This window comes from Henckelia pumila, chromosome 2 (genome assembly GCF_033568475.1).
Source record: "Henckelia pumila isolate YLH828 chromosome 2, ASM3356847v2, whole genome shotgun sequence".
NCBI classification, from domain to species: Eukaryota; Viridiplantae; Streptophyta; class Magnoliopsida; order Lamiales; family Gesneriaceae; genus Henckelia; species Henckelia pumila.
The window spans coordinates 39677541-39749629 of record NC_133121.1 but is presented as its reverse complement, the minus strand read 5'-3'; the positions used below and the strand labels follow the sequence as shown (position 1 = coordinate 39749629).

Here is a 72089-nt window from a genome sequence, read left to right as displayed (position 1 = left end):
CAAAAAATTTAAACGAAAAATACATACATAAAAACTACTCGTATTCAAACATCTTTCTCAAAATTCGTTAACATGTTTCTCAAAATCTTTAACCAAAATATCAAGAACTGTTCACGTTTCACAGTTCTACATCATGCTCATCAAAAAACTATAGAATCAATGCATTATACATAATTTACACATCAACATAAATCTTTTTCATATCAAGATACATATATTCTTGATTGGTGGTTTCAAAAGCGTTTAAAACTTGCCTTTCTCTTGCTTGATTTGAAAATTCGGACTCCAGAAACACGATCCTAGCCTTCTCACGATCAAATGATGCAAGAATCTTTGGAGACTTGAGAGAGAGAATTTCAAAAACCTAGGGGTAAGGCGGCTGCCAGAGAAGGGGTAGGCCTGGGAAGAGAGAGATGGCGTGAAAACTAAGAGATTTGGGGGAGGAAGTTTTGACGTAAAATCTATAGTAAATACTTGGGTCTAATGTTGACCCAACAACTTAAAAATACAACTTGTAAAATATCTCTCCATAAACTCTTAAATTTAAATATCAATCTTATCTTTTAGATAAAAAGCTGCACAAATATCTTTTGAAATAAAAAAATAAATATTCGTTTAAAATACGCTTAACTTAAAATTTCTTAAACCTCATTCAAAGGCTAGTCTCGATTCCCTTCGTCACTGCAATTAAACACATACCTGAAAAACATCAAGCTATCTTGCAACCGTTAAATAGTAGGCAAATTACATAACATTAAGTTATTTAACAAAATATTTAAAAATATATTTTTAACACCTAAAAACTCAACTTTGAAACATAAAATCTCATGCAATATGCATAGCATGAAATCTTTTAAACTTAACTTTAAATCATGAATTTATCACATAAAATCATTTAATTATACATAAACTTTAAATCATAAATAAATAAAATAAAATTATTTAAATTTCATTTAAAATCCCGTTAATACTCGTTACTGGATTTATGGATTTTTTGGGCGTTACAATCTGTCCTCTTTAAAAAGAATTTTGTACTAGAAATTCGACTGATCAAACTCTAATAATGGAGTCTCTAAAAAATTTGATTTACTAAACCCACACTTACATGTCTAGCTTCCAATTTCAGTGTTCCAAAATCCATTCTTCCGTTGCGCACTCTGATAAAAAAAATTATTGTTCTTATTTGTCTTTTAATCTCAATCAAGCCTACATTTATAAACTTTCAATGCTAAGCACAAATTAAAGCGTATTATTTTACTTTCTTATGTCACACTGTAAACTAAATTTTGACATTTTACACAATTCTTAGTACCATAACATAAATTCCAACCACATGCTTACATCAACTCACACATAAAACCCCAAAGGTTAATGCTAATGTTCATCTCCCAAACACAACAAATTACGTTATACCACAACTTTACTAATTACATATGCTTGTACAATCCACTTATCTATCCTCAAACATCCATGAGCCAAACTTTTGTTCTCAAATTTACTTATTTAAACATAGCGATAAAAATATTTGTTCCAATAATAAACTTAACATAAAAAACTAAATCATGCAGACCCAAAAATAATTTCACATATCAACTAAGTTTCTTGTCAAAACTAAATACACAATCATTCTTCCTAAAGGTCAAAGCAACAAACACAAAAATAATCTTTATCAACTTACATATCCTATACAACAAGGGCATCCATGAGAACAATCAACCATCATATTACATTCCTTATTTTTCAAGTGCACTATTGAAAAGAAAATAATCCTAGCCATAATGTCCAAAGTTAAAATCTCACCAAACAATTTTTTGTTAAAACAAGACCTTTCAACCCAAACAATAGCATCCAAAGTAGATTGACTTACAATAACATCCAAAGTGGATTGACTTAAATTTAAAAATGACCAATCGGTTCAGTATAACAAAATCTTCATATTAATCTGATGCCCATAAAAATATTTGGGTCTAGTCCGACCCGAACTCGACAACCCATGTCTTTGGAAGGGTGCCCCAAAGCCCATTAAACCATACTATATGTTAAAGCCCAAACCAAGACCAAAGGTAAGGATCATGGTCCAAACCCAACCTGTAGAGCCCGTTGGGCCAAGCCCTGTCTAGACATGGTAGGTGCCCGACCCAGGCCCAATATGAGGCGTTTAGAAGATCAAAAACGCTTGAGAATCTGCAACAGATAAGGAGAATCCCGGTAAATTGGGATTATGGTCAAGACTATTAAGTCTGTTTAAGAGTTCTAGTCACCATGGCAACTGAGTATTGCTTGACCTAGTCTCCTACCTTGAGTAGAGTCCTACCCTAACAAGAATTATACTTCAACAAGGTAATTCACCCCTCCGGCCTTTATAAATACTAGGTATTTTTTATTGTTTTACACATTCACTTTTTGTAATACTCGGAACATCCATAAATATATTCATGATTTATTAAAGGAATTTTTAAATGAATTTTAAGTATTTTATTTTATTTAATCATGATTTAAGTATTATTCTTAATTAAATAATTTTATGTGTTGTGTAAATGATTTAAAAGTTGATGTTTCATGTATTAAAATATATGTTTATTTGTTGTATTAAATGATTTTATTAAAATTGATTCTGGACTGAGAATACGAGTATAGCCTACGAAGGATATCGTAGAAAATAATTCTACGAGTATTCTGAGTATAATATTGTTATGATTTTATTTTACTCTTCGGGAGGGGAAAATCTTATTAGTATAGTTTGAGGCGTGTTAGACAGACTACGTTTGATGTAGTCCTCCTAACCACCGTCCCTCTATTATTTCCTCCCCTACCCCATCTGAATTAAAGGCTTTGTCTTCTCCTACCCCATACCAATCAATCCTTTTTGTCATTTGTCTCCCTCACCTTTCTTCCACGTTTCTTCATTTTTTTTCTCCTTCTCCAATTCTCCAGCTTGTTTTACTTTGAGCAGCTGCCGTATGATACTCATAACTTCTTCGTCGGGTCCAAAATTCAATCCGTTTGAAGGGTCATCTTCCTTACATCCGTACCTTCGATTTGAGCTATGAATCACTATTTTTGGTGGATGTTTCAGCCTTGATCAAAGCCATCTTGGAAGACATTTCTGCACAGATTTTCTATTTCCTTTCTTCTTATAATTTGTCATTGATTCTTGGTGTATTCTCACCATATAAAAGTTTTATTTTGAGCTTAGGAACAATCGAACAAATTTCTGGGTTTCATCTTCTTTTGGCTACCGTTTGACCATGTCTCAATTCCATTTGAGTAAGGCTAGATCTCTACAAGTTCATGTTAATTCCATTCTTCAAAGATCGAAGGAAAGTTTTAAAGCTTTTGAAACCCATTCAAGATATTATGTATTTTGATAAAAATAAGTAGAAAGATGTTTATGATGATATATGTTTAGATCTTTAAGAGTTTTGAAAAGCAAGTATATTACAAGTTTACATGTTTTTAACCATTTTCTAGATCATAAATATTTTGATACATGAATGTGTTGATGTGTACATGTAAGTTTGGGCAAGTACAAACTTTAAAGGTTTTCAAACCACCATTCAAAATATATTTATTTTTACATGAAAAGATGTATGTTGAGTTATGTATGCATGATTTTAAAGAATTTCAAGAGCATGAAGTTTTGAATTTTAGGGGTTTGAAGAGCATGTTATGTGATGGTATGAAATCGTGAAGCATAATTCGTTCTTGTCATGTTCTTTAATTTGATTCAAGAGATACATGTTTCCTTTAAGTTTTGATGTGTTCTTGATGTTTCAAGGGATGTTTTATTTAAATTATATATCTAGAGTAGTGGAAAATATCATATTTTGAAGTATTGAGTTAGTTTGAGTTAAAGCTTTGAAATGTTGCATGTGCTGGATTGTCTCAGATTAGCGGCACTTGTTACCATTTTGATGATTATGACTAGTGTACTAATCCAAATGATATGAGGAATTTTTTTTTTGAAAGCTACCTCATTTATCTACAAATTTCATGTTTTAAGTTTTTTTCAAAATCATATTGGAAGATTGGCCAAAATCGCCCCGAATGTGTCGAGTGTTTTGAATTTCCAACAGTTACACATCTTGTTAGAATGAGCATAACATTTTACTGAAGTTTCCAATTGAGATTCCGTTTTCTGCATTAGAAATACAAGATCAAGGGCTACAACTTTCATGCATACCAGATTTCCAAATTCAGATTTTAAAATAGTGTTTCAGAGCGAGCAAGCAGACCCATGTGTGCAGGGCATGCGCGCATGCGCCAGAAAGGTGGCGCCCCCGCGCATGGCCTTCGAAATTGATGATTTATTTATGTTATTTTAGGGTCTTAAATTCATGGTTATGATATTTTAAGGTTTCTAAAATATATTTAAGAGTTTCTATGCAAAAATTTTCAAGTTTTACATCAAGAACGAAAAGAATGACTTATGTGAATCGATTACGTTATGTGATGCATGTAAATGTTTAAGTTTCATTCATGAAACCTATGTTCAATATGAAAGTATGATTTTATCATCTATGACATGCATGAAGTTATTGAGTAAAGTTTTATGTTCATGAAATGAAAGTTATAAAGGAAATTATGATGATATGATGATGCTTCATAATGAAATGAATGTTATGATGAAATGATAAGATGATGAGACATGAATGAATGATGTTAAGATGAATCATGATATAATATGTTGAAGTATGAAAATATTTTGATGTCTTATGTGTCTTTGTGGTGGCAAACACGGGATTGTTGCTCCGGTTTGGGCTCCGGAGAGGGCCTTTCCAAACATGGCTCATGAGATGGATAAGTACACAGGACTGGTGCTCCAAGATGAGCTCTGGACAGGGCCTTTCCAAAGAACAGATGTTATGAGGATTAGTGTCATATGTTTGTTGATCAACAGGAAATAAAGATGAATGTCCTCATTATGATGGTTGCCACAATTTCACATAATTCATCACCCCAAAATGATAAGTTTTTATGCTATGTTCATGGTTTATGTTCATGCATGGTTTGATGTTTGACCAAGTTGCATGATTTTCATTAGATGTTAAGTACAAATTTTAATTTAAGAATGAAATGGCAAAGTTAACAAGAAATGCATGAAGTCCATTTTCAATATTTAAAGTTAAGTAAGTTGACGTCCATGTTTAAGTTCCTTGCATCTTTTATGAGTTTTGAAGTTCATGTTCAAGATTTTAAGCTTAATGTTCCAATACGTTTACGTTAAAGTTCATCAAGTTCAAGGTATCAAGTTATGTATGTTTAAGTTATTTTAAGTTTAAAGTATTTTGAAGCTATAATGATATCAATATGCTTATTTTAATCTTTTTGAGTCCTTTAAACTCACTATACTTGAATGGTGCAGATGGTTTAGCAGTTTTGATTTAAAAAGTTTTGGTAGCACGGCTGAAGAGTCCAAGAGGCGAAGACATTGCATGAGACGACAGTTCAAAAGCTCTAATGTATTTAAAGTAGAAATATTTACTTATATTTATTTATGTCATGTTGTTATAATATTTTATGTACGATATTTAAAAGTAATGATTTAATTTATTTAAATTGTCAGTCTTTTAAAGATAAGTTTTGAGTATTTCAAATGTTTCATCTTTTAAATATTCATTTCAATTTGATATTTGTTATGTGAGTTACTAGATTATTTTAACTACGTAGTTTGTTTACAGTAACTCACATTTCCCCATCCTATTTAAATGTTAGTAGTAAGTTTTGATGTGTCGTATTTTAAATGATCTTTGTTATAGGGTTGCAATAGTGTTTCTTAGACATCATGAACACTGAGTCACGAGTTTTATTGTTAAAGATTTAGATTTTAAATTCTTTTGGAATTGGTGTGATGCACTCGTTGTATGGTTTTAAATTTAGAAAAATTTTCCCAACCTTTTTCCGCAACTATTTTCATTAAATTGTTATGTAAAATTTCGGGACGTCACAGTTGGTATCAGAGCGGTTGGCTCTGAGTTATATTTCGTGCATGCAATCTCTCCAATGAGTCAAATTCTCTTTCCTCCATGACTATAAGTTCAATGTTTGAAAGTTTCAATTGTGTTTTCTCTTACAGTTATGATCGCCTGTGATTATCAACATAAAATTTTCCTATGTTGGATGGATTTTTGGATTTGAATTGTGATGAGTCTGACTTGATTAGGAGTATCTTGGGGAAGTAATGATTTGTTGTTCAAAAACATCAATTGAGATTGATATTATTTTTTATTTGGGTTAATAGGAGATATTATTTTAATAAACTAAGTAATCATTTTTAGATTTAAATCGGTATACTTGGGATACTATTGTTTGGATTAAAATATTTCGTAAGGGCACATGATATGTTGATGAAAATTTTCTTCTTTGGACATTAAAGTTAAGATTATTTTTCGTTGAATGCTAAGTTTTAGCAGATGAATTTGAGAATTTGATTGGGTTTAATTAAGCTCTATTATTATGACAAAACAATATAATGGAAGAACAAGGAGTGCAAGCATATGTAAGAACAAATAAAAAACGTGTGGTGGATATTCGCCGATAAATATATGGCTTGTGAGTAGGAGAATCATAATAGTTACAAAGAGTAATATTGCAAATCCCATCTTCTTCTCCGAGATCTTGGAGAAATAACTTGTGATATGAAGTATAAGTTGAGTGTGATTAAAAATAAGATTGAGTGATCGTATTTATAAGGTGAAAGGAGAAGAAAACAAGCCGTTTTGTTACCCTTTTCTTTGACCTTTAGCTAGCGTTTGAGTAGGAATCATGTGTCTGAAGATATTGTGGATTTTGGTGATCTGAATTAAGTCGTAAAGCAGATTCACAACCGACTTGAAAAGATATGTTTCGATCTGAATTAAATCTTCAAGCTGGTTTGTAGCCATTTCGAACATATATGTTTTGATCCGGTAAGATTAGAAATGAAAATAAGAACGATATAATATTTTTTTTATCAAAGTGCGCAGCAGATGTATAATTTATGAGGCAGTGATATTGGAATTAGACGTGTAAGCGTCAGATTGTATGGATTAGTTTGAGGAAAATTTATATTTTTTGAAATTGATCATTCGAATTTTGAGGACAAAATTCTTTTTAAGGAGGGTAGATTGTAATACCCGGAACATCCATAAATCTATTCATGATTTATTAAAGGAATTTTTAATGAATTTTAAGTATTTTTTTTATTTAATCATGATTTAATGGTTATTCTTAATTAAATAATTTTATGTGTTGTGTAAATGATTTAAAAGTTGATGTTTCATGTATTAAAATATATGTTTATTTGTTGTATTAAATGATTTTATTAAAATTGATTCTGGACTGAGAATACGAGTCTAGCCTACGAACGATATCGTAGAAAATAATTCTGCGAGTATTTTGAGTATAATATTGTTATGATTTTATTTTACTCATCAGGAGGAAAAAATCTTATTAGTGTAGTTTGAGGCGTGTTAGACAAACTACGTTTGATGTAGTCCTCATAACTACCGTCCCTCTATTATTTCCTCCCCCTACCCCATCTCAATTAAAGGTTTTGCTTCTCCTACCCCATACCAATCAATCCTTTTTTCATTTGTCTCCCTCACCTTTCTTCCACGTTTCTTCATTTTCCTTTCTCCTTCTCCAATTCTCCAGCTTGTTTTACTTTGAGCAGCTGTCGTATGATACTCATAACTTCTTCGTCGTGTCCAAACTTCAATACGTTTGAAGGGTCATCTTCCTTACATCCGTACCTTCAATTTGAGCTATGAATCACTATTTTTGGTGGATGTTTCAGCCTCGATCAAAGCCATCTTGTAAGATATTTTTGCACAGATTTTCTATTTCCTTTCTTCTTATATTTTGTCTTTGATTCTTGGTGTATTCTCACCATATAAAAGTTTTATTTTGAGCTTAGGAACAATCGAACGAATTTCTGAGTTTCATCTTCTTTTGGCTACCATTTGACCATGTCTCAATTCCATTTCAGTAGGGTTGGATCTCTACAAGTTTGTGTTAATTTCGTTCTTCAAAGATCGAAGGCAATTTTTAAAGCTTTTGAAACCCATTCAAAATATTATGTATTTTGATAAAAATAAGTAAAAAGATGTTTATGATGATATATGTTTAGAACTTTAAGAGTTTTGAAAAGCAAGTATATTACAAGTTTACATGTTTTAAACCATTTTCTAGATCATAAATATTTTGATACATGAATGTGTTGATGTGTACATGTAAGTTTGGGCAAGTACAAACTTTAAAGGTTTTCAAACCACCATTCAAAATATATTTATTTTCACATGAAAATATGTATGTTGAGTTATGTATGCATGATTTTTAGAATTTCAAGAGCATGAAGTTTTGAATTTTAAGGGTTTGAAGAGCATGTTATGTGATGGTATGAAATCGTGTAGCATAATTCGTTCTTGTCATGTTCTTGAATTTGATTCAAGAGATACATGTTTCCTTTAAGTTTTGATGTGTTCTTGAGGTTTCAAGGGATTTTTTATTTAAATTATATAGCTAGAGTAGTAGAAAATATCATATTTTGAAGTATTGAGTTAGTTTGAGTTAAAGCTTCGAAATGTTGCATGTGCTGGATTGTCTCGGATTATCGGCACTTGTTACCTTTTTGATGATTATTAGTAGTGTACTAATCCAATGATATGAGGACTATTTCATTTGAAATCTACCTCATTTATCTACAAATTTCATGTTTTGAGTTTTTTTTTCAAAATCATTTTGGAAGATTGGCCAAAATCGCCCCGAATGTGTCGAGTGTTTTGAATTTCCAACTGTGACTCATCTTGGTAGAATGAGCATAACGTTTTACTGAAATTTCCAATTGAGATGCCGTTATCTAAATTAGAAAGCCAAGATCAAGGGATACAACTTTCATGTTTACCACATTTCAAAATTTTCGACTGTAAAATAGTGTTTCAGAGCGAGCAAGCAGACCCATTTGTGCAGGGCATGCGCGCATGGCCTTCGAAATTGATGATTTATTTATGTTATTTTAGGGTCTTAAATTCATGTTTATGATATTTTAAGGCTTCTAAAATATATTTAAGAGTTTATATGAAAAAAGTTTCAAGTTTTACGTCAAGAACAAAAAGAACGACTTATGTGAACCGATTACGTTATGTGATGCATGTACATGTTTAAGTTTCATTCATGAACCCTATGTTCAATGTGAAAGTATTATTTTATCATCTATGACATGCATGAAGTTATTGAGTAAAGTTTTATATTAATGAAATGAAGGTTATGAAGGAAATTACGATGATATGATGATGCTTCATAATGAAATGAATGTTATGGCGAAAGTTATGATGAAATGATAAGATGATGAGACATGAATGAATGATGTTAAGATGAAGCATGATATAATATGTTGAAGTATGAAAATATTTTGATGTCTTATGTGTCTTTGTGGTGGCAAACACGAGATCTATGCTCCGGTTAGGGCTTCGGAGAGGGACTTTCCAAACATGGCTCATGAGACGGATAAGTACACGGGACCAGTGCTCCGGGACAAGCTCCGCAGAGGGCCTTTCCAAAGAACAGATTTTATGAGGCTTAGTGCCATATGTTTGTTGATCAACAGGAAAGAAAGATGAATGTGCTCATTATGATGGTTACCACAATTTCACAAAATTCATCACCCCAAAATGATAAGTTTTTATGTTGTGTTCATGGTTTATGTTCAGGCATGGTTTGATGTTTGTTCAAGTTGCATGATTTTCATTAGATGTTAAGTGCAAATGTTTATTTAAGAATGAAATGACAAAGTTAACAAGAAATGTATGAAGTCTATTTTCAAAATTTAAAGTTAAGTTGATGTCCATGTTTAAGTTCCTTGCATCTTTTATGAGTTTTGAAGTTCATGTTCAAGATTTTAAGCTTAAAGTTCCAAGATGTTTACGTTAATGTTCTTCAAGTTCAAGGTATCATGTTATGTATGTTTAAGTTATTTTAAGTTTAAAGTATTTTGAAGCTATTATGATATAAATATGCTTATTTTAATCTTGATGAGTCCTTTAGACTCACTATACTTGAATGGTGCAGATGATTTAGTAGTTTTGATTTAAAAAGTTTTGGTAGCACGACTGAAGAGTCCAAGAGGCGAAGACATTGCATGACACGACAGGTCAGAAGTTCTGATATATTTAAAGCAGAAAGATTTACTTATATTTATTTATGTCATGTTGTTATAATATTTTATGTACGATATTTAAAAGTAATGATTTAATTTATTTAAATTTTCATTCTTTTAAAGATAAATTTTGAGGATTTCAAATGTTTCGTATTTTAAATGTTCATTTCAGTTTGATATTTTTTATGTGAGTTCCTAGATTATTTTAACTACGTAGTTTGTTTACAGTAACTCACATTTCCCCATCCTATTTAAATGTTAGTAGTAAGTTTTGACGTGCCGTATTTTAAATGGTCTTTGTTATAGGGTTGCATTAGTGTTTCTCAAAATTCATGAACACTGAGTCACGAGTTTTGTTGTTAAAGATTTAGATTTTAAATTCTATTGAAATTGGTGTGATGCACTCGCTGTATGGTTTTAAGTTTAGAAAAATTTTCCCAACCTTTTTCTGCAACTATTTTCATTAAATTGTTATGTAAAAATACGAGACGTCACACTTTTGCTCACACATTTACTCACTTTTATTCTCTCTTTATTACGCTCTTCATCTTCTGAGCACTGACTTAGGCATCGGAGGGTCACGTCGAAAACATTTTTGGTGCCCCCTAACCTAGCTTCTGTATGTGCAAAAACACTTCATACCCGACCCAACCCGATTTGTGGATGTTTTGAATTTCCGCTCTACCAGACCGAACCTGATGTAAATTTTTGGTATCATAAATTGGTGTCGTTTGTGGGAATTTGAAGAAGAAATAGTTGAGATGGCTAACGAGAACAGAGGAAATCCACTTGTTGACTCGGCGGTACTCAATCAACTAATTGACGCCTCTGTGGAACGAGCGTTAGCAGGCCGGGAGAGGGCCAATCAATCTCCTCCCAACCAGGATGCGCAATTAGAAGAGATCAAAAAGCATATAGAGGAGATGAAACTCTTAAGGAAAAAGCAGTCTGGTATCTATCCATGCCAGTTTTTGAAACATTCCCTTTTCTCCTGAGATATTGAAGGCGAAGCTCTTTAAAAACTTCAAGTTTCCGCATATAGGGGAATACGATGGAAAGGGGGATCCGGAGGAGCACTTGTCCCGTTTCGAGAATGCTACCCTGTTGCACAAGTACTCCAACCCGATCAAGTTTCGGGTCTTCCTTGCCACTCTGGCCAGCCCAGCAATGGTTCAACCTACTCCGCCCGGGGGATATCCACGAGTTCAAGGAATTCACTAATTCCTTTCTTCACCACTTTTCCAGCAATAAGAAACACCCTACAACTACTTTAAACCTCTTTGATGTTAGGCAATGAGAGAAAGAGTTCTTGAGGGCATACTTTCAAAGATTCAGCGCCCTAACCCTTGAGGTGTCAGCTGCCACAATTGATTTACTCATCAGTGCCTTCATCTAAGGGCTCATTACCAAGGATTTTCTAAAATCGTTGTGCAAGAAACTGCCTGTCCCGTACGAGGAAATAATAGACTATGCTGAGAAGTATGTGAATTTAGAATAAGTATAATCCTCTCAAGTGGATAAGAAGAGAGATCATCCCAAAAGCCCTAAAAGAGCCAGGCCACCCGTCATGCCCCAGAGGAGTGGACCAACGCCTCGACCCGAGCTACTGGAGCAGTTCGCCTCTTTCACGCCTTTAAGGATGATTAAGACTCGAGCTCTCCAGATTTGTGACAACAAACAACTCGTGGGGAGACCCCCATGGAGTAAGCATGGATCTCGAAGGCCAAGGTCCGACAAATACTATGATTTTCACAAAGAATATGGGCAATTAACTAATGACTATAGACAGCTGTAGTAAGAAATTGAGAGAATAATCCAACAAGATTCAGGGATGAAAGACATGTTGGAATGACAAGGTAGGGGTATCAATGCCCAAAGAGAGGTCGGGAAGGGCCCGACTAGTCAGAATCAAAGAGAAGGTCTGACCTTCCCCGAGAGCAGCCTCAGCGCCCGAATCAAAACCAGCCCAATAAAAATTGAGGGGCATCCCCTCCTGCGAGAGGATTCATTAACATGATCGTTGGAGGACTGATTAGTGAATTTTGTGCACTTAATTTGTATTGATATTATTGGTTAATTGTTTGGTTTCGAGCGAATTTATGCATGGTTTGTAGTTGTTTGTGTTGGATGTTAGGAAACAAAGAAAATAATGAATTGATGTTGGTTGGAGTCAAATGAGTCACAAAAGAGGCTAAACGAGCGAAGAAAGACCGAGCCTTATGCGCGCCCGCACAGCCCATCACGCGCGCTCGCGCTACCTGAAGAGATTTTGAGTTTGAAAGCCATGGGATGTGCACGCCCGCGCGACTTTTGAGGCGCGCCCACGCGTTGTTGTTTTTCCAGCCGATGAGTTTTGGAATTTATGAAAAATTTGGAATTTATTCGGGCTTATTTTGGACGAATTTTAAGGATTATAAAAGGGAGTTTTTTAGACCCTAATAAAGAGGGATCAGCCGCCACACACAACACTTTTTGGAGAGAACACTTCGTGAGATTTTTGAGAGCTCGAGAATTGAAGATCACTTGGAACGAAGACAGAGCCTTTTCAACCGGACATGGGAGAGAGAATACATCTTTGTTATTCTATCTTTTATCTTCTTTTGATTATCGAATTATGTTTGGATTATTAAAAATGATTTGGTTTGTTATGAGTTTGAGTATGAACTAAACTTTTTAAGTCTAGAGGTTGATGTAGCCTGGTTGAGACTTGTTCATGAATTTCTGATTTCATTAAATTGAGTTTCTCTAAATTAATTGTGATTTTAGTTTTGGATGTCTTTTAAATTTTTTGGCCATAAATTAAGGATCCACTTCGAACTCCAAGTGTGTTGAAGCATAAGTGAGATTGATCCAACTCTGTAGCCGGGGAAGGTAATTGATTTTTCATATTTATTTAGAATCTGGCACTCGGGAGAGGGGATTTTGAATAAGATCGATAGAATTCACACTATTAATAGTTTATGTATTTCGGGAGAGTTTGTAACATTAATAGAGCCTAGAAAGAACATCATTTTACACATATCACTACAAGTATATTCTTAATAGGGATATTAGAATTAATATGTAGTTGATACACTCTATTTGACACTAGGGAGAGGGAAATAGAATAATTTTTGTGATCTTGGTTATTAATTGAAAGAATTTCATAAAAATAGATTAATTAGGAATGAATATTGTTGAGACCAAGTGAAATCAAAACCTCTAGACCATTTCTCTCTATTTGATAATCTCTTAAGGATTTTGTGTGCATTCTCTTTACAAACTTCATTATTTATTTAATTTGTCAGCAAATCTCTAAAGTTTAATTTTCTAAATAAAATTAGGACTATTTTAATTACAAGTATTTAATATTTTCATATTACTCCTCGTGGGATCGACACTTTACTCATTCTTTACTAAAAATTGACAATCATGTGCTTGCGAGCGTAAATTTCGCGACAATTTTTTTGCGCCGTTTCCGGGGAGCAGCCTCAGCGCCCGAATCAAAACCAGCCCGGTAACAATCGTGGGCCGTCCCCTCCTATGAGAGGATTTATTAACATGATCTTTTTAGGACCAACAGATGGAGATTCCAACAGAGCAAGAAAGATGAGAAGTCAAAAGCTGACGAATATGGAAATAACCGACCATGTTCGACCATTTCCTTTGGCTCGGAAGATTTGAAAGGTATACTCGACACTCACAATGATGCAATAGTCATCCGGGCCATGGTCGATAATTATGACGTGGTTCTTATTTTCGTGGATTCGAGAATCTTTGTTAATGTATTGTTCCAAGAAACAATAAATCATATGGATTTGGGAGAATATAAGATGGAACCGGTGGTAACTGCATTATTTGGGTTCACCGAGCATGTGATCCGTCCCATAGGTTTGATTAACTTGCCGCTTACTTTGGGCAATGCACACATGCGAAAGACCAAGATCGTTAGTTTTATCGTTGTGGACACACCGTCAGCATACAAAGCCATTCTAGGAAGACCAGCCATGACCACCTTCATGGCTACGGCCTCAACCCTACACCAAAAAATAAAATTCCTAGTAGGTAATGAGGTCAGTGATGTGCAAGGAGACAAGAAAACTTCTCAAAAATGCTATGTAGAAGAGGTTTATATAGAAAAAAAAAGTGGTCAAGATTGATCATCATGACCAACCCGAACCACGAGGTCAGGAGCAGATGAACATCCTAAAAGAAAATTTCCCGGTTACCACAGAGGAGGAAAGCGAGGAGTCGGGTCTGTAATGGTGGCTCGGACACTAGAAAACTCTCTCAAAGAAGAGCTGGTAAAATTTCGGATGGAAAATAAAGATGTCTTCACATGGGCCATATGAGACCTTTTAGGAGTGCGGAGAGAAATAATGGAGCATCTGAACGTAGCAAGAGAACGTCGTCCTATCATCCAAAAGAAACGATATTTTGGACAAGAAAAAGATGTCGTGATCCAAGAACAAGTGGAAGAGCTGCTAAAAGCTGGACACATCCGAGAGATTCACTTCTCGACCTGGTGGTCAAACATAGTGTTGGTACCCAAGTACTCGGGCAAATGTCAAATGTGCGTGGACTTCCGAGATCTGAATAAGGCGTGTCCAAAAGACTGATACCCTCTACCTCGAATAGATCAGCTTGTTGACTCCACAGCCTGACATGAGTTGTTGTGCTTCTTGGAAGCCTACCAGGGATATCACCAAATTCCCTTGTCTAAAGAGGACCAAGATAAAGTGAGTTTTGTCACCTCTACGGAGATTTACTATTACCTAGTAATGCCCTTTGGACTCAAGAATTCTGGTGATACTTATCAAAGGTTAATGGACAAGGTATTCAAATAACAGATAGGGAAGAACATCAAAGTGTATGTGGAAGACATCTTGGTCAAGACCCGAACAACCGACCAGTTCATCACTGACCTGAACCAAATGTCCTGAACTTTGCGAGACTACCGGTTGAAGTTAAATCCGAGCAAGTGTATGATTGGCGTACAAACTGGAAAATTCCAAGTCTACATGGTCACAAAAAGGGGGATTGAATCTAACTCGGAGAAAGTCCAGGCAATCATCTCCATGGGATCTCTTAGGAATATTCAAGAAGTGCAGAGACTATCCGGGATAATTGTTGCACTGGCTTGATTCATAGCAAAATCGGCTGAGAAAAGCTTCTATTTTTTCGAGGCACTTACAAAAAAAAATTGAATGGGACGAGCAGAGCGAGCAGGATTTCAAGGAGCTGAAAGCATATCTGAAATAATTTCCAGAACAGAACAAGCCAGTCCAGGGGGAAGATCTTTTCGCCTATCTATATATCACCACCTGAGCTGCCAGTTCGGTTCTGGTCAGGAAAGAAGAAATGAACCATTTGCTTGTCTAATTCGTCAGTCATACTCTAAAAAGAGCGGAGCTTAATTACATGATCCAAGAAAATCTGGCTTTTGCCCTCGTCATTACAGCTAGGAAGCTGAGGCCCTACTTCCTATCACACCCGATCACTGTCCTTACTAACAATGCTTTAGGGAAAATTGCTACAAACTCGGATGCATCAGGGAGACTTATTAAGTGGTTCCCTAAATTGGGCGAGTACGACATAAAGTTTGAGCCTCAAACCACTATAAAAGCCCATGCCCTAGCCAATTTTTTAGCGAAAACCGTCCAACTGGAACAAGAAGAGCAATGGAAGATCTTCGTGGATGGGTCAACTTGCCAAACAGGAAGTAGGGTCGATATTTTGATAATCTCACCCTGGGAAGAGGAGACCAACATCTCAATATGGCTACATTTACAAGCATCCAATAATTAAGCATAGTATGAGGCACTCTTGCTCGGACTTAAGGCAGCTCAGAATCTTGGAGTTTCCCAAGCCGTCCTCTACACGGACTCCCAATTGGCCATACAACAGAGCAATGGAAAATTTGATATCAGGAATGATAAAATGATAAAGTATGCCCAAGCACTGTACAAAGATGAAGACGAGATTGCATTGCTAACTATGGAACTAATCCCACGCGCAAATAACGAGAAGGCATATCACTTGGCTCTCCTAGCCACTGAAGCTCGATAGGCAGTCAACATATCTATTCCCAGAATGCAATCAAAGTCGTCCATCGCCAGGACCATGAGATTCGCTAACAGAATGTTCCATTCGAACTCTAAAGGGCAACCCATCACTAGACGCTTAGCCAAAGCAGATTGGCCCGTCGGAGTAGAAACAGACATCACTACGTCTAGTGCAATGCATGGTAACTTATGCCTCTTAACAAAACGTGCAGAAATGAAGGAATGAGATGCACCAGTGTCAATAAGTACAAGAGCAGGTATACCATAAAGCAGAAATGTACCTGCAATGACTTTCTCATTCTCCTCCACTGCCTGATCATGTCTCAGGGCAAACACCTGGCCAGAAGCTCGTGGCCTCAAATAAGAACTCCCAGCAGGTTGTCCCTGCGTCCTCTGCTGAACGGTAGCCTAAGAACCAGATCCTGAACCAGAATCAGAACCTCCTCCCCCAGATAGTGGACAATCCCTCCAGATATGACCAGTCTCTCCACAACGGAAACAAGCTCCAGAAGCTCTACGGCACTTGTCGGATGGATGGTTCTTCCCACAGTGATCACATTTGTCCTTCTTACAAAAACGGACAACACCTCCAGAACTAGAGGAAGAAGTAGATCCAGACTTCTTGAAAGATTGGGCACGGGGATCCAAAGAACTAGCAGGCCTCGACTGAGGGAAAGAACTGTTCCGCCGAATGCTGTCCTCTGCCTGGTGACAACGGCTCACCAAACCCTCGTAGGACAAGTCATCGCCAACCGCCACACGGTCATGGATCTCAGGGTTAAGGCCCTGAAGGAACAAATTATACTTCATCCCAGAGCTGTCAACAATCTCGAGGCAATAGGATAGGAGATCAAAGAACCTCTGCTGATACTCATCAATAGACATGGCTCCCTGTCGCAGACTCAGTAGCTCACCTGCCTTCGACTGACGGAGTACAGGAGGAAAATACAGCTTCTGAAAAGCTGTGCGAAACTAGGCCCAGGTGGCCACTCCTCTCGCCGCAATAAAGGGTGCAGAAGTAAACCTTCACCACCTACGGCCTCGCCCATCCAGAAGATAGCCAAGGGTCTCCATCTTCTGCTCCTCGGTGCAGTGGTATGTCTGAAAAGTCGTCTCCATACGGTCTAACCAGTTCTCCGCATCCTCCGGAGACTCACCTCCAACAAGGGGCTTAGGACCCATCTGCAGAAATCGCCGTATAGTAAAACGATCCTCATCACGACGACGATGATGACGGTCCCGACGATGCTCACGATCGTCATCTCCCCAGCATCCACCTCCACTACCATGGCTACTCTGGTCATCGTAGTTCGCCATCTACAAAAGCACCTCACGGTTACCTTATGCAGAGTCTAAATTCCAAGAATACTATGCATGCTCTGATACCATAAATATTGTGACTCTTACCTGGATCACCTACTAAACAGAACTTAGGCATGCAATTAACTTAATTAAACAGATATCAGAATAAAACTACGGAAACCATAAACATTATACAATCCCAAGTAAAGAAATCTGTAAATACCCAAATATTATACAACTAGATCGAACAAATAACAACGGAAAAAAACCTAGGCGAAGCTCCAGCTGACCAACAACTGCCTAGCCCCTCTTGGATCCACCCGCCTCGTCCAATCGCAAACATGCCCCATGGAATAAGGTGTCCAGAAACACAGAGTACGAGACGTGAGCATAAAACGCTCAGTACGAGAGTATGAGTATACATGCATGCAAAGTGAACTCCCTATAAACTCGAGATCAAGGATCAGATAACAGAGACAGACCGGGCCCTGTTATATAGCACGCTGTGCCGTCGCTTCAAGAGGTGGCTCCCATACCATAATACCAGTGGATATGCCGGACCTAAATCGATGGAAGTCCAACCACTAACAGGATAGGGAAAAACCCTACTAACAGACATCTCGAAGGAGATAGCTCAGTATGCAAATGAATGCAGCATAAATCAATGACATATAAACCATGCAGTCACATAATACATGCATACTCAGGATATCTCGAACAGTACTTCCGTACCTCAAATCAGTGCAAGCTCTACCAACTCTAGGTCTACGCCTATAGTCTGCTCTACACTACCAAATGATACTACTATCATCAAAGTGCTCTAAAAGCCTTAACTAAGCTATTGCATACTCCTAAATATTTATAGGAAGCAAAAGCTATACCTTCGTCCGTCGTTAGCCCTTTGATGTCGATGCCTCCAGAACTTGGGCACAACTCCGCTACGACTATCGAATGCCTCGACGACTCCCGGGTCAAGCCTAGGAAGGCTAGAACAACTCGAATACAACTGAAGTAGAGAGGAAATCAGGAATTGGAAATTGAAAGTGAATTCTCGGCCTTCTATTTATAGACAATGATCGGAGCCTCCGATCCTCAATTGGAACGTCCGAACCTCGATCGGAACGTCCGATCCTGACATCGGAGCTTCCGAAGATCCTGATATACCACGTGTCAAAATATCACTAGTTGACTTCGGATAGGGGTGATCGGAACTTCCGATCCTGCCACACGTCATGCCTGACGTAATACCATCGGAGCTTCCGATCCTGCATCGGAGCTTCCGATCCTGTTCGGAGCTTCCGAACTCTTCCCAAGTAATTATGATTAATTTTTTAATTACTGATTTTGGTTACGGGCTACTACAGTTCACGTTTCCTAGTAGAAATCATCCAGGTGTCCTGATGAAAACCTATCTTTACTTGACAATCCAAAATCATATTCCAGTTCTTACAGGGAAACTTATCTAAGTAAATCCATCACTTATAATCCCAACTTATCATGACGATCATATGCATGGCCAAAAGCAATGATGTCGTAAGAGACTTATTCAACAAATCAAATCTCACTTGATACTCCAGGCTCCACACAAACTTAACATTATTCTTGGTCAACGTTGTCAAAGGCACAACAATGGATGAAAAACCTTTTATGAACTTTCTATAATAACCAGCCAAACAAGGAAAGCTGCGAATCTCCGATGCATTTTTGGGTATAGACCACTTGTGGGGACCTCGGGTGCTAATCAAATTTTATAGGGCGATTAATAACTAAAATAGTTAATCAACAATATCGGACAATTGGCGACACAAAACCTCGTCGCAAAAAGAAACAACAAAAAAAAATTATTTTTTTATTTTTTAACTAAGGGGGCTCGCTCGAGCGAGCCTCACTCTCGCTCGAGCGAGAACCTCTCGGATCTAAGACCCCCTTGGCTCGCTCGAGAGAGCTCAGGCTGCGCTCGAGCGAGCTGGGTTCTGCCCGAACTGCTGAACTCTGATCTTTTGCTGTCCAAAGGAGGTTTTTGATGCATAACTTCTTCCAACTAAACCATATATGTACAAGAGAAGATGATAACATCAAAAACACAACCCAACAAGTATATATAATCTTTGTCAAGCTACAAAATATTAGACATGCTATCTCACAAACATAATATGATAGCTAACAAGTACTTTGACAACAACATACAAAGTTCTTGTATCCTTTATAACATGTTTAACCAACTCAAGTACAAGTGGTTCTGCTAAAACCCGAGTCCTCACATGCTAAGACTCTCTCTTTCGAGCTATCCCTGTCGCTTCTGACCAGCTCCTGCCCCACATATTTCCATGCACACATACAAAACAAAGCAATAGCCGGATACCTCCGTTGAGAAAAAAAATCCCAGTATAAACAACATAAAGCGCAAGATAATAAACGTGAATGCAATGCATATGTCAAAAGAGGCTATCAATCTGATATCAATATGATATTTGTTCTTGGGATCCCGAGAAAATAAAATCTTCAACGAACACCAACTCACCCAATCAAGGTAAAGTCAAATATTTTATTTCCTCTGACTTTGGTGCAACTATAGCGAGTCTTCTGGCTCTGGAAGTAAGTCTACATTCCGTGCCACTCAACTACAGCCCTCCAAACGTCATATGCACTCTAGGCTTTTCAACCCTCTATGCTTGTCAGGCTGGAGTTCAAGATGAATGCAACATAATCTGTATGCATTAAAGACTATAAACTATCTTGAACATATAAGCACATAAGCACACAAAGCATCAAAGTCATCTAAATCACATAGAATACAAACTCAAACAAGTACGTGATTAACAAGGGAATACTCGTAACAATAGCTATTTCGAGTGTTCTATCGCATCTGGATTAGCTATCATTTATACCTTTTAATGTCGAGTCTGACAATGCTTCAAATCTAAAAACATAACATGATGAACATATATTAAAATCTGCTCAAGTCATGGCTACTTGCTCAATGCAACAACTTCAAACCTTCTTCAAATCCTTATCGGTTCGAATCGGAGATCTCGAGTTCGGCAACTTCGATATAAAGCTGAGAAATGACATGTAAAGTTACTAACAAGATCAGATGCAACTCAAACCATGCTTTTTTCAATCAACAATATCAAAGTCTTGACATTTTTTGAATCGACGGCATAACGACTAAAAACCGGCAACCGAATTAATAGCACAAGCACTATACCAAGCTATTCTCATCATAATATTCATCATAGCAACATGTATATACACGTCAAACACAAAATCAGAATTGACAGGGTTTCGACTTTGCTTTCTAAAATCATAAGAAATCCAATCGACAGTCTTTTTCCGAATCGTCTGCGAATACATAATCGGTACAGCTCATATATGCATATATCTAAAAATCATGAATTTCCATCTTCAACATAAAAATAAAATCTGAGAAAAGTGAATGAAACTTGTACCAAAACATAGCTCTCGGAGCGGTGATCGCAGATATATATTTATCTCGAATTTCTGACGACCGGAGCGCGAGTTATCGAAGCTTTTATGGATGAAAATGGCGTGGGAATGGTTCAGCCGAGTTTCTGCCTTTCTTCTCTGATTTTATCGTGAAAATGGCTGAATAAATGTATAAGTGTAGATAAATATTAGCCAAATTGTAGTTTAGTCCCTGAACTTTTGGCTATTTGCAATTCAGTCCCCAGAAAAGCGATTTAATTCAATTTCAATCCTTATTCATTTAAGAATATTAGAATTTAATTCTAAACTCTAAATATTCCCAAATTAAAAATTCTCGGATTAAAATTAAATAATCTTGGGCCTTACATTTCTCCCCCACTAAGGCATGAGTTCATCCTCGAAATCATAAGCAAGCTGTATAAGCAATCTGTATACACATAAGAGAATGAAATAACAGAAAGCATAATAAGAACTCACATCAATGAAACAACTCTGGAAATCTTTGTCTCATATCTGACTCAATCTCCCAAGTCGCTTCTTTTGTGCCATGTCGACTCCACTGAACTTTGACCAATGGAATCGTCTTGTTTCTGAGCTGTTTATCTTTGCGATCAAGAATCTGAATAGGCTGTTCAAAATAACTGAGAGTCTCGTCAATTTCAGATTCATCAGGCTGAAGAATATGGGAAGAATCGGGCTGATACTTCCGTAGCATAGAGACATGGAATACATCATGAATACCAGACAAAGATGGAGGAAGAGCGAGTCGATAAGCAAGATCGTCTATCTTCTCGATAATCTCATACGGACCGATAAAACGCGGAGATAACTTTCCTCTCTTGCCAAATCTGACCGTACCTCTAAACGGAGAAATCTTCAAGAAAACTCTGTCTCCCTGATCAAAAGATAGAGGTCTTCGTCTGATATTTGCATACTTTGCTTGTCTGTCCTGAGTTGTTTTCATTTTTTTTTGTATAAGCTCACCTTTCCATTCATTTCTCGGATCATATCTAACCCAACATCTGGTACATCTGAGATATCATCCCAATACAATGGTGATCTACATTTCTTTCCGTACAGTGCTTCAAAAGGAGCCATCTCAATGCTAGTATGGTAGATGTTATTATAAGAAAATTCTTCAAGTGGTAATGAATCTTGCCAACTAGTACCAAAATCTAGTACTACAGCTCTCAACATATCCTCAAGTGTCTGGATAGTCCGCTCTGACTGTCCGTATGTTTGAGGATGATAAGCTGTACTTAGATACAATTGAGTACCAAGAGCTTGTTGCAAGCTATGCCAAAAGTGTGATGTAAATATAGGGTCTCGATCTGAAACAATAGATTTAGGCACACCATGTAATATTACCACTTCTCTGACGTAGATTTCTGCCATCTGATCATGTCTGTACGTCATTCTGTACAGAATGAAACATGCTGATTTCGTCAAACGATCAATAATCACCCAAATGGCATCGCACCCTCTGGATGAACGTGGTAACTGTGTGACAAAATCCATGGAAATGTGATCCCATTTCCTTCTGGAACTGATAAACTCTGCAATAGACCACCTGGCTTTTTTCTTTCAGCTTTCACCTGTTGGCAATTCAAACATCTGGATACAAATTCAGTCACATCTAACTTCATCTGTTTCCACCAATACTGCATTTTCAGATCATTATACATTTTTCTGCCACCAGGATGAATACTGAATCTACTGCTGTGAGCCTCTTTCAATATCTGCTGTTTCAAATCTGACACATCTGGAACAACCAATCTGTTATTCACATATAACACATTATCAGCATTGACATGATATTCAGATTGATGTCCAGATCTGACCATATAAATCGAATTCTGAATAGTCTGATCCACTTTCTGTGCTTCTTTGATCCTCATCAAAAGTTCTGGTTCAGCTTTTATAGCACAAACACGAATAGGATGTATATCTATGTCAAATACTAATCCAAAAATACTTCAATCTTCCACCAATTGAGATACACCTATCGTAGATAAGGATAATGAACATACCTTCCTACTCAAGGCATCTGCAGCTGCATTGGATTTTCCTGGATAATATTTGATCTCGCAATCGAAATCTTTCAGTAAATCAAGCCATCTATGCTGTCTCATATTCAATTCTGATTGCGAAAACAGATATTTCAAACTTTAATGATCAGAAAAGATTTCAAACTTCTCACCATAAAGATAATGTCGCCATATCTTCAATGCAAAGACAATAGCGGCAAGCTCCAAATCATGGATAGGATATCGAGTCTCGTGTGTCTTCAACTGTCTCGAAGCATAAGCGATAACATGTCCTCGCTGCATGAGCACACAACCCAGACCCTTGTGAGAAGCATCACAATATACAACAAAATCACCTGTACTTGAAGGAATCGTCAATACAGGTGCACTGGTAAGCCTCTTCTTCAACTCTAAGAAACTCATTTCACAAGCTTCAGTCCAGACATACGGCTTATTTTTCTGAGTCAGTTGCGTAATAGGCTTGGCAATGCTGGAAAAATCTCTGATAAATCGACGATAGTATCCTTCTAAGCCCATAAAACTTCGTATTTCTGGCACTGATGTAGGTCTCGGCCAATTCAGTACAGCCTCTACCTTGCTTGGATCCACTGAAATCCCATCACCTTTAATAATATGCCCAAGAAACACAACTTTCTGCAACCAAAATTCACATTTCGATAACTTGGCATATAAGTTCTCAGTTCTCAAAGTCTGTAAGATGATTCTGAGATGTTCAACATGATCATGCACATTCTTGGAATATATCAAGATATCATCAATAAAAATAATGACAAATTCATCCAAGTATTTCTGAAATACCCGATTCATCAATCCCATAAATACTGTAGGAGCATTGGTTAATCCAAAAGGCATGAAAATAAATTCATAATGTCCATACCTTGTTCTGAAAGCAGTTTTTGGAATATCTTCATCTCGTACTCTCAGTTGATGATATCCGGATCGTAAATCAATCTTAGAATAGATAGCTGAACCCTGTAGCTGATCAAAAAAATCATCGATTCTAGGCAATGGATATTTATTCTTTATGGTTACCTTGTTCAGTTGCCGATAATCTATACACAACCGCATTGAGCCATCTTTCTTTTGTACAAATAGTACCGGAGCGCCCCAAGGTGAAACGCTCGGCCTAATGTACCCCTTGGCCACTAAATCTTCTAATTGATCCTTCAACTCCTTCAATTCAATAGGTGCCATTCTGTAAGGAGCTTTGGATATTGGTTGCATACCTGGCAGTAACTCAATGCTGAAATCTATTTCTCAAACTGGAGGTAAACCAAGAATTTCATCAGGAAATACATCAGCAAATTCATGCACAACTGGAATATCTGTTATTGCTGTACTTGATTTCAATACATCAAATGCAGAAATTAGAAATCCTTCTGCACCTCTCTGCAATAAACGGGTCATAGATAACACAGATATCAAAGGGATCTTAGCTTGAGAACCCTTACCATAGAATTTCTATTCAGCTGCCATGTCTGGTCTAAATCTGACCACTTTCTGGAAACAATGTACAGTCGCCCTGTACTTGGTTAACATGTCTATACCGATAATGCAATCGAAATCTGATAATACAAGTACTATGAAATCCAAATCTATCACATTCCCGTCATATTGTAGTGCACAGTTTCGAATCAGTATAACAGAAACAATGCCTTCACCCAAAGGTGAAGAAATAGCAACAACAGTAGGCAATGGCTCAGACAATAAAGAATTCATCATAACAAATTTTTCAGATATGAATGTATGTGATGCACCTGTATCTATCAAAACATAGGCAGGATAACTAAAGATAAAGCAGTTACCTGCTATAACATCATCAGGTGCTGCCTGAGCCTTCTCCTCAGTCAATGCAAACACTCTTGCTTGTTGCATAGGAGGTTGAGTCACAGTCTGGCTTCCTCCTGCTCTGGTCTGTTGCTGAGGCTGAAATGAATGCACTGATTGTCTTTCTACCTGGGGTGCTGGTCGAGAAGAACTTTCACTAATAGCTTGTTGAGGACACACCTTGGCATAGTGACCTGGTTGATGACAAATATTACAATTACCTAAGACACCTCTGCACTGATCAATAGCATGTCGTCCACCACACTTGCCACAAAACACTCCTGACTCACTAGATCGCTATCCTGTACCAAACTGCCTCTGTCCACTAGAACTGGAAGAGCTACTGTCTGTCTTCTTAAACTGTTTACCTTTAGGCCTGAATCTAGAATCCTTTCTGCCACTGCTTCCTCCCTCAAATCTGGGAGATGGTTGCTAAAACTGTGGCGGATTCTGTGGAACTGATGCTGATACAAGCTGTGGAGATGGCTGTGGAAGAAATGGTGCTCCTCTTTGTCGCAATAAACCTGCTTCTGCTCCCTTAGCTTTATTCAATGCATCAGCAAAGGTATTGGGTCGTCCACTGTTCACCAAAGTAAACACATCTAGATTGAGGCCATTAATAAACTGGTCTGCCATGGCTTCATCAGTCGCTGCTATATGTGGGGCAAATTTCAAAAGACTTGAAAATTTGGCCACACATTCTTCAATATTCAGATTGCCTTGTCTCAGATTGGCAAATTCAGCACCCCTATCTTTCCTGTAGGAAACTGGAAAGAAACTTTGATAGAATTCAGTTTTAAAGACATTCCAGGTGATAGTCGTACCTCGATGTTCTAACGCTTTCTTTGTAGTAATCCACCAACTTTTGGCAACTTCATCAAGTTGATGTATAACTAATCTGATACGACGGTCATCTGAATAATCAAGTGATTCAAACAGCTGTTCTATGTCTTCTAACCAATTTTCACAATCAACTGAAGTTTCTGTTCCTTTCAGTTTTGGCGGTTTGAACGATTGAAATCGTTTCAGCAATGTCTCCATCGGAGTAGCAGTAGCATCCATAGAATCAGCAGATGTACTACCCTATGCATTCTGAGGTTCAGCAACTGGCGGTGGTACTGGTGCTGGTTCGACCTGGGGAACCACTAATGGATGTCTAGTAGCCGGTGCTTTATGAGGAGGCATATCTGATTGTCAAACAGATTAGTGCATAAACAATATCATATTCAGCAATTTATTCCATCCTTCTCTGATAAGCATTCTCATGCGTTCTCATAAGAATTCAGGTTCTGACTGAGGATAATCTGGAATACAATTGCATATATAGCATGCAGTAGCAATGAAAGCACATAATCATGCAATCACATAATTATTGCAATATAAAGCATGCTAGCATATAGTGCACATAATCAGATACATGTAATCTCATGAAATATCAAGCAGTCAGACAGACTCAATCTACCCCGTTCATCAACTTCTATCTGAATCCAGAAACTTATGCTCTGATACCATCTGTTGTGGGGACCTCGGGTGCTAATCAAATCTTATAGGACGATTAATAACTAAAATAGTTAATTTACAATACCGGACAATTGGCGACACAAAACCTCGTCGCAAAAAGAAACAACAAAAAAATATATTTTTTTTTTAACTAAGGGGGCTTGCTCGAGCAAGAACCTCTTGGGTCTAGGACCCCCTTGGCTCGCTCGAGCGAGCTCAGGCTGCGCTCGAGCGAGCTGGGTTCTGCCCGAACTGCTGAACTCTAATCTTTTGCTGTCCAATGGAGGTTTTTGATGCATAACTTCTTCCAAATAAACCATATATGTACAAGAGAAGATGATAACATCAAAAACACAACCCAACAAGTATATATAATCTTTGTCAAGCTACAAAATAATAGACATGCTATCTCACAAACATAATATGAAAGCTAACAAGTACTTTGACAACAACATACAAAGTTCTTGTATCCTTTCTAACATGTTTAACCAACTCAATTACAAGAGGTTTTGTTAAAACCCGAGTCCTCACATGCTAAGACTCTCTCTTTCGAGCTATCCCTGTCGCTTCTGACCAGCTCCTGCCCCACCTATTGCCATGCACACATACAAAACAAAGCAAAGCCGAATACCTCCGGTGAGAATAAAATCCCAGTAGAAACAACATAAAGCACGAGATAATAAACGTGAATGCAATGCATATGTCAAAAGAGGCTATCAATCTGATATCAATAGGATATTGGTTCTTGGGATCCCGAGAAAATAAAATCTTCAACGAACACCAACTCAACCAATCGAGGTGAAGTGAAATACTTTATTTTCTCTGACTTTGTTGCAACTATAGCGAGTCTTCTGGCTCTGGAAGTAAGTCTACATTCCGTTCCACTCAACTACAGCCCTCCAAACGTCATATGCACTCTAGGCTTTTCAACCCTCTGTGCTTGTCAGGCTGGAGTTCAAGATGAATGCAACATAATCTGTATACATTAAAGACTATAAACTATCTTAAACATATAAGCACATAAGCACACAAAGCATCAAAGTCATCTAAATCACATAGAATACAAACTCAAACAAGTATGTAATTAACAACGGAATACTCGAAACAATAGTTATTTCGAGTGTTCTATCCCATCTGGATTAGCTGTCATTTATACCTTTCAGTGTTTGAGTCTGACAATGCTTCAAATATGAAAACATAACATGATGAACATATATTAAAATCTGCTCAAGTCATGGCTACATGCTCAATGCAACAACTTCAAACCTTCTTCAAATCCTTCTCGGTTTGAATCGGAGATCTCGAGTTGGGCAACTTCGATATAAAGCTGAGAAATGACATGTAGAGTGACTAACAAGATCAGATGCAACTCAAACCATGCTTCTTTCAATCAACAATATCAAAGTCTTGACATTTTTCGAATCGACGGCATAACGACTAAAAACCGGCAACCGAATTAATAGCACAAGCACTATACCAAGGTACTCTCATTATAATATTCATCATAGCAACATGTATATACACGTCCAACACAAAATCAGAATTGACATGGTTTCGAATTTTCTTTCTAAAATCATAAAAAATCCAATCGACAGTCTTTTTCCGAACCGTCTGCGAATACATAATCGGTACAGCTCATATATGCATATATCTAAAAATAATGAATTTCCATCTTCAACATAAAAATAAAATCTGAGAAAAGTGAATGAAACTTGTACCAAAACGTAGCTCTTGGAGTGGTGATCGCAGATATATATTTATCTCAAATTTTTGACGATCGGAGCGCGAGTTATCGAAGCTTTTATGGATGAAAATGGCATGGGAATGTTTCAGCCGAGTTTCTCCCTTTCTTCTCTGATTTTATCATGAAAATGGCTGAATAAATGTATAAGTGTAGATAAATATTAGCCAAATTATAGTTTAGTCCCTGAACTTTTGGCTATTTGCAATTCAATCCCCGAAAAAGCGATTTAATTCAATTTCAATCCTTATTCATTTAAGAATATTAGAATTTAATTTTAAACTCTAAATATTCCCAAATTAAATATTCTCAAATTAAAATAAAATAATATCGGCCCTTACACCACTCCTCAAGTGCTTGAACCTTTGAGGGGTCTACCTCCACACCACCCTTAGAGATGATATGACCCAAGAATGTCACTCTCTCTAACCAAAACTCGCACTTGTCAAACTTGGCGAATAACTTTTGATCTCGAAGCACCTCTAAAACAGTCCTCAAATTGTGTCCATGCTTCTCTATGTCCTTAGAATAAATGATAATGTAATCTATGAAAACAATGACAAATCGGTCCAAGTACGGCTGAAACACGTGGTTCATAAGATCCATGAAGACCACGGGCAGTTTTGTCAAACCGAATGACATCACTAAGAACTCATAGTGGAAATAACAAGTCTAGCTGTCTTGAACACATCTTATTCCTTCACCTTCAACTGATGATTGCTAGAATGGAGATCTATCTTCGAAAATACGGAGGCTCCTTGCAACTGATCGAAGAGTTCTTCAATTCTGGGAAGCGGATACTTATTCTTCATTGGCACCCCATTCAACTCTCAGTAGTCTATGCACAATATTATACTCTTGTCCTTCTTCTGCACAAAAAGGACCGATGCACCCCATAGAGAGAAACTAGGGCGTATGAACCCCTTATCAAGAAACTTTTGAATCTGATCTTTCAGTTCCCTCATTTCTGTGGGAGCCAGTCGGTATGGTGCCTTAGATATTGGAACGGTAACTAGGACCAAGTCGATAGAGAACTCAATTTCTCTATCGGGAGGAAAACCTGCAACATCTTCAGGGAACACATAATCAAAATCTCTGACAACGCCCACATCTGAAATAACTGGACGGGATGGCAAATTTTTCAAAGATACACTGGCTAGGAATGACACACACCCATCTCGAATAATCTGCTTTTCTTGCAAAAAGGATATGCTTCGAGTCTTCCTCAAATTCCTAGAAACCTCAAACCAAAATGGCTCCTCACCCTCAGGCCTGACTAACACCAACCACTGCGGAAAATCAATCACCACTGCATTTTTCATCATCTAGTCCATCCCAAGAATCAAATCAAACTCAGTCATGGGTAAAACAATCATATCTGCAATTACTTATTGCCCTTGCAATAATAGCTCGAGATTCCTGACTATGCTCCGGGTGGTTAACTCTTCCCTTGACGGAATGGTCACTGAAAATCCCACCAACAACTCTTCCTTCTTAACACCCCACTTAAGAACAAACGCCTCAAAAATAAAAGAGTGGGTAGACCCCGAGTCTATCAAGGCTTTGGTGGCTACACCTGCTACTAATATCTTATCTGCAGTAAGAGTGATTGCACACACAGAAAAAGATTGAGGTTAATTAATGCAAGTCCTACTTAGATTCACTCTAAGTCATCTAATCCCAAATTCAATACTACACATTCTAACACAGTCAAACTTCTCAAAACAAGCAACATGTCACAAAATCTTACGCCAATCCAAGATTCAAGAAATACCCAACTGTTAGCACACTACAAACTCCCAACAATAAAAACTCATAATCAAATTTTTTCAATAAATCAATTAAATTGCTCTAACCAAAAATGAAAAGTGTTACCTGTGATGAAATTAGTGTTTGGATCGGCCTCCTCGGCCTGCATCACAAATACTTGTCCAAGCACTGGCCTCCTCAGCTCCGGGCACTCACTAGACATGTGCCTTGGCCTCTTGCACTTGAAGCAAACTCCTACGCCCACAAAAAATTTCCCAAAATGGGATCGATGAAACTGCTTGCAAAACGGCTTCTCTCCAGCCTTGGGAGGAGCAGGTCTCTGGGCCTGGTGCCCCTGGGGCCTCAGCTGCTTCTGCGGCCCTGAATATGGCTTCTTGCCATGATGCTGCTGTGGATGGCCTCGCTGAGTAAAGGGCCTCTTACCATGTGCCTCCGCACTGATATCCCTCCGAGACTGCTCAGACCTCAAAGCTCGTCTGAGCGCAGTAGCATAATCTATTCGCTCCACCATCAACACATCACTGCGGATCTTGGGTTGTAGTCCATCGATAAAGTGCTAAAGCTTCTCCGCTTCATCATCGCCGATCAGCGGCACAAAATGGCAACCTCTCTCAAACTTTACCACGAACTCAACCACCAATAAATCCCCCTGAAGGAGACTCATAAACTCTTTCTTCAATCGAGCCCTCACATCAGCAGTAAAGTACTTCTCAAAGAAGAGTTTATTGAAATCACCCCAAGCCAAGGTGGTCGGATCAACTGTCTTCTCTACTCTCTCCCACCAGAGGACCGCGTCATCCTTGAGAAGGAAAGTACCACAACGAACTCGATCTGGATCACCCAACTCCATATAGCAAAAGATCACCTCTAGGGAGCGAATCCATCCATCAGCCACGAATGAATAAGTAGTTCCGGCAAATTCCTTCGGATCCAACTTCCGAAACTGCTCATAGATATTCCCTGGTCTAGCCTTAGGAGCAGCCTCTGCATGCTGCTCGAGGATAGGAGCTAAACTGGCCAACACCGGTCCCCCTACATCCATCTGCGGAGGGGGCGGAGGAGGTGGAGGCGGCGGCGGAGGTGGGGGTGCAGCATGATCACGACGGGGAGGCATCTGTACGCATGTTCAAAATTCACCACTTAAATTACATGCCATAAGAAAAGGTTTACTTTAAACTTATACATGCTCAAAAAATTTTAAAACTAATGCTACTAAACTTAAACAAGTAGCAATACTAAAAACTTTAAACTTACAAACTTTGAGGCGAGATCCCCTGAGTTTCGGCAACCGACAATAGGCACAACCCAAACCAGAAACGTGCTCTGATATCAACTGTATTACCTCAGATTCGACGACTATCCTCATTGTATCAAGATGAGTCTTTCCAATGTGCTTATGTTCTCACTCACATGCACCCTGTGAAACTTTTCAGGGGGTCATCCATCCTATAATTGTCCCAATTCAAGCACGCTTAACTTTGGAGTTCTTATGTGATGAACTCTCGAAAAGAAAATGCACCTTTGTGATATAAGTAGTACCTATCAAATCTTTTTAAGCCCTCTTCAACCATGCAGTCCCATACCTACACAGTTTCAGAATCCCTCTCATTTTGGTACGGGATCAGTTCATTCATGTGTCTCTTTGCCTAGAAGCCTGCCAGGAGCAGCTCCTTGTCCGTGCAACCTATTGGCACCGACGATCACTCCACGCCTTCTTATTAGCTTCGGGAGTCACATGCCCACCAGCTTCTGTGTGGTTCATCCACGAACCATACCGTACTATGAGAGGTCGGTTCTGATACCAACTGAGATGACTCTAACCTCTACTACATAATACTTAAATAAAAATGCAATTTATTTTTTAAAAAAAATTTACATGACCTATTCCAAATCTTAAAATCCACATGTCTCAAACACTGCAACCAAACAACTAACAAGACAGGAAATTGAAACTAGTAAAGGGCTTGAAGCTAAGGGAAGAAGTTCAAATCCACAATCATCAGGGTAAAACAGTTAATTAATTTACATGCCAAAATAAAACAAGCTTGCAGGGAAAGGACATCCTTCCATAAAACTCTGAAAATAAACATAGTGTATCTAGTTCATTATTACAAATACTCTAATGCGGAAAAAGAAAAGCCACAGCCGAGGGTTGGCTCTACAAGGGCCATCAGCCCAAGGTATCCTACCCCTCGGTACCTACGATATCCTCACCTTAACCAAGCAATGGTAGTGAGTCTAAAGACCCAGCAAGTATAAACCATAAAGTAGAGAAGGTTTAAAAATACATGCACAATACTTAAAATACTAGTACTTAGAATAACTTGAAACTTTCTCGGATAAGTCTTGAAGATAAAAAGGAAATGAGACTTAGAACATTAAAGAAGGTCGTATGCAATGAACTCACATAATACAACAAAACTCATGCTTTGAACTTCAACTCAACTCAAGCCTTTAAACATAACTTCCATAACTTTAATTTTAACTTTAACTTTATTGTGAACTTATTTCCTTGATTGTGACCCTCTTTTGTTTTGATCGATCAATGAATACAGTACTATGCCGACAAGGAAGCCAAGATTTCTCCCGGCCCCACATTACCCCTCTATGGTAAGAAAACCAAGATTTCTCCCGGCCTCTCTTTACACGTCTAAGGTCACAATCAACTTCTTCATTCAAAACTTTTACTTTAACTCAACCTCAACTTTTACATAAATCGAACACGCGAAGGAAATTGTACTCAACTTGTTTAAAACTTAATTCAACTCAAATGATTGAAGCAACAAACTTGATAACATAACTTTAGAGGATGTAAAAATTCTTTAAAACAAGAAATAATGATTATTAAGTGGCTATCCCTAGGATAAACTATCCAACCAAGACTCCCCTTTTTCTCAAACACGACTTACCTCGAACGATCCAATCGAAAAACCCATAACTCAACCTTACCTTAGCCGAATTAACTTCCTCTTGAGCCGACACCTTCTAATCACCTAAACTATTCCAAGGATCTGTACATAACCTCCCATGCCAACCCGAGCAGCTCGAACAAAACGGATTTCCGGGCAGCAACTATACTTCAATGAAAATCTGCCCAACCAGCTTAACTTAAATCACCCTTAACCTATCCAAAACTTAACCGAATTTCTCACAAATCAAACCAATACGTTCGTCACATCCTAAACTCGAAATAAGACCAAGACAACCCCTGTCCAGACCTCTTAACCCAACCCACCAGAACCAAATTCTTGAGGCCAATCACAGGGACGACAAAAATCTGCACAAGACCATGATTAACTTAACTCCTTACGAACCCTTCACCGATTGGATATCCCAAATTCCAGCATTCAAACCAACTCTATCAACTCCCTAAAGACCATTATGGATCCTCGAGCCAAGCTCTCACATCCAAAGCTAGCTTCAAGTCCCATTCTAGGCCGACTTACCTCAATCGGATCACTCCTTTAACACACAACCACAACTTCAGCCCACTACCCCTTCACCTCCAGCCCTTTATACCTTCTTAAACCTGATACAAAACACCATTTTAACTACCTTTTTTTCTAGCCTAGGCAACCTTTAACACCATTCAATAAAATTTTCCAAATACGAGATCAATCGCCACAAGTTAGTAAGCTGAAATTTCGAGATGCACCAAGCCAATTCAAGAATTGGCCAATACACATAACATGACTCATTTTAACATCAAGAACACAATCATAATTCGAAATTACACAGGAACCCTACTGAATTTGCACTAAAAATTCGAAATATAGGCATAGCACAACCAAGTCTCAACGCCAACTCAACATATAACTCATTTTAGCATCAAATACACGGGGAATTCGAAAATCACACATGTATGCCTACTGATTTTTGCATAAATTCGAAACCCTAGATTACACAATCAATGAAAAATCGAAATGGAAACAAGAAGTAGGCATACAACATAGTAGCTTTGCTTCGTGGCCAAAGAAATGGCATATACTTGCCTTACACCTTCAATACACAAGAAAAGAGGTTGGAATGAGGCTGGAATTTGAAGAACTCAGCAGCTTTGAACTCCTTGATATGTGTTTCGCCCGGTGAAAAGGTGGGATGGCGGTTGCGACAGCTTTTTCAGCGGTGGAGAACGGCGACCGATGGCTTTTGGAGTTAAAGGAAAGGGGGGGGGGGGGGGGGGGGGGGGGGTAAGGGGTTACTTGGGGGGCTAGGGTTCTAATTTTATTTGCTTTAAGGTTAGGAACATATAAGTGTGTGTATGTATATGTGTGTGTATTATAGTTGTTAGTATAGGCTTTAATAGAGTTGTTACTTTACTTTTAAAAGTGCTACTTCAATTATTACAACTCTTGCACTACACACACTTAGTCTCTCAAAATCCCTATGTTTTAAAATTCAAGAATTGAAGAAAATAATTAAATTTCATTTTCGGGTTTTAAAATGATAAATTTTTGGAAGGTTCTAAAATAAACTCAAAATGCCGTAAACGTGATTTTTGGTCACCCGAAAAATCTTAAAAATCAAAATTTTATTTATTTCACTCAATTTCTCACAAATCTCAAATCTTGCAAATCTAAAAATTACCGCCAAAATCCAACAACAACTCATGTCGGAACCGGAAGCCACTGAAATCAAAAATCTCGAGATTAATTAGCTTAAAAATTTAAGCAAAATAAACTTTAAAGGAATTTAAAGCAACTAAATCCCAGTAATTAAAATTATAAATATTAAAACGAAATTAGGCATGCAATCCAAATTATTGAATTCTAGACGCTACATTTCTGCTCGTCACCAAAACTACAAGTATCCAACACATTAACTATGATACCAAATATAGGACCGATCGATTGCAGCTTTATCAAAAATTATGGTTGATGTTAACAATGCAACTCAAATATTTTAAACCATACAACAGCTGAAACACAACGTTTTGTCTGTTCTACCTAACAGAGACAATTTTTGCAACCAACACATTAAATGATACATATATATGTGTGTGTGTGTGAGAGAGAGTTTTTTTTTTGTTTCTAAATCAACGTTTTTTTTATGTTTAAATTAAAATAAAAGTTAAAAACACGGTAAATTGCTAAAAAAATCCTCAATGCAAACATGTTTTGCTTTGCACTCTCAAGCCACTTTTTTGTTCCATAATTTTTGTTAATTTGTACCACATCTTATATGATTTTGTACCACATGATGTATGATGTTGTATCATATTTTATGACTAGGAAGCCCAAAGCAAAACATGTTTGCATTTGGGAATTTTTGGGCAAATTGCCCTTAAAAAAACTATGAAGCTGACTAGAAATGCTTCAATCAAAGGTAGAACTTTCAAATATTGGAATCACATATAGGAACAATAAACGAGATTTACGTGCAGTCATGTTAGTGTTCCGAATTCATTTCTCACATATATCTTTAAATTTTTTTTTTTTTTCAAGAGATTCGTTTTTTAAATGATTTAAAAATTTCATGTTCAAAACTTTTCTCAATTAATAATAGATCAATACAAAATATTGAAAAAATTAAATTGTGAATTATTAATACTTATTTATTATAATATAATTTAAAATATATATACCTTTTTGTTAAAAAAATAATCTTAGAAAAATAAAGATGTGTACCTAATCATAGAATTTAATAATAGTGGTTGAACATAAAAGAAATTTAGGAAAGGAGTAAAATATACTTTCTAGTTGGATCATGTACAATCAAGCCATTTATAATAATTAATGTGTCAATTTATGCATTTATTAATAATTAGTGTTTCAAAATACTTTTTACCCGATTATAACAAAAATTTTCTTTATATTTTAATTTTCTCTCTTCTATCATTTTCAATTTCAAAAATTAATAACTTTTATTTAAAAACATATTACTTCATTATTTTTTTCCCTCGGAACACAGCTAGAGTGTGTCATGATCCACTAGTTTTCATAATAGTTAATCATATATTTCAGATAAAAATATCATTCCCAAAAAATCTGCGTGTTTTTGAGAAAAAAATTAATATTGTCTCTAAAGAATCTGCTTCGATTTAATCGTGTAATCCATTTATAATTAATCTCAATCAAATAATCCTAATCTAGATGGTAATTATTCAAATGCAAAATAGATTTATCATCAAATATTTCTTTAATTAATGATCACATATACATATATATATATATATACATTAATACACATATATATATATATATATAAATTAAACTAGAAGGGGTCCGTCTACCCACCACAAAAGACGGATTTTTGGAAAAGGAAAAAAAAAAAATTTATATATATAAGACCTTGATATAATAGTGTTGTTCTTTGTTACAACTCGTCCAAACTCAAAAACATGAAAGGGAAATACACACAACTCGTCCTTGATATAATAGTGTTGTTCTTTGTTACAAATATCATCTTCACATCAGCGATAAACTCAATATCGATTAAAACACCTGAAGATGATTGCTATAAAGCTTGTTCTAAAGAGTGTTATAACATACCGATTGTTATCCAATGTTTTGTGAGTTGTCAATATAAGTGTCATAGTTGTCCATCTTGCAAGAATCCAAGTTTTTCACCTGATTCATCGTATTGTAATATCGGTTGTATACTTACCAAATGCTCAAAACTGAAAGGTAAATTTTTCATTCTTTTATTATTATTATTATTATACCAAGTACAAAAACTCTCATAACACGGTTTTATGGCTCGATTTTGTTAGATGGATCTCGGATATGATATGAAAAATGTATTATTTTTTCTATCAAAAGTATTAATTTTCACTAAATTAATATATTAATCTAGTCAATCTCTTTTATAAATATATATTCGTGAGACTATCTTAAAGAAACCAGATCAATATTAATATTTATGTTCAGTTGATTTCTATTTGTGTGTAATTTTGTGACAAATTTGTGATTGTTTTGACAGATTCAAATCAACTTGAAGGCTGCATCAGCGATTGCTCCAACATTTCTTGCAAAATATGAAGGCCTTATTTCTTGATTAATGTGAATGAAACTTTCAACATTCTCAAGAAAATGAAGCACTATATTTAAATAAATAAATTATTTATTCAGTGTCTTCTTTTTTACCCATTTTTATTTTAATTACAAGGTATTTAAATAGATTAATTATTTATGCACCTCTATGCTTTTCGCCACATAATCTTTTTCTAGTCTTACATAATCATCTCCTTGTGACATTCATTATTTTTTTAAGGGAAAAATTTTTAAAATTGAAAAAATTACAAATTAATGAACTGACAAAAAATATACAAAATACTTGTGTTACAGCAACACAAATGTAATTTTCACCTAACTAATTATTACATATTAGTTTATCGAATTGAAGATGGATCAATAATATTGATTCTATGGGTGTAAACTAATCGAATCATGATCATGAATATTAAAAAAAAAATTAAAGTTTGAATATTATATATTTGATTTTGAGTTCAATTTTAAAACTCCAATATTTAAAAATAAAAATAAACCCAAATTTACGTTAAATTAGAGCTCGAGTTCGAATTTGGTTTAGAAATATAAGAATATTTTGTGAACTATCTAAAATATTTATAAAAAGTAATAAATATTCAAAATGACTAGAAATTTTATTATTATTATTATTATTATTATTATTATTATTATTATTATTATTATTATTATTATTATTATTATTATTATTATTATTATTATTAGAATTGAATCTTACAGCCGACTCTAGTTCGCGAGATATCATAATTCATGCCTGAGTTCTAATTATAAAAAAGTTCGAACAAATTTAATAATATATTTGTTTTGGAATAACTCGATTTGTTTACATTTGTAATTGAGTCATGAAGTAGAATGCAATCGAGAGTTATGTTTATAAATGTAAAACTGAATTTATGCTCCCATTCAATCAATTATCAATTATTCTTCAAAGACATAATCGCTCCTAAAGAAAGTAGAGTCTTGTTGAAGAAAATGTAGTTAAACTTAACTCAATCTCAAAATCAAGATTAAGGGGCGGAGGATTGTTTTATTCCATACAAAGTGTTGAGATTGGGTCATGTGCAAAACTAAAACCGTTTGTCTTGTGTTTTGACAGATTTTGCAACACGTCCCGGAACACGACACAAACAGAAATTTAAAGTTGAGGCTAGAGTTAAACTCTATATCTTAAGACGAATTTGCCCTACACACGGTGTCTATGGAATATGACAATCGTCATCCAAGATAAAAATGTCTTTCGTTTTGGAATAAGAGCACTCCAAATTACAAAACCCGGCGAACTTTAAGATGCTTTTTGAACTTTCTGACAATGCTGAACAAAATATGATATGCAGCAATATGTATGAACGAAAAAATTGAGTATTTTTTGAGTTTCAATGTGTGTATCATTTTTCATTCCAAATGGAATATATTTATAGAGATTAAAAAGTCTTTAAATGAAAAGGCGCATCGTTTCAAATGAGAAACATATTTTTACCAAAAGATGTCTAACATAACTACCTCTCAAATACAACCATTCGACCTCATGAATCAATATCAATTGGAATTGCCGAATTCAAATTTGAATGTTGAATTCAAATTTGAATTCAAATTCAAATTAACAAACTCAATATATTTGTTTCAAAGAGGTATGGTGGCACCCTTTGCCACTAGCCTTTGCCACTTGTCGCATTTTTCATTTTCTTTTCTTTTAATAATATATTATATATTATATAATATATAATATTTTTTTATTCAATTTTTTCACTAGATAAAATCCGAACAATTATTTGTGAACACACTATTAATTTTTCATTCATCCTAATTGATAATCGAAAAATAATTTTATCAAAAATATTTTATCGATTCTAAATGGGTACACAACCCAAAATTCCAAAAATTCCCCACATGAATAGAAATTAATGCATATGTATGTAATGCAGACTCTTAAAAAGTTCAATCGAAAGATTATTGCAACGGAAGAGGTAGCTTTTGGCTTTGAACCTTCCGTAGTAGAATGCCATTGGATTTACTGGCTGCTTAGTGAATGCGGTGTCTTGAACTATTCAGTTGTTTGTGTAAACCAAGAAAATGATACCTATACAATAACCATTCTCACATATATCTTTTTTTCTCATGTTTGTGTCCGTTTTAGCCATGGACACGCTCTTGGACTGATAATTGTTTCACTGAAGCGGCTCGTCTTCACACTTACATAGGTGATCTCTTTTAACGAGTATCCTACCATACTCGATTTTTTCCAAGTATAAGAATCATTAAAAGTATAAACTCAATCTCACTACATGTGGTAGGCAGCACATTATATTTTTCACCCTAGGAATGAGAAGACAACTTTTTACAAAGCTTCACTCAAGTGTTGTTGCAACAACTCTCAAAACTTCGTTGTTCCATTGAACCAAAATATTGGGATCTCTAGTCACCAAGATTGGGTTTCCGCTAATATCATTTTGATTGTAAATTTTTAGTCGCATTCCCCTAGATGAGCAGTATTTGATCTCTACTCAAAACTTTGTGTACACATCCCATGTTATCTTTGCATTTCACAATGTCAGTCAAGATAAATTTATTAGAGATCAAATGCTTAATGGTATTATGTCTACTATCAATATATCATGACATACAATTGTACTCATAGCTCCATGTCTTTCCAATGATCATTTGGTCATTACAATGTATATCATGGAAATCACTAGCTTTAAAGAATATGAGATATCCTCCAACATATTTATCAATCATCCACCCTCTTTGATGGCTTTATTCAAGGCTATAAACTCGAATTCTACAAAATATCGAGTTATACACAATGGTTCATCTTTTGTGTCCAATATGCATTTTGCATCATAATAGTCTTTTAATGATATTACATATCTCATATACATGTTCTAAGTTTGTTGACCTTTAACCAATAGCCAAACGTGTACAGTTTGTGACGTACATCAAACTTTCAATTACACTTGAATATTGCAATTATAATATGGGTTCTCCATTGTTCTTATACAAAAGTAGATTTGCATCTACTGGAGTTTCGATATGAATAAGATCATAAGCATCAACGCTTATTAGCACCATCTCAATGTAATGAGAATGTGTGAGGACAATTCCTTCACATGTCTTAATGATCTTAGTTCCACATATCACATTTTTTTGACACATATCCCTCATGTCAAATTCATTTATCAAAAACTTTCATATTCATAATCACTGTAGACAGTGAACATTTCATTCAATTATCAATTTTATGAATGTTTGCACTTTTGTTTCTTCTCGTGTTGCGACAGCTTCTGTAACAACTTTTCTCTGTCAAGAATTCGCAGCTTGTTTTTTGCTGCAACAAACTTCAAATTCGTCTCTATTTCACTTAGGATGAGTTCCATTTACAACTTAATCTTCATTTATTACGACAAAAATTATGCCTTAGTCATGTCCTGACAGTTGTCGCATGCTTCACAACATTAACATTTATTTGCAATTTTTCAAGGGTTCACTAATTTCAATGGTCACTGTAATAATTGACATATTCAATACAAGACAATCCACCAATTTTGGTGTATACATCCATTTGTTTTTTAATTGTGTTGGAATAAGTTTTGGTATTTGACAAAACATAAAGAAATACTTTAAAGCAGTCAAGATGGCGGAATATCTTAAGACCAAGAAATCAAGTCCATATGAAAGCAGTCCAATAGGTATACAAGTAGTCCAGGACTAAACAGTCCAATCAGACATTATATTGATAAAGTTCAAGACCAGTTGAAGAAGCTTGTTCACATATCACTCCAAGTATCAAGACTGCTGAGGAAACGAATTATTCAAGACATATTTCAAATATAAAGACCGTTTCAAGATCCAAACACTTTTATTGAAGAATGAGCAACATCAAAAGTCCTCATAAAGACTTATTAAAGATCTAGAGGCAAAAGAAACATACATTTATGACACAGATGAATGTTTCAAAGATGACTATATAGATTAGAGAGAAAGCTTCATAGAAGAGTTTGTGAAGAAATACAACATATAAAACAACAAGATACACACAGATACCATCTACTTGGGCACTCATAAAAGATTCATCTAAACTGTGGGGACCTCGGGTTGCTAATCTTGTCTTAGGAAAACTAATGATTAATTAAACAATTAATCAAACAATTAAAAGATAATAAATCAAGAGCAGAATTTTTTTTATTTTTTTTAAATCCGGAGCCTCGCTCGATCGGGCAAAATCAGCCGATCGAGCGAGCAAGAAAATCATGCTCTCGGGTCTGCATAACTAATAGCCTCGCTCGATCGGCCAAAACCTACCGATTGAGCGGGCAATAAAAATCAAATTCTCTGCCCAAGAAAAACAGGCCTCGCTCGATCGGTAACTTTCACCCGATCGAGCGAGCTAACTTTTGCTCGAAATCTGCTGCTGATTTTTGCTGTCAAAACTTGGAACCATCTCAAATAACCTCAATACAAATCGATCAAAAGCATGCTACAATATCTAGGAACGTGCATATAATCATTTACAAAAACTTGAGTGTAACGCCCGAAATTATTTAATTTTAATCCGAGAATAATTAATTTGGGAATATTTGGAGTTTTGATTTAAATTCTAATATTCTTAAATTGATTAGGATTGAAATTGAATGAAATAGGAAGTTGAGGACCAAATCGCAATTATTGAAGAGTTGAGGGGCTAAATTGCAATTATCATTGAAGTTATCAGAATTGTAAGTGATTAATCAGCTTGAATACCTGTATTTAGGAGAACATACTCAGAAATTTGAACAGGGAGCCGAGTTCTTCTTTTTCCTTTGAGATTTTGATTTTCAAATTGCCGTATCTTTTGATCCGGTTATCCGAATTCAATTCCGAAAGATGTTCTGGAATCCTTGCAAGAAGATCTTCAAATTGATGTAAGTTTTCTCTTAGTTCAGCAGGGTTTGGGAATTCGAAATTGACAGACATCAGATTTGTTCATGGAATGGTGTTGATGAGCTTCTATACCTTGTTTTCTTGAAGTTGGGTTGAGGAATGATTGTTGTATCATGTTCTTATGATTTTCCAGCTATGATTCGATCTATATATCTGCAGATATGCTGAGTTTGGAATGATATACAGTTGATATGAATGTTAAAAGTGTTATAGTTGCGTTCGGAATTGCCGAGTTTATACCGATATTCCGTCAAACTCTTAATTTGAAATGTTTTGCTAGTTTTTGCTCGAGCTGCTGTTGAGGTGTATAGTAGCTGATATTTCCTTGGTTGTATGCTCTGTTTTCAGTGTATAAACAGGACACATCGAGCTAGAGAACATCGCCTCCGAAACTGATAGAAGAAAGAACGAGGTTGGTAGCGTTTTGCCTTGACATTTGAGTTGAAAATTGAGCAGATTTTGAGATAGGCTTATGGTTGATACTTGTACAGATTTTGACAAGCTTGAAGACACCATAACCCTCACATTTGAAAGGTAAAAGTGGACTACTACTTGAATGGGATTATAACTCGAGATGGTTTGTATCGAGTTCCCTAAATCACATACTTATTTGCTTAATTGTTTTTCTATGCTCTTCTATGATTTATTGAATGAGTATTAGATGTTAATGAATGCTCTTGTGATGATATATATTGCATTCATCTTGAAAGACTTATTCTTTGATTTTGAAATGAACGGAAACGTTCGAATACACGATTTGAGGGATTATATATGTATGGTCTGGGTGGTTGACGTAGCCTAGCGTCTGAAATGCATATGTAGTGGCTTCAAAGTCTAGAGAAGTAAGATAAGTAGCCCCACCTCGATTGGAAGATTCGATGGTTAGCTATGATATCTTATTCTCGGGATCCCAACCGACAAGATAAGAGATGAACCATGTTTTAAAACATGCATTGTCTTTATTTATATCATGAGTTTGATATATGTTTTATATGCATGTTTAGTTGCTTTTACTGGGAAACCTATTTTTCACTGGAGTTATCCGGCTATTGTTGTGTTGTATGTGTCATGGCAATAGGCGGGAGTGGAACAGGGCAAAAGCAAACATGAAGAACAAGGGGATGAGAGAATAGCGTGATGATCCGAGTATAGATGGTTTCTTGTGCTGTCAATGATAGTGTTGAGTCCAAACACATGATTATGTTATAGCTATTTGTACCAAGACATATTAGCTATGAGTTTGATGTTTTAATATTGTATACAAGACTTGTGATAATGTAAATAAGTTCTTAGAATTGGACTTATTGTTGTATACACTATTCCATGTTGTTATGTGATTCTATTTGGAGTTGATTTTAAGGATTTATTATGATTCAATTCTATCAACTTTATCATGTTAGAATGCATGTTAGCTTATGATTTGGGATAGGCTTTGTATGAGTTGATAGTAGATGATAAATGCATGGATGAACTCATGTTGACAGCAATTTGATTTCTGCTGGTTTTTCTGGAAAATTCTCTCGCTCGATCGGTGAATTATCACGAACAGAAAACTTGAAGATTGTGGCTCACTCGATCGGTGAATTGTTGCAGATCGAGCAAGGCCACCATTTTGTTGCACCCGAGAGTTGGGCCTTTGTGCTCGCTCGATCGGTAGCTTTTTACCAATCGAGCGAGGTGCTCTGATTTTTAAAAAAAAAAAAATTATTTTTACTTTGTTTAGTCTTTGATTCCTTGACTATTAATTATGATGATTTGATTAAATGAGATATTAGAACTCAGGTCTTCACAACAGGTGGTATCAAAGCGAGAAAGTTCTGGACTAAGATAGATAGCGAGTGGGGTAGATCGAGTCTTCTTCCTTACTTGTTTATTATGCTACGATTTATTACATGCTTGACTTACATGTTATAAATGCTAGCATGTTTTACTTTCAAGTATTTTATTACATGATGTTGTATTTATTTTATTTGAAAGTATGATTGATAATGATTAAAGTTTCATGCTTATTGCACTATCTGACATGATATAAGCATGTGATCTGTTGTTTACGACATGCTACCTGATTATCTGAGTCGATTGGAAGCATGTGCTATCTAAATACCTTGATTATTTATTTACGATTGAATCAGAACCGAGTCTTGATCAGAGGTAAGATGATCAGAGGAGGACTGAAATATATTTGATGATTCTGGTATCCTAACCCTTTTGATAATCAGATATGTCTCGATGACCAGGCCAACCTCCTCTCAGACCACATGTTCCTACTCCTAGGCCAGAGCAGACAGTGCATCCTCTGCCAGAACAAATAGTGGTACCTCCGACAGTGCCTCAAGTTACTGCAATTCCGAGTAATGAACAGGGAAGTACTTGTCGAGATATGACTGATATGTCAGCTACTCCGATGGAAACACTTCTCAAACATTTTCAATCATACCATCCGCCTACACTGAAGGGTACTGAGAATGCAGTCGAATGTGAAGGATGGCTTGATGATATGGAAATGGTTTTTGATTCACTCGATTATGGTGATGAGCGTAGAGTCAGACTGATTGGGCACTAATTGCATGAGGTTGCAAAGAGCTGGTGGTTCACGACTAAGAAGGCTCTGGAGCGTAGAGGAACAGTACTCACCTGGACAATTTTCAAAACTGAATTCTATCAACGATTCTTTCCGGTGTCTTACCGCAAATATAAGGGTGCAGATTTTGCTAATCTGAAGCAAGGAAATTTGAATATTGAAGACTATGTTGCAAAATTCTCTACATTGCTACGTTTTGCTCCACACGTTGCTGACAGTGATGAGGCTATGGCTGATCAGTTCATTAATGGACCGAATCCAGAGGTATTTACTTTGGTGAACACAAGGCGACCAAATACATTTGCTGATGCCTTGAACAGTGCCAAAGGAGCAGAAGCTGGTTTGATACAACAGCGAGGAGCTTTGTATTCTGTTCAACCTCCGAGACAGCCACAATCTTCAGCTTCAATCTCACAACAACCTCCTCGGTTTGAAAGTGGTGGCAGTAGCAGTGGCAAGAAGAAATTTTGGCAAGCTCGAGGAAAGCAGTTTAAGAGATCTGGGAGCAGTTCTTCGAGTTCGAGTTAGTCAAAACCGAAGTCTGGCATGGTTTGTAACATTTGTGGTGGAAGTCATCCGACTGATCAGTGCCGAGGCGTATTTGGGAGTTGCCATATATGCCATCAGCCAGGACATTTTGCAAGAGTGTGTCCTCAGAGAGGTTTCGGACAGTCACGAGGTACAGAGTCATCACGATCAGTGGCTTAACCTGCGAGGAAAGCCTCATATGTCCATTCCTTCCAACCACCACACCCATAGCAACAACCAAGGATAGGAGGGAGTCAGACAGGTAGCCATCCTTCGAGACAACAGACTCATGTATTTGCACTGACAGAGGAACAGGAACAGGGAGCACCGGATGATGTTATTGCAGATAACTGTTCTCTTTATGGTTATCCTGCTTATGTATTGATAGATATAGGTGCATCCCATACATTTATCTCTGAACAATTTGTGTCATTACATGCTTTGCCTGCTGAATCTTTACCTGTTGTTGTATCTGTCTCTTCTCCTTTGGGGAGAGGTCTTATATCAATTCAGACATTTAAGGATTGTTTATTACAGTACGACGGTAATGAAATTGAGATAGATTGTATTGTGCTTGGTTTGTCTGATTTTGACTACATTATCGGAATTGATATGCTAACCAAGTACAGAGCTACCGTGGACTATTTTCAAAAAGTGGTGAGGTTCAGACCTGAGATGGCTGGAGAATGGAAGTTTTATGGTAAGGGTTCTCGTGCTAAGATTCCTCTGATTTCTATATTATCCATGACCCGACTTTTGCAGAAAGGAGCGGAAGGATTTATTGTTTATGCAGTTGATGTTTTGAAAGCTAGCCCGAACCTGGCTGACTTGCCAGTGGTTAGTGAATTTGCGGACGTTTTTCCTGATGAGATTCCAGGACTACCTCCGTATCGTGAGATTGATATTAACATAGAACTGATGCCAGGTACAGCACCGATTTTGAAAGCACCTTATCGAATGGCACCAGTTGAATTGAAAGAGTTGAAAGAGCAGTTGGAAGATTTACTGGCCAAGGGATACATTCGACCCAGTGTTTCTCCTTGGGGAGATCCAGTACTGTTTGTCAGAAAGAAAGACGGTTCAATGAGATTGTGCATTGACTACCGGCAACTGAACAAGGCAACGGTAAAGAACAAATACCCTTTGCCTCGTATTGATGATTTATTTGACCAGTTGCAGGGTTCTTCTGTGTATTCCAAGATCGATCTGAGATCTGGATATCATCAGCTGAGAGTCAGGGATTCTGATATTCCGAAAACTGCGTTCAGAACCAGGTATGGCCACTATGAGTTTATAGTTATGCCGTTTGGTCTGACGAATGCTCCAGCTGTGTTTATGGCTTTGATGAACCGTGTGTTTCAGAAATATCTGGATGACTTCGTTATCATTTTTATTGATGATATTCTGATATATTCGAATAATTTGATTGATCATTCTGAGCATTTGAGAACTGTTTTGAAGATTCTGAGATCTGAGAAGCTGTATGCTAAATTGTCGAAATGTGAGTTTTGGCTGAAACAGGTTGTTTTTCTTGGACATATTATATCCGGAAATGGCATAGCTGTTGATCCAAGTAAAGTCGAGGCAGTGATCAGTTGGTCGAGACCAACATCTGTTCCTGAGATACGTAGTTTCATGGGTCTGGCTGGGTATTATCGTCGATTCATCAAAGATTTTTCCAGTATTGCGAAGCCGATTACTCAGTTGACTCAAAAAAATGCTCCATTCATCTGGTCTGAAGCTTGTGAATCCAATTTTCTTGAGTTGAAGAAACGACTGACCAGTGCACCAGTCTTGATGATTCCTTCAGGTACTGGTGGTTTCACTGTTTATTGTGATGCATCTCATCGAGGTTTGGGGTGTGTATTGATGCAGCGAGGGCATGTGATTGCTTATGCCTCACGACAGTTGAAGCCTCACGAGACCAGATATCCGATTCATGATCTTGAATTGGCCGCCATTGTATTTGCGGGGAACAGTTTGAAATCTATTTTGATCACAAGAGTCTGAAATATTTGTTTTCACAGTCAGAATTGAATATGAGACAGCGGAGATGGCTTGATTTGGTGAAAGATTTTGATTGTGAGATTAGATACTATCCGGGGAAATCGAATGCAGCAGCTGATGCATTGAGTCAAAAGGTATGTTCTTTATCTCTATCGACGATTGGTGTATCTCATTTGATTGAAGACTGTTGTTGTTCTGGATTAGTATTTGACACGAATTATCAGCCTCGGCGACTTTATCAAATTCAAGTTGAACCAGAGTTACTTTTGAGAATTAAAGATGCTCAGAAACTTGATCAGAGTGTGCAGAATTCGATTGAGAAAGTCTGGTCTGGGCATGTGTCTTAATATCAGGTTCGAGAGGATCTTCTTTATGTTCATAATCGCCTTGTAGTGCCTGATATTTCTGATGTGAGACAACAACTACTGAAAGAGGCGCATTGTAGTTGATATAGCATTCATCCTGGAGGGAGGAAGATGTACAATGATCTGAAGACTCGATATTGGTGGAAATCAATGAAGTCTGATATTACTGATTTTGTGTCTCGATGTCTTAATTGCCAACTGGTGAAGGCTGAAAGGAAGAAACCGTCTGGTTTGTTACAGAGTTTATCAGTGCCAGAATGGAAATTGGATCATATTTCCATGGACTTCGTGACGAAGTTACCTCGATCTTCTAGAGGTTGCGATGCTATCTGGGTGATTATCGACAGATTAACGAAGTCAGCATGTTTTATTCCTTATCGTATGACATATCGACACTATCAGATGGCAGAGATTTATGTCCGAGAAGTTGTCAGATTACATGGAGTGCCGAAGTCTATTGTATCAGATTGTGATCCTCGATTTACATCTCATTTTTGGTACAGTTTACAGAGTGCTTTAGGTACTCAGCTACACTTGAGCATAGCGTATCACCCACAAATAGACGGATAGTCTGAGCGTACCATTCAGACATTGGAGGACATGTTGAGAGCTGTAGTGCTTGATTTTGGCACTAGTTGGCAAGAATCACTACCACTTTGTGAATTCTCGTACAACAACAGCTATCAATCAAGTATTGAGATGGCTCCGTTTGAAGCTCTGTATGGAAGAAAGTGTCGATCTCCTCTATACTGGGATGATATTTCAGAAGTACCTGAGGTTGGACCTGATATGATTCGAAATATGACAGAACAGGTGAAGCTTATTCAGAAAAGAATGAAGACAGCTCAGGACAGACAAGCGAAGTATGCCAATATTCGACGTTGACCTTTATCTTTTGAACAGGGGGATCGTGTATTTCTGAAGATTTCTCCGTTCAGAGGCACCGTACAATTTGGAAAGCAAGGGAAGTTGTCTCCACGCTACATTGGTCCGTATGAAATTCTAAAGAAAATAGGTAATCTCGCCTATCAATTAGCTCTTCCTCCGGCTTTATCTGGAATACATGATGTCTTTCATGTATCGATGCTTCAAAAATATCTTGCTGATGAATCTCATGTGCTTCAATCTGATGAGGCTGAACTCGACGAGACTTTGAGTTATTTCGAAAAGCCAATTCAGATTCTTGATCGTAAGGAGAAGAAACTTCAAACGAAGACTATTCCGCTTGTGAAAGTTCAGTGGAGTCGTCATGGTATTGAAGAAGCTACTTGGGAGACAGAATCAGATATGCGACAACGATTTCCAGAGATGTTTCAATGATGTGAGTCTCCTTTAGTCTTTCTGTTCTTTCTATTATATGATCTGTTGATACTACTTGAGATTTCGAGGAAGAAATCGAGTCTTAGTGGGGGAGAATTGTAACGTCCGGAATTATTTAATTTTAATCCGAGAATAATTAATTTGGGAATATTTGGAGTTTTGATTTAAATTCTAATATTCTTAAATTGATTAGGATTGAAATTGAATGAAATAGGAAGTTGAGGACCAAATCACAATTATTGAAGAGTTGAGGGGCTAAATTGCAATTATCATTGAATTTATCAGAATTGTAAGTGATTAATCAGCTTGAATACATGTATGTAGGAGAACATATTCAGAAAGTTGAACAGGGAGCCGATTTCTTCTTTTTCCTTTGAGATTTTGATTTTCAAATTGTCGTATCTTTTGATCCGGTTATCCGAATTCAATTCCGAAAGATGTTCTGGAATCCTTGCAAGAAGACCTTCGAATTGATGTAAGTTTTCTCTTAGTTCATCAGGGTTTGGGAATTCGAAATTAACAGACATCAGATTTGTGCATGGAATGGTGTTGATGAGCTTCTATACCTTGTTTTCTTGAAGTTGGGTTGAGGAATGATTGTTGTATCATGTTCTTATGATTTTCCAGCTATGATTCGATCTATATATCTGCTGATATGCTGAGTTTGGAATGATATACAGTTGATATGAATGTTAAAAGTGTTATAGTTGCATTTGGAATTGCCGAGTTTATACCGATATTCCGTCAAACTCTTGATTTGAAATGTTTTGCTAGTTTGTGCTCGAGCTGCTGTTGAGGTGTATAGTAGCTGATATTTCCTTGGTTGTATGCTCTGTTTTCAGTGTATAAACAGGACACAACGAGCTAGAGAACATAGCCTCCGAAACCGATAGAAGAAAGAACGAGTTTGGTAGCGTTTTGCCTTGACGTTTGAGTTGAAAATTGAGCAGATTTTGAGATAGGCTTATGGTTGATACTTGTACAGATTTTAACAAGCTTGAAGACACCATAACCCTCACATTTGAAAGGTAAAAGTGGACTACTACTTGAATAAAATTATAACTCGAGATGGTTTGTATCGAGTTCCCTAAATCACATACTTATTTGCTTAATTGCTTTTCTATGCTCTTCTATGATTTATTGAATGAGTATTAGATGTTAATGAATGCTCTTGTGATGATATATATTGCATTCATCTTGAAAGACTTATTCTTTGATTTTGAAATGAACGGAAACGTTCGAATAGACGATTTGAGGGATTATATATGTATGGCCTGGGTGGTTGATGTAGCCTAGCGTCTGAAATGCATATGTAGTGGCTTCAAAGTCTAGAGAAGTAAGATAAGTAGCCCCACCTCGATTGGGAGAGTCGGTGGTTAGCTATGATATCTTCTTCTCGCGATCCCAACCGACGAGATAAGAGATGAACCTTGTTTTAAAACATGCGTAGGGGTAAAAAAATCGTTGTACTTTTAGGTGTTGTCGAAAGTATAACATACAACAACGGTTTATATCCGTTGTGGATTCCAACATATGACAATGGTTTATAACCGTTGTCTTAAGTTGCCTTTTACGACAGTTATAAACCGTTGTCTATGTTGGCATACGACAACATATTTACAACAGTTTATATCTGTTGTCGTATGTTGACATTTATTCAACCACATTTTATAACCGATGTCTTATGTAGGTGTATGACAATAGTTTTGCAACAGTTTAAATTCGTTGTCTTTTGAGGCTTACGGCAACAGTTTTGCAACAGTTTAAATTCGTTGTTTTTTGAGGCTTACGACAACAGTTTTGCAACAGTTTAAATCCGTTGTCGTTTTTTAAATAAAAAAAAATTAATATACAAATTTTCAATATTATAAATCAATCAAAATTTAAAATTTTTAAAATAAAATTTAATATACAATTTTTCAGTATTACAAAACATTATATCAAGGCAACAAAAAAAAAATAATATACAAATTTTTAATATTATAAATCAATCAAAATTTAAAATTTTTAAAATAAAATTTAATATACAATTTTTCAGTATTACAAAACATTATATCAAGGCAACAAACTTTACAAGGGAATCCTGAAACTTCGCAGTTCATTTTTTGCTAAACACAAGACACTACACCTTAAAAGCATCGAAAAGATTTCTTAGGAATCTTCTTGGTTGCACGGGTATGCATGTATTAGCCGCCTTTGTTTCCTTGAATATCTAATCTTTACGTGTAGCTTCAACCATGTCTCTCTTCTCTTTTGCCTGCTTGTGTATTAATGCCACCTGTTTTTCACACTTTCTGCATAATATTCATTTTTGTTTAGTTCTTCCTGTAGATTACAATCTACAAGCCTGACTCAACATTTTATATTTATAACTTTCAAACTTTGTTCAGGATTTCATGTAATCCAAAAGTGATGATCATGAATAGTTTTATAGCTAAAATATTTACATTAAAACACACGCAAATTTGAAGATATACACAAACAAAAAAATCGAAGTTGAATGTTTTTACCTCAAGTTTTCTTAATTGGGCGTCAAAAGATGCCTTCTTGGGGTTCTCCCATGAAGCTATATCTGTTACCTTCTTTTGAGCTCTGTTCCATCACACTAAATTGTGATCACAATCTCAAACAGTTCCAAGTAAATTCATACAAAAAAATTTACATAAATCTTTCTAAGTCAAGAATAAGTACGACCCTAAAATATCTCTTGAATTTATGCCCAATTCCCATTTAAAACATAGTTCATTTGCATACCAATAAAAGGTCTCTGTGAGTGAAGTTTGTATTTCACAATAAATTGAACAAACAAGTTGACATGAATAATTCATGCATGATTGCGCAGAAGTACGGTATCTAATAAAAAGGACAACATTTCATGAGAATAACTTGCTAAAACCTGAAAAATCATTGAAAATAAAAGCAACTTCTTAGGGATTCCACATGCAATATAAAAATCAACTTAGAAAATTACATATGCAGTAACCATTGTGTACCTTTGCAGATTGATGATTCTGACCATACAAGATCAGAAGCAGAAATAGAAATCATGAATTTTATAAGCTAAAATCGAACACGAAGTCCTCAAAGAGGACTAAACTGATTTAAATCCCATCCACTTGTAACAGCACAATGATCGAAACTTACCTATTTTTACCAGCTTAGTCACAATTCCATCCTTATCAAGTAGAGAATTCCCTCCAGAAAATAGGGGCTATGTTTCTAGAAGACAACTATTTCTGAAACTGTATTTCTCATAAAGGTGTTGGGAGTATATATTCAGTTTTGTTTCAGAACAAGATATTTTTGTCTGTGAAAGTCTGGTTACATAAGAATGAGCTCGGTTCTGTCACAACATAAATTTATTACTTTATAACGGCATGCAGGTTATTATAATCGCAATGATTATGTTAAAATGCGAAGATGAAATTCATTTCCTGGAAAAAAAAAACGAGAGAGAAATCTTTGGGTTTATTTGCGGGAATGAAGAAGATGATTGGAAAAGGACACCGTAGATTATTGGCACTATGTCTATGACTTACATATTTTGAGCTTTTGATAAGCCTTCTTTAAAAAAGCACTACCATTCAGTCCCACTGGATACAATAACCTATCAAGTTAATTAAAGCTACATTAGCAAAACTCAGCATATAAAAAACCAGAAGACAGCTAACACAAATGATAACAAGATGCACTCTGATCATTCTCATGGAAAAAGTTCCTGACCAAAATCATATATAGTTATATAAGAATATAATAAAAGATATCTTCATTACTAATCTGCAATGTAATCCAAAATCAATATAGCTGAAGCCAATCGCACAACACTATCAAAATTAACAAACAAACAAACAAAAAAAAGAAGACAATTATCCTATAAGAATCAATATAATGCATCAAATTATAAGCATGATGATAGATATATAAAAACAACTATGCATCACAAATTCACCAATGCAAGAGAAAAAACCTGTAGATATGAGAATATATCACCAATCGTGACTCTGAACCCATCTTCTTGCCTTCTCAAAATCCAATCATTAACTTTTTCCTGCAACAAAAGAGGAACAAGTAATAGCTTTGATAAGATATTTACCACCGCAGTGAAGAAGATCAGCAAGAGAACTGTCATTATAAGCTTTATTTTCTCCTAGCCTCTCTGATTAATCTGGGCACCACTAACCAAAATACAGCCTGCAATAGCACCATGAATATTGTGGAAGCTCAATTTTGTTGATGTCTATGATTCCCTCTATTTAAATTGTTGGTGGGGGACAGCTACGTCCCATCCATTTGCACCTACATACACAAATAGCCTTTAAAAAAAATATAGTTTTTATAAATAAAAAACAAACGAAGACTTGGTATTTGGTAAGGAAATCATAACCCCAAATCAAAATAGCTTTTCAAATAAATCCATCCTCCACTCATTTTAACATGAAATTTTTCAGATACGTATTCACAAATTAAAATAAAAGACAGAAACACATAAGATTACCCATAGAAAATGAAAATTTGAAGTAACAAACTCAAGTAATTCCAGGTAACCATGTTATATCCTTTGCTCCCAACTGAAGAAAAGCCATATGCCAAAAATAATAACGATTCTTAGCAAATTTCCTCATTTTAGTAGTGGGTCTAACCAGATTGGAATTTTTAGAATCTTCCATCTTTCAAGATAAATTAATCTGATTTATGCATGACATTCCACATGATTAATAAGTGTTGAAGAAGTATTTTGCCTTGAATAGATGATCTCACATGGAAATGAAAATTAAAGAAATTTCTCTCATTTTTATCCTCTCCCACTCATCATGATAATCATTTAAAAAATTTATTCTTACCTCCATGTAATCAGCTCCAACCCCATTGAGGATTAGTAGGGTACATGAAAATTAAATTTGAAGATCTTGCCGACTTCTTCCACATTTGCTGCTCAGTTCACATGTCGACGAGTAAACAGAATTGTAAAATTTCTGATGCGATAAAACATTTACATAAGAGTGTACTTCCATTTCAATGTTTCAAATGCATTATTTCTAGTGTTTTCTTCACCTTGAAAAGGGTGTAGCAACGAGATTAGTTATAAATGACCCTGGTTAAAAAAAATTATTTGTTAGCTATTCAACTTTTCTCTTAATTCGTGACCTATTCATTTGTAAAAAAATGAGTGGTACTATCTTTAAGACAATGTCTAAAAATGAAGTATAAAATCGAATAGGGCATATATCAAAATCCTTGTCAAAGAAAGTTTAAATTCCTGAAGTTACACATCACTGGTGGATGGAGATAAAAGTGAGTACCTGATGAGTGTGAATAAGCCAATGCTCTTTCTCTCTTGATAGCAGCTTCGTACTTGTGGAGAAAGCTTTGCCTCTATTTGTTCTTTTGACTGTAGACTGTGATCACATCCACTTCATTTGTAGAAACATCAATAAGTACGAAGCATAACTATGATTGACACCATTTTTTCACATCATAATCGAATGGCGGCCAAGTTAAATTCTAGAATTCCACATGAACAACCCATGTGGTTTTTGCTGCTCTTGGATGTCCCACTCATTTTTAGACATTGTCTTAAAGATAGTACCACTCATTTTTTGATAGCACCGAATATTTCGCTGCTCTTGGATGTCCCATGCCGAGTTCATTTGAAACCCGTACCCTGAAATAGATAAGATATATAGCAAGGCGATCGAAATGGTTTTCCACTATTAATTACATATGAAGAACACGGAAGCAAAAACAGATTGCAAGAATATTATATGGCTTCTCATCACTTACAAGTGATGCCTTTTGCCATCAACTTGGACACCGGTATTATCAGCTTCTTCTATCACGTCCTTAAAATTTGAACCCTAATTACACTCAAGTCATAATATGGATAACAAACTAAAATATTAAATGGCACGAAAGTCCTAATATGATTAGATTAATTTAAGCAGAAAAATGAAATGAACCAACTTTTAAGATAATAATAGTATATATATTGAGCGCATAACTATCACTTTATTTCAAAATAAGAGAGCATAGAAACCTATAATAACAATTTAAAAATATGAACTTAACTAAAATTTGGACTAATTCGATCGAATAAATGTCGAATACACATTACTGAATGAAGAAGCAATATTTGTCACATTTATTTCAGCAAATTGCACGTGCATATCCTTTCCAAGAAAGCTTTGACAAATTGAAAGTTAATATATATTTATATATGTAAATCTGAGTGAAATGTTTATAGGTATATTTTACCTTATAGCAGCATTAACTCCTATGAAAATCATGGTTTCCCAACCGTCAATATTTGTGCTGGACGAGGAACCAAGAAAGGATACACGTATGTTAACATCTGAAAACAATGTAAAATGAGGCTAAATACTAAGCAATTAAAGATGTTACATGAATGGAACTCACCAGATAGAAAGGGCTCCCACGACAATGACCGCGTTCCCAAGCACAAATATACGATACAAAATAATCAGAGATAGCCAAATACCTGTTACAAATTAGCGGACGTGCAAGCATTGAGCCACTGAAACAATTGCACAAACAGGTGAGGGGCAGAAGTAAGCACCCCTCAAATTGCTCTATCCCTCAACCCTGGAGATGAACTCGTTCTACTCGCACTTGTTCACCACATTAATCCTCCTCCTCAATCTCCTCCTCTCCATGCAGCTGCAAGATTATTTTGTCAGTATATATATATTCATATTCATTTTCAAACACTACTCTATCATATATATATTTTTAATTCATCGGAATTTCTCATGAAGTGGGATACAAGGGTAAAGACGATGATCCCAACAAGCTGGTATCAGGATCAACCCGAAAAATCACCGAGCTTGAAGGAAAAAAAATGAATATCGAAAGAGAGATGTGATTGTGCAACTTCAGAAACTATATGAATTAGACAAGCAGGTTATTAACTAACTAACTGATCATATATATACATATATAAACAGAAATAATTTTGAAAAATGAAAGGAAAAAACAGCTCAAATTAAATTTCAGGTTAAAGTGAGTGTAGAGGTGAAAGCTAGACCATCACGGAAGGTGGCTGCTATACGGGCCATAAAGAAGTTGGGGGCAACATGGATTATTCTCGACGGGTAGCTAGCTAGTGATCATTTAATTAATAATTTTATGTATGTATATCATTGAATCTTATTATATGTATATATATATAGAGTTCTTTTATGGTGCCCAACACTATATGCCCACTTCATGCCCACCATGTGCAATAAATGAGTTGACCGGTACAATAGATGAGTTGACTTGTACATGGTGGGCATGAAGTGGACATATAGTGTTGGGCACCATAAAAGAACTCTATATATATATATATATATAACATTAATAGGGAGATGAAGAAAGACAAGCAATACTTCATGGATCGGCTGACTTGTGGGATATCGTGTATGAAAAGTAACAACACTGTTCTAAAACTTAGAGGTCCTATCAATGAACACGTTTCTTATAATGAAATTATACTTTCTTATTTGTGGGAAGACGACATGTCTCCTTCGCCTCAGACTAGTAAGTCATGCATTTCAATGCATTGCTAACCAAACAAGTCATATATATATGTGTATATATATATATATATATATATGTACCGCATGAAGAATCTGCCCCACTAATTATCCCAAGCAAAGAAATAGCATCTTGTTATCAGAATGAAACTAACAAGATAGAAAGGGCTCCCACAGCAATGAACGCGTTCTCAAGCACCAATATACGATACAAAATAATCAGAGATAGCCAAATACCTGTTACAAATTAGCGGACGTGCAAGCATTGAGCCACTCAAGCAATTGCACAAACAGGTGAGGGGCAGAAGTAAGCACCCCTAAAATTTCTCTATCTCGCTGGCAGCCCAGCCACTACAACAAGAGGAAATCAACAAAACACCACACCCACAAGCTCCAGACCCACCAGATCAGCCAAAGAAGAGAAAATATCAATCGCACAAAGATCTTCCTTCGCAGATGAAGAACAACACGAGCAAAAAAACCAGAGCTAAATGATTCGAAATCCAATAACAAAATGATGCAAAATCATCCTAGGATTCAAAAACACACAACCCACAGTGAAATATAACGATCCCGAAACCATGACAACTCACTCCCAATTGGCCATTCAAAGAGAACGGAGAACTAGGGTTCATGTCTGAAAAACGTGAAGACTCTAGCAATCATGAGCACCAAACAAAGAAGAAAAAGAAAGAGGTGACCTGTTCCGGCGTTTGATCGGCGAATAAGGCGACGTGATGAGCTAGGTCAAAGGGCGACGGGTTAGGCTAGGGCTTGGGTTCCCTTCTCTTTCTATTTTTCATTCTTTTTGAGCGTTATATATATATATATATAAACAAAATTAAAAACATATATATATATATATATATATATATATATATATATATATATATATATATATATATAGGGGCGGATTTACTTTAGGACGAATGAGGGCCACGGCCCCCCCGAAAATTTTTGAAAAATTTAGTAGTATATATATAGTATAATTTTTCTGTTTTAGATATATATATTTTTGGCCCCCATAAGTCAGCAATAATGTATTAGGTCTATTGTTGCGGCCTTCCAAGTCTGCAAAAAAGATCCGCGTTCGATTCTCGGTGACCCCCTTGAGTCCAACCTTTCTTTTATTACTATTTTTACTCATTTTATTTAAAATTATTTTATCATTTTTATTTGTAAATTTAATATTTTATTTAAAACCCTAATATAATTTTATTTTGTTTTTTGAAAAATTAAATATTTTTATTGTAAAAATCTCGTTAACATTTTTTAAAAAATTTTTAAAGTTCTTATTTTACTTGTTTTCAATGTAAATTACTTTGCTCTATTTTTAATACGTTTAAAGTGATTTTAAAATTTGAGATTTTGAAGTTTTTGGTAGTCAATAATTTCATTATTTTTTAAAATCAAGAATAATAAATTTTCGGCTTTTTTAACATCAAATTTGGCTTAGGACGTGATTGATAATTTTTCATTTAGTCATGTGACTTTTATATATTAATCTTACATTATTTTTTGTTTTGTATTATAATTAATTTTATTTTTTTATTGACTTCTTGATTGATGATCTTATTTTGCTTGAGTTGGAATATTTTTTCTGAATGAAAATGTACTCATCGACTTACACAAAAAAACAAACTCATATCCACTTATGTCTCTAAAATATATATATATATATATATATATATATAAAATAAAATTTATGCATTGTAATACTTTATGCATACTTATTTGAATTAATGTTTTAGCATGTTATTTTTAGGATCGAATCGTGTTTTAAATACTTTATTATTTTGAAATTGTATATTTTATAATTTCGAGTTGCATGTAAGAAAAAGTTCAGACGCTCCTGTATACATTAGTATCATTTTGTTCAACGAGATTTTAAACAAGTTTTGAATCATGTGATTTTTTAACTCGTCGATTGAACATAATTTTATGTGTGATATTTTATACCTACGAACACAACAAATCATTTAAAAAATAAAAAAATTATTTCGCATTTCATATTTTCATAAGCATCAATCAAATATACGAGACATCACGATATTTATTTTTTATTCATTGTATTTATTATTGAAATTTATTTATAAACATATAATAATTATTTTTATTATTGTGTATACTGACACGACCACTCCTAATACAACATCCTGGATCCGCCCCTGTATATATAATATATTTAACAAAAAAAAATAGCAAAGACAACGGTTTAAGAAAAGTGTTGTCTAAAACAACATAAAAAAATAGAAAACGACAACGGTTAATTAAAACCGTTGTCGTAGACCATAAAAATCCGCACATAGACAACGGTTAATTAAAACTGTTGTCGTAGGCCATAAAAAACACGCTCATAGACAATAGTTTTAAAAAACCGTTGTCTTTAACATATATAAGACAATGGTTTTTTAAAAACCGTTGTTGTTTTTCATTAAAAAATGGCCAACAACAACGGTTTTTGTAAAAACAGTTGTTAAAGGTCAAAAGACAACAGTTTTTGTCTAAAACCGTTGTCTTTTTAGTGTGGTTAATTAGCATATTTGTTGTAGTGATGTTTTATATGCATGTTTAGTTGCTTTTACTGGGAAACCTATTTCTCACCGGAGTTATCCGGCTATTGTTGTGTTGTATGTGTCATGGCAATAGGCGGGAGTGGACCAGGGCAAAAGCGAACATGAAGAACAAGGGGATGAGAGAAAAGCGTGATGATCCGAGTATAGATGGTTTCTTGTGCTGTCAATGATAGTGTTGAGTCCGAACACATGATTATGTTATAGCTATTTGTACCAAGACATATTGGCTATGAGTTTGATGTTTTAATATTTATTACAAGACTTGTGATAATGTAAATAAGTTCTTAGAATTGGACTTATTGTTGTATACACTATTCCATGTTGTTATGTGAGCCTATTTGGAGTTGATTTTAAGGATTTATTATGATTTAATTCTATCAACTTTATCATGTTAGAATGCATGTTAGCTTATGATTTGGGATAGGCTTTGTATGAGTTGATAGTAGATGATAAATGCATGGATGAACTCATGTTGACAGCAATTTGATTTCTGCTGGTTTTTCTGGAAAATGCTCTCGCTCGATCGGTGAATTATCACGGATCGAGCGAGGCCATTATTGCAGGAACAGAAAACTTGAATATTGTGGCTCGCTCGATCGGTGAATTGTTGCAGATCGAGCGAGGCCACCATTTTGTTGCACCCGAGAGTTGGGCCTTTGTGCTCGCTCGATCGGTAGCTTTTTACCGATCGAGCGAGGTGCTCTGATTTTTTTTTTAAAAAAAAAATATATTTTTTTATTTTGTTTAGTCTTTGATTTCTTGACTATTAATTATGATGATTTGATTAAATGAGATATTAGAACTTGGGTCTTCACATTGAGCATCTAATCATGCGATTCATACATCAAACAGATAACGTAAAAGGCATTAAATCATAAGCTACACTATAGTCATAAGTGAGCTTCAAGTCTCAAGTCTTCTACTAGGTTTGATGTACTCTAATACATATTCGTTCAACTATAAACCTGAGTCCTCACGTGCTAAGTCTCGCTCCCAAGCTGTCAATGTCATCTCAGACCAGCTCCTGCCCCATCTGTTGTGATGCACACATACAAAACAAAACAACAGCCGGATAAACTCCGGTGAGAAATCATTTTCAGTATAATCGACATATAAATGCGTTACACAATATTTACACGTTTCAAGGCTGAGTAAGCTTCAGAAAATCTGATATATATTGCATAATTGCAACTTAGTCCCTCAAATCCTCATTAATTGCAATTCAGTCATCGTCCTTCATTTTAATTCAATTTCAATCCAAAATAATTTAAGAATATTAGAAATAATTTATGGCGATTTGAACAACTCGTATTTCAAAGGAAAAAGGAAGGGTCGAGCTCCTCTGTTCAACTTTTCTGAATTCTGAAGTTTACACAATATTTACACGTTTCAAGGCTGAGTAAGCTTCAGAAAATCTGATATATATTGAATAATTGCAACTTAGTCCCTCAAATCCTCATTAATTGCAATTCAGTCCTCGGCCTTCGTTTTAATTCAATTTCAATCCAAAATAATTTAAGAATATTAGAAATAAAATCAAAACTCTAAATATTCCCAAATTAAATATACTTGGATTAAAATAAATTAAATTCAAATTAATTAAATAATCCCGACCGTTTGCACTTTAGCCCTTGCAACTTCGATATTTGCAAATCAATCTCTGATCGGGTTGTATTTTCAAAATTAATCTTCTTTAATTCCCGAAACATGGAATTTAATCTTAAATCCCATAAATATTCAAATCGAATATTTATTCTTTTAATTTAAGAATTCTCGGAATTTACTTCTCAAAATCCGTAAATTCTCAAATTAAATATTTTTAGCTCGGAAATTAAATCTATCATTTCCATAAGTTCTCAAATCAATATTAGCCCATAATATGGAATTTTAATTCTCAATTCCCACAATTAATAATTTAATATTTTCGGGCCTTACAATTCCTCCCCTCTAAGAAATGATTTCATTCTCGAAATTGTATTCATCCGGAATATCAAATCTAATAGACTGAATGATTATCTGAAGTGATTCTCACTTCAATCATCCACTCTGCATTTCTTATCTCACTTCATCTTTCAATCTCTTGTCAGATTATTACTTCAAATCTGTTTTTATTCTCTTGTATTCGGTATTTATTCAGTTGTACTTTAAGTCATTGAAAAGAATTCGTTCTGAGTTGTTTCTTTCTTCAATCAAGGATTTGTCGAATAATCGACCTAACTCAGAATTTCATCAATATCTATCTTATCTGAATAGAGTACATAAGAAGACTACTGATACTTCTTTCACTTAGATACAGAATTTATCAAGCTGAATAGAATACATTCGGTCAATGAAATCATCAATTATATATGACATTTCATTCAGTGAAATTCATCTTTTGTGGCGACTTGATTCTTTCTCAATATCATTCTATACAGAGTATAGTACATAAATCAAGTCTACACTATTCTTCAGTACATCCCTTCAAGATCAGTATTCAACTTCATATTCTGAATCTGTAAATTAAACTCTGCTCTTTCTCTATTCTGAATTGAATGATGTTTCAAGAATAAATTTTCCACTTAACTAATCAATTTCAGCTTCAAAAGTTATATCTATCATTCAATTACTAATTCTGGTTCATCTTCTCTGCTTTCATTCCATAGAGATTCATATTCATCATCCTTGTGTTCCTCAAATCACATCTGATCTGCTGACAACAAATCATGTCTGATCTGATATCATATACTTCAGTAGTATCATTCCAATACAAAGAAATCTGATTTCTTTTCATCATATCATTATCTCAAAATCGATTTATTAGCTGTTACAGGAATTATAATCATCAAGTGGCAACACATCAAGACAAGTAATACCGAATCAGGTATTAAAGTTCTGAGAATATTCTCAATATCTGGAAAATCAACTCAGATAATCCATCAATCGACAAATGGTATAATGCAATCACATATAACCAACTCTCAGAACATCAATCAATCAATCGATGCCACATATGTCGAATAATCTAAAGTCTTAATCCTGACAATAGATTTTAATCATTCCTGTAATTTCATCATATCTCTATCTTCTTCACAGATCTGAATAGATAGCTGTTATTCACATCTCATACAGTGTATTCTACAAATCTGATTAGTCTATTCGGACTATCTATGAATCAGAGTTTAACATGTTGTATTCACATATTTTAAAATATTCAGAGTTGTTGATAATCGGTATCATGTCAGATAAAAATTCATTCTCGAAATTCAATTCATCTTCTCTGATTATTCTTCCAATTCAAGGATAACATGTTGTACCTTTACCTCAAAAAGTACTCAAAGTCTTCGGATCATCTGTATTACAATGTAATAGTAAACCCAATGTTTCAATCTGAAACATTATTTCTTGGCTTACTGTTTGTCTTGCAACGAATCTAATCACAATTCAGTGATTTGATCATACAGACAGATTATCGTATCCAGTAATTTCAATCAATCTGTTCATAACTACCACCTGTTTACTTCATATAAACTGTTTCATCTTGGTAGTTTACTCTTTCAAATCATGATCTCATACCAATTCTGGAATTTCTAAACTATCACTGAACTCATCTGGTCAACGATTTTCAACTTAATCAGAAACTCTCTGAACGTTTAACTTCGAAAACATACTAATTCGGTTACTTCTATTTGCTTTATCTTCTGATAAAACAATTATTGGATGAATCATAAATTCATTGTCGTGCATTTTCTTCAAACTCTGATATTTCTTTTCAGAAATATCAATCACAATCAGATAATCAATCATAATAGAATTCATTCATTCTGATCTGAGGCTTCAATTCATATCTCTATATGGCATTCTGTACTGAATTCTCATCGCTTCAGTTTACTTTATGTGTTTCTTTCATCTTCTAAACAGTTCTGGATTGCTTTCAATCAAAAATCATTCTGATTGGTCATATATTCATCTGAATATTCAAACCAAAATACACAAAATCTGAAATCAATTGATCGAATGCCTGTTTCGTTCTTCATTTCTATTTCTCAATTGAATTCTAATAACTTGATCTCATCTCAATGTGCTTTAATCCTTCAAAATCAATTCTCACTTAATTTGGATTACAGCAATCGGACTGTTTTAGTATCTATCTCGATACTCAAGAACATAAATTCAAAATATCAATCAATCACGCATTCATCTCTTCTCTTCGTTCTATTTCCCAAATCTCAATTGGAAATTCTATCAGTTACGAGTCATAAATATTATAATATACTGAATGTATACATCAACCAATCAGTAACTCTTGAAATTCATAATCAAGAAAACTCACTTAAGTCAAGGTCATCCACAGAACAATAATATGAATGACAATATGCTAAGTGAAAACAACTCACTAGCATCTCAACTCAAGACGAGTAGATCAAATCAGACTCTATAAAAAAATAAGAGTCAATCAAAATCGATTGAGGTCGGTACCAAAACCTCAAAATCAATATCAAGAATTTCAAAAATCATGATTTTATGATGTAATAACTTCAGTAAAATCAAATAAAGACTCATCTGTAACTGATTTTCATATCATCATCTATTTTGTAAACCTCAAAAGCAGTATTCAATTCATAAACTCATCAATTCTCTGATAAATTCCAGTTCACAACTTAAACTAAAGTCAAGAATCTTACTGAAATATATCTGTCATCTCTACTCATCGGCATATCTTTCAATTCTGGTTTAGATCATGAACATATCTAGTGCATTGAATATACTTATTTCAGAATATTTCTGTAATCAAACATCATATAGCAAACCCGAATCAAAGAATCTTAATTCAAGATTCTATATCATCATATTCAATTGCACATTATGTTCTTACTGATCTAATTTAATCGCTTCTTATCATCAATTCTTCTACTAATCAGTATTCGATTATTGCATCATCATCTATCATGCAACATAAACAGATATTTCAATATGAACAAAATCATCTTCTGTAACGCCCGGAAATATTTAATTTTAATCCGAGAATAATTAATTTGGGAATATTTGGAGTTTTGATTTAAATTCTAATATTCTGAAATTGATTAGGATTGAAATTGAATGAATTGAGTAATTGAGGACTGAATTGCAATTATTGGACTCTTGAGGGACTAAAGTGCAAATTGTATTTAACTTATCAGAATAGTGGAGGTTGCTCAGCATGAACGTGTACAATTTATATGATTTATCAGATTTCTCAAAGTTGAAGGAGGAAGAACCGAGAGCAGAATTTCCAAATTTGATCTTCATCTTCATTGTCACATATCTTGAGCTACGATTGTCCGATTTCGATTCCGAAAGATGTTTTGGAATCCTCTTGACAAGACCTTCGATTTGATGTAAGTTTCTTCTTTGTTACTCAAGGTTTGATGGTTCGAAAATGACAGATATCAGCAGCTGGTATTGAATTGATGTCATGGATCTTCTATCTTTGATAATCTTGAGATTTGATTGAAGATTGAATTGTATATCTTGTTCTTATGATTTACCAGCTTTGATTCACTCTATACACCTGCTGATATTTTAGTTTAGAGGTTGAACAATTGATATGAATGTTAGAAATGATATAGAGATTTGCGGGAATCGCCGAGTTATACCGAAATGCCGGCAAACTTTTGAATTGGAGTGATTTGCTATCATTCTGCAGCTTAGAAGTGGATGAGCTCTTAGCTGATGATTCTTTGCTTGTTATGTTGTTGTTTCAGTGCTTGAACAGGACATTTCAATTGATTAATCTCGACTTCGAAACCGATAGACGATAGCACAAGGTTGGTAGAGTTTCCTTTGGCATTCTTGTTGAAGTTTGGGGTTGATCTTGAGCAGATTTTGAGTTGTGCTTGGTGCTTGATATTGTACAGCTTTTGACAAGTTTGAAGACCTCCTAGACATCACATTTGAAAGGTAAAAGTGGACTACTATTTGATTGGGATTATAACTCGAGATGGTTTGTATCGAGTTCCCACAATTCACATATTTGTTTGCTTAAGTGCTCTTTTGTGTTTTACTTTGATTACTTGGATAAGTCTTTGATATAATGAATGCTTTGATTATGATATATGTTGCATTCATCTTGATGACTTATTCCTTTGAGTTTGAAATGAACGGACACGTTCGAATAGACGATTTGAGGGATTGTATATGTATGGCCTGGGTGGTTGTTTGAGCCTAGCGTCTGAGCTACATATATAATGGCTTCAAAGTCTAGAGGAGCAAGATAGTAGCCCCACCTCGATAGGGTGTGTCGGTGGATTAGCTATGATATCTTCTTCTCGGGATCCCAGTCGATGAATGACGAAAAGAACCTTGTTTTGAAAGCATGCATTGTATTTACTTCTATATCATGATTGTGATATTGATTATGCATGTTTAGTTGCTTTTACTGGGAAATCTATTTCTCACCGGAGTTATCCGGCTATTGTTTTGTTGTATGTGTCATTGCAATAGGAGGAAGAGGAACCGGGCAAAGGCGGACTTAAAGAACAAGGGATGAAATCGATATAGCGTGAGGATCCGAGTTAGGAGTTATGTGTGCTGTCATGAAGTTTATTGAGTCTTAAACATGATCATGTTAGAAGATACTTGTACCAAGACTTGTAGATGATTGAGTTATGGTTTTGTTGATGTTTATAGGATTGGAAATATGTTGTAAATCCTTGAATCAACATAAGGTGTCTTGATCTGGATATATGACAATGTTATTACATGTTATGAGAATGATGATTATGTTGTAAAGCCTTGGAATGGATTATTACTAGCATTAAAAGCATGTTAGAATGCATGGTAGTTGTTATGCTTGATTTCATCATGTCTAGACTTTGGTAGGACATGATCTTGAATCAATTAAAGGCATGATCTCGTTTTTGACAGCAGCTGAACCATTATTTTTTTTCTGTTGGTTTAGCTGGCGCACGGGCGAGCTCCTGCTCGCGCGCGCGCGAGCCAAGCCAGGGGACCTCGGTCCCATTGGCCGGCGCGCGCGCGAGGGGTGATGCCCGCGCGTGCGCCGTGTAATATGTTAGAAACAAATTTTTTTTTTTATTCTTTTGTTTAGACTTTGATTATTGTCTAACATGGATTAATAATGATTAATGAGATTAATGAGAGATTAGAACTCGGGTCATCACAACAGGTGGTATCAGAGCAAGAAAATTCTGGACTTAGATAGATAATGAGTGGGGTAGATCGAGTCATCTGCTTTACTTATTTATGATCTATGCTATGATTTAATTACTTGATTGAATTACATGTTTTAAATGATAGCATGATTTACTTTCAAGTAATTTATTACAGTCTTGTATTTATTTTATTTGAAAGTATGAGTACTATAATTAACGACACATGTTTACTGGAATATTTGGAATGATTAGAGGCATGTGATCTGTTAATTATGACATGCTACCTGATTATCTGAATTGATTAGAAGCATGTTTTATTTGAAGATTATGATTATTTATTTAAGATTGAATCAGAACCGAGTCTTGATCAGAGGTAAGATGATCAGAGGAGGACTGAGATAATTTGATGATTTGGTATCCTAACCATTTTGATAATCAGATATGTCTCGAAGACCAGGCCGACCTCCTCTGAGACCCCAGGTTCCTATTTCTCTACCAGAACAGACAGTTCATACTCCACCGACAGTTGTTACACCGATAGTGCCTCAAGCTACTGCCGTGCCGAGTAATGAACAGGGAAGTACGTCAAGAGATATGACTGATATGACCGCAACTCCTATGGAAACACTTCTGAAACGTTTCCAATCCTACAAGCCGCCTACTTTGAAAGGTACAGAAAATGCTGTTGAATGCGAGGGATGGCTTGATGATATGGAAATGCTATTTGATTCACTTGACTACGGAGATGAACGGAGAGTTAAATTGATTGGGCACCAGTTGCATGAAGTTGCGAAGAGCTGGTGGTTCACTACAAAAAGAGGTTTGGAGCGTAGAGGAACTGTATTGACTTGGAATGTCTTCAAAACTGAGTTCTACCAACGCTTCTTTCCTGTGTCTTACCGCAAGGATAAAGGGGCTGAGTTCGCAAATCTGAAACAGGGGAATTTGAATATCGAAGACTATGTTGCAAAATTCTCTACATTGCTACGCTTTGCTCCACATGTTGCTGACAGTGACGAGGCTATGGCTGATCAGTTTATCAATGGCCTGAGTCTGGATGTTTTTACACTGGTGAATACAAGGCGACCGAATACATTTGCTGATGCCTTGAACAGTGCCAAGGGAGCGGAAGCTGGTTTGATACAGCAGCGAGGAACTTCGTATACCGCACAACCTCCGAGACAGTCACAACCTGCAGCTCCGACTCCGCAACAGCAACCTTTTCGATTTGAAGGTGGTAGTAGCAGTGGAAAGAAAAGGTTTTTGCAAGCAAGAGGAAAACAGTTTAAGAAGTCTGGGAGCAGTTCTACGAGTTCCAGTAGTACGAAGCAGAAGTCAGGAGTGTTCTGCAATAGTTGTGGTGGAAATCATCCAACCGATCAGTGCCGAGGTGTATCTGGGAGGTGCCATATATGCCAACAGACGGGTCATTTTGCGAGGGTGTGTCCTCAGAAAAATACTGGACAGGCAAGAGGTACAGAGTCATCACGATCAGTGGCTCAACCTGGAAGACAGGCCTCTTCTGTACATTCTTTTCAGCCAGCACATCCACAGCAGCAGACTCGACCAGGTGGAAGTCAGGCAGGCAATCAGCCTCAGAGACAGCAGGCTCATGTCTTTGCTTTGACTGAGGAGCAGGCACAGGGAGCACCTGATGATGTGATTGCAGGTAACTATTCTATTTCTGGTTATTCTGCTTATGTGTTGTTTGATACCGGTGCATCCCATACGTTTCTATCTGCCAAATTTGTTGCATTGCATTCTTTGCCTGTTGAGTCATTACCAGTTGTAGTATCTGTTTCTTCTCCTTTGGGGAGGGGTCTTATCTCGATTCAGATAGTAAAGAATTGTGTACTACAGTATGAGGGTAATGAGATTGAGATCGATTGTTTTGTACTTGGTATGTCTGATTTTGATTGTATTATTGGGATTGATATGCTGAATAAGTACAGAGCTACCGTCGATTGCTTTCAGAAGGTAGTGAGATTCAGACCTGAGATGGCTGGAGAATGGAAGTTTTATGGTAAGGGTTCACGTGCTAAGATTCCTCTTATTTCTGTATTATCTATGACCCGACTTTTGCAGAAAGGAGCGGAGGGATTTCTTGTTTATGCAGTGGATTTGTTGAAACCTAGCCTGAACCTGGCTGACTTGCCAGTGGTTAGTGAATTTGCGGACGTTTTTCCGGATGAGATTCCAGGATTACCTCCGTATCGTGAGATTGATTTCAACATTGAACTGATGCCTGGAACTGCACCGATTTCGAAAGCACCTTATCGAATGGCACCAGTTGAACTGAAAGAATTGAAGGAACAGTTAGAAGATTTACTGGCCAAGGGATACATTCGACCCAGTGTTTTTCCTTGGGGAGCTCCAGTACTGTTTGTTAGGAAGAAAGACGGTTCAATGAGATTATGCATTGACTACCGGCAACTGAACAAGGCTACGGTAAAGAACAAATACCCTTTGCCTCGTATTGATGATTTGTTTGATCAGTTGCAGGGTTCTTCGGTGTATTCCAAGATCGATTTGAGATCTGGATACCATCAGCTGAGAGTTAGGGATTCTGATATTCTTAAGACTGCGTTCAGAACCAGGTATGGCCATTATGAGTTTATAGTTATGCCGTTTGGTTTGACGAATGCTCCAGCTGTATTCATGGCTTTGATGAACCGTGTATTTCAGAAGTATCTCGATGATTTTGTGATTATCTTTATTGATGATATTAGGATCTATTCCAAGAATCTGATTGATCATGCTGAACATCTGAGAACAGTTTTGAAAACCTTACGAGCCGAGAAATTGTATGCTAAACTTTCGAAATGTGAGTTTTGGCTGAAACAGGTTGTCTTTCTTGGACATATTATATCTGGAAATGGTATTTCTGTGGATCCAAGTAAAGTTGAAGCAGTGATCAATTGGGCTAGACCGACATCTGTTCCTGAGATTCGGAGTTTTATGGGATTGGCTGGGTATTATCGTCGATTTATCAAAGATTTTTCCAGTATTGCGAAGCCAATTACTCAGTTAACTCAGAAAAATGCTCCTTTTATCTGGTCTGAAGCTTGTGAATCTAGTTTTCTTGAGTTGAAGACACGACTGACCAGTGCACCAGTTTTGACGATTCCTTCAGGTACTGGTGGTTTCACTGTTTACTGTGATGCATCTCATCAAGGATTAGGGTGTTTTTGATGCAGCGAGGACATGTGATTGCTTATGCCTCGAGACAGTTGAAGCCTCACAAAACCAGATATCCGATTCATGATCTTGAATTGGCCGCCATTGTATTTGCTTTGAATATTTGGCGACATTATCTGTACGGGGAGCAGTTTGAGATTTATTCTGATCACAAGAGTCTGAAGTATCTATTTTCACAGTCAGAATTGAATATGAGACAGCGGAGGTGGCTTGATTTGCTTAAAGACTTTGATTGTGAGATTAAGTACTATCCAGGGAAATCGAATGCGGCAGCAGATGCACTTAGTCGAAAGGTATGTTCTTTGTCCTTATCGACGATTGGTGTATCGAATTTGATTGAAGACTGTTGTCTGTCTGGGTTAGTATTTGATACGAATTATCAACCTCTTCGACTCTATCAAATGCAAGCTGAACCAGCTTTATTGGTAAGAATTCGGGATGCTCAGAAACTTGATCAGAATATACAGAATTCGATTGAGAAAGTCAGATCAGGGCATGTATCTGAATACCGTGTTCGAGATGATCTTCTTTATGTTCACAATCGCCTTGTAGTGCCTGATATTTCTGATGTGCGACAACAACTACTGACAGAGGCGCATTGTAGTCGTTATAGTATTCATCCTGGAGGTAGGAAGATGTATAATGATCTGAAGACTCGATACTGGTGGAAACCAATGAAGTCTGATATCACTGATTTTGTATCTCGGTGTCTGAACTGCCAACAGGTAAAGGCTGAAAGGAAGAAACCGCCTGGCTTGTTACAGAGTTTATCCGTGCCTGAATGGAAATGGGATCATATTTCCATGGATTTCGTGACGAGATTACCTCGATCTTCTAGAGGTTATGATGCTATCTGGGTGATTATCGATAGATTGACGAAGTCTGCGTGTTTTATACCTTATCGTATGACGTACAGACATGATCAGATGGCAGAAATTTATGTCCGTGAAATTGTTAGATTACATGGTGTGCCGAATTCTATTGTATCAGATCGTGATCCTCGATTTACATCTCACTTCTGGCATAGCTTACAGAGTGCTTTGGGTACTCAGCTTCGTTTGAGCACAGCTTATCATCCACATACAGACGGGCAGTCTGAGCGTACCATTCAGACATTGGAGGACATGTTGAGAGCTGTAGTGCTTGATTTTGGCACGAGTTGGCAAGATTCATTACCTCTTTGTGAATTCTCGTACAACAACAGCTATCAATCGAGTATTGGAATGGCTCCTTTTGAAGCTTTATACGGAAGAAAATGTCGATCTCCTTTGTACTGGGATGATATTTCTGAAGTACCTGATATTGGTCCTGATATGATCCGTGATCTGACTGATCAAGTGAAGCTTGTTCAGACACAAATGAAGACAACTCAAGATAGACAGACGAAATATGCCAACATTCGACGTCAACCTTTGTCTTTTGATCAGGGGGATCGAGTATTCCTGAAGATTTCTCCTTTCAGAGGTACAGTCAGATTTGGCAAGCGAGGAAAGTTGTCTCCACGCTACATTGGTCCGTATGAAATTCTGGAGAAAATAGGCAATCTTGCCTATCGATTAGCTCTTCCTCCGGCGTTATCTGGAATACATGATGTCTTTCATGTATCAATGCTTCGAAAGTATATTTCTGATGAATCTCATGTACTTCAATCTGATGAAGCTGAACTCGATGAGACCTTGAGTTATTTTGAAAAGCCAATTCAGATCCTTGATCGAAAAGAGAAGCAACTACGAACGAAGACTATTCCACTTGTGAAAGTTCAGTGGAGTCGTCATGGTATTGAAGAAGCGACGTGGGAGACTGAATCAGATATGAGACAACGATTTCCAGAGTTATTTCATTGATGTGAGTCTCCTTTAGTTTTCTGTATCTGATATTTGATTTGATTGGTTGTTATTACTAAGATTTCGAGGACGAAATCGAGTCTTAGTGGGGGAGAATTGTAACGCCCGGAAATATTTAATTTTAATCCGAGAATAATTAATTTGGGAATATTTGGAGTTTTGATTTAAATTCTAATATTCTGAAATTGATTAGGATTGAAATTGAATGAATTGAGTAATTGAGGACTGAATTGCAATTATTGGACTCTTGAGGGACTAAAGTGCAAATTGTATTTAACTTATCAGAATAGTGGAGGTTGCTCAGCATGCACGTGTACAATTTATATGATTTATCAGATTTCTCAAAGTTGAAGGAGGAAGAACCGAGAGCAGAATTTCCAAATTTGATCTTCATCTTCATTGTCACATATCTTGAGCTACGATTGTCCGGTTTCGATTCCGAAAGATGTTTTGGAATCCTCTTGACAAGACCTTAGATTTGATGTAAGTTTCTTCTTTGTTACTCAAGGTTTGATGGTTCGAAAATGACAGATATCAGCAGCTGGTATTGAATTGATGTCATGGATCATCTATCTTTGATAATCTTGAGATTTGATTGAAGATTGAATTGTATATCTTGTTCTTATGATTTACCAGCTTTGATTCACTCTATACACCTGCTGATATTTTAGTTTAGAGGTTGAACAATTGATATGAATGTTAGAAATGATATAGAGATTTGCGGGAATCGCCGAGTTATACCGAAATGCCGGCGAACTTTTGAATTGGAGTGATTTGCTATCATTCTGCAGCTTAGAAGTGGATGAGCTCTTAGCTGATGATTCTTTGCTTGTTATGTTGTTGTTTCAGTGCTTGAACAGGACATTTCAATTGATTAATCTCGACTTCGAAACCGATAGACGATAGCACAAGGTTGGTAGAGTTTCCTTTGGCATTCTTGTTGAAGTTTGGGGTTGATCTTGAGCAGATTTTGAGTTGTGCTTGGTGCTTGATATTGTACAGCTTTTGACAAGTTTGAAGACCTCCTAGACATCACATTTGAAAGGTAAAAGTGGACTACTATTTGATTGGGATTATAACTCGAGATGGTTTGTATCGAGTTCCCACAATTCACATATTTGTTTGCTTAAGTGCTCTTTTGTGTTTTACTTTGATTACTTGGATAAGTCTTTGATATAATGAATGCTTTGATTATGATATATGTTGCATTCATCTTGATGACTTATTCCTTTGAGTTTGAAATGAACGGACACGTTCGAATAGACGATTTGAGGGATTGTATATGTAT

The 72089-nt window shown here is 36.1% G+C and overlaps 1 protein-coding gene and 1 long non-coding RNA gene across 7 annotated transcripts; both read right to left on the bottom strand.

Moving 5' to 3' along the window:
* Positions 1-25235: 25235 nt before the first annotated feature.
* LOC140877524 (uncharacterized) lies at positions 25236-25865 on the bottom strand. The gene is made up of 3 exons (XM_073281062.1): positions 25628-25865; positions 25392-25570; positions 25236-25289 (listed from the first exon to the last, which is right to left on the bottom strand). The coding sequence occupies exons 1-3, from the start codon at positions 25863-25865 to the stop codon at positions 25236-25238; spliced, it is 471 nt and encodes a 156-aa protein (XP_073137163.1).
* A 24652-nt stretch (positions 25866-50517) lies between these two features.
* Positions 50518-56853, bottom strand: LOC140882838 (uncharacterized). Of its 6 annotated transcripts, XR_012150284.1 has the most exons (10): positions 55015-55110; positions 54300-54373; positions 53819-54180; positions 53571-53610; positions 53360-53491; positions 52699-52814; positions 52486-52566; positions 52058-52125; positions 51029-51110; positions 50518-50812 (listed from the first exon to the last, which is right to left on the bottom strand). It is a non-coding gene; the product is annotated as an uncharacterized lncRNA (long non-coding RNA). The 6 variants fall into 6 exon arrangements; XR_012150281.1 differs by lacking the exons at positions 53571-53610; positions 55015-55110 and adding an exon at positions 56288-56853 and having other exon boundaries at positions 53360-53447; XR_012150283.1 differs by lacking the exons at positions 53571-53610; positions 55015-55110 and adding an exon at positions 56288-56853 and having other exon boundaries at positions 53360-53447; positions 54300-54358.
* Between the last annotated feature and the right edge of the window lie 15236 nt (positions 56854-72089).

Excerpts from the sequence above, each read along its gene's own strand:
- LOC140877524 (XM_073281062.1), bottom strand. The coding sequence starts at position 25,865 with ATGGATGCTACTGCTACTCCGATGGAGACATTGCTGAAACGATTTCAA. Across the intron at positions 25,571-25,627 it reads GAAAGCGTTAGAACATCGAG|TTTCCTACAGGAAAGATAGG; the intron begins GTACGACTATCA and ends GTTTCTTTCCAG. Across the intron at positions 25,290-25,391 it reads ATCTAGATGTGTTTACTTTG|CCATCTCCACAGCTTGTATC; the intron begins GTGAACAGTGGA and ends TTTCTTCCACAG.